The 72089-nt window shown below is 38.1% G+C and overlaps 4 protein-coding genes across 5 annotated transcripts in view; 3 read left to right on the top strand and 1 right to left on the bottom strand.

The window, feature by feature from the left end:
- Positions 1 to 2235, top strand: part of sf3b3 (splicing factor 3b, subunit 3) — a 32582-nt gene extending 30347 nt beyond the window's left edge. The window contains exons 25-27 of the mRNA XM_053500470.1: positions 1 to 71; positions 893 to 997; positions 1587 to 2235. The exon at positions 1 to 71 is cut by the window's left edge and continues 73 nt beyond it. Coding sequence (XP_053356445.1) covers positions 1 to 71; positions 893 to 997; positions 1587 to 1727 — 317 coding nt within the window. The 3' untranslated portion in view covers positions 1728 to 2235. The remainder of the gene's footprint in view (positions 72 to 892; positions 998 to 1586) is intronic.
- Positions 2236 to 9793: 7558 nt separating this feature from the next.
- On the top strand, positions 9794 to 15780 carry il34 (interleukin 34). The gene is made up of 7 exons (XM_053499858.1): positions 9794 to 10100; positions 11244 to 11358; positions 12934 to 13043; positions 13181 to 13258; positions 13493 to 13678; positions 14227 to 14380; positions 15117 to 15780. Exons 2-7 carry the CDS (start codon positions 11319 to 11321, stop codon positions 15161 to 15163), a joined length of 615 nt encoding a protein of 204 aa, XP_053355833.1. The 5' UTR covers positions 9794 to 10100; positions 11244 to 11318; the 3' UTR covers positions 15164 to 15780.
- A 6055-nt stretch (positions 15781 to 21835) lies between these two features.
- Positions 21836 to 40397, top strand: lonp2 (lon peptidase 2, peroxisomal). The gene is made up of 15 exons (XM_053500697.1): positions 21836 to 22195; positions 23772 to 24006; positions 24839 to 24970; positions 25212 to 25334; positions 25431 to 25594; positions 27860 to 27954; positions 29463 to 29721; positions 32459 to 32600; positions 33729 to 33879; positions 34108 to 34234; positions 34684 to 34811; positions 36168 to 36286; positions 37559 to 37766; positions 38071 to 38261; positions 39437 to 40397. Exons 1-15 carry the CDS (start codon positions 21963 to 21965, stop codon positions 39659 to 39661), a joined length of 2532 nt encoding a protein of 843 aa, XP_053356672.1. The 5' UTR covers positions 21836 to 21962; the 3' UTR covers positions 39662 to 40397.
- A 2784-nt stretch (positions 40398 to 43181) lies between these two features.
- siah1 (siah E3 ubiquitin protein ligase 1) lies at positions 43182 to 71729 on the bottom strand. 2 transcript variants are annotated; one of them, XM_053501068.1, is made up of 3 exons: positions 71493 to 71729; positions 58129 to 58185; positions 43182 to 45324 (listed from the first exon to the last, which is right to left on the bottom strand). In XM_053501068.1, the coding sequence occupies exons 2-3, from the start codon at positions 58136 to 58138 to the stop codon at positions 44486 to 44488; spliced, it is 849 nt and encodes a 282-aa protein (XP_053357043.1). In that variant the 5' UTR covers positions 58139 to 58185; positions 71493 to 71729; the 3' UTR covers positions 43182 to 44485. The 2 variants fall into 2 exon arrangements, with proteins under 2 accessions (XP_053357043.1, XP_053357042.1); XM_053501067.1 differs by lacking the exon at positions 71493 to 71729 and adding an exon at positions 60800 to 61874.
- Between the last annotated feature and the right edge of the window lie 360 nt (positions 71730 to 72089).

Here is a 72089-nt window from a genome sequence, read left to right as displayed (position 1 = left end):
GCTCGGAGTCTCTGGTGTACACAACTCTGTCAGGAGGCATCGGCATCCTTGTGCCCTTTACCTCCCATGAGGTATGACTGCATTCCAGTTAAAAACTAAAACGATTCTGAGAAAGAGGTCAAAGGCACTATCTAGGCCATTTGTCCTTTTTCTCAGTGACAGCTTAAGATGTTGTGCCCAAACAAATGTTGAGTTCAGTGCTCTCGTGCTTCTTTCCTCAAGCAGAGGAGCTGCAGGGTTGTCGTGGGAATTGTGAAATGAGTCACGATAAATCCAAGAACAGTCTGGTTTTTGTTCTTTAGCAGTAACAACATGCACAAAATGCATTTTAAATGAACTTTGGGGAAGAATTTGGCAATAGTCTGCACAGTGTTTTACTGAAAAATATTTAATACATTTAATAATCAATTTAATAGTGTTTGAAACTAGAAATTAGCAGAATACATTATTACAAATAAATAACTTTTATTTGGTTCCTGGTTTGGTGTGTGCATGCATGCAGATGTGAAGCAAAAATAAGTAAAGAATGGTCCAGCTCTGCCTTCTCTCCCCTTCTTCCCATGCTGGTTGCTCTCTGTTTGGAGAAGTGATGGAAAACTAAACCAGCAAATGTTTATTAAAATGCTGAGATTAAAATCTTCTTACCAGAATAGAGATTAAAAAAAAAAAAATTAAATGAGCAAAGTCTGCTAGGTTGCCAATACTCTCTCCATGTGATGTAAATTAATCAGCTTATTTTAATTTCTTACCAGATCTTAAGCTCTTGTTACTATTAATATTGTTTGCTAGTCTCACACATACGTGGTGAACATTAAATCCTTCCTTGATGTATGTATGTATAAATGCTCCAGAAAAAAAAAATGCAAATTAACTTTGTTTTCTGTGCCCTCAGGACCACGATTTCTTCCAGCACTTAGAAATGCACATGCGCTCAGAGTTTCCTCCACTTTGTGGCCGAGACCATCTTAGCTTCCGTTCTTATTACTTCCCTGTAAAGGTTAGTACACGGGCAGGAAAGTCTCAGACAGCCTCTTAACATTTATTAGTTTTTTTTACTTTGATTAAGGATACTGTAAATTTCCATGGTTATAAACTGCAAATAATGTTATTACAAATTACACGTCATTATTATTATTATTATTATTATTATTTATATATTGCTTTCAAAGTCTGAAATGATTTCATGATAATACACTTAAATGATTAACAATAGTTATTCCTAGAAGCTCTGTCATCACTATATGGTTTAGCCTGAAGGAACAGGTAAAGTCTATGTCATGAGCTACAGGCATGCTTTTCCTGAGACAGTTTACCATTGTAATGAATGAATGTTTTTTTTTTTTTTTTTTTTTTTTTACTGGGTTGGTATAGGAATGTTGTCTCACATAATATTGTGCATCTAGTGCAGCATGGTTTTTAATTGCAGTATTGTGAGAAATAAAGCAAAAAGTAAGAAGGGAACTTTATAAACAAAATAGAATTATTTGCTTGCTTGTAGAATGAAATGACAGGAAACATAAAAAAAAAAGAAGGGAAGACTGTCCTGAAAGTTTATGAATTGTTTACGTTGCTGGTTTGTTTTGCAGAATGTAATTGATGGAGATCTCTGTGAGCAGTTTAACTCCATGGATCCCCATAAGCAGAAAAGTGTTGCTGAGGAGTTAGACCGCACACCACCCGAAGTGTCTAAGAAACTGGAAGACATCCGCACACGTTATGCCTTTTAAAATCATCGGTTTTGTTCTGCAGATTCAACATTTGAACATTTTCAAACCCACTTTTTCAGTGCATCCACAGTTTTTTTGCATTAAACGTAAGTCCAATATTGTGGATAAGTGCTCCAAAACTGTTCGTCAGAGCTTGTTAGAGAGGTTTTTCCTGAGCATTCCAAGGACTTGGTTGTGGTTTGAAAAAAGTAAGGTTTTGAAGATTATGGACAATAGGTTTTCTGCTGCCACAATTTCCATAGTTTGGAATTATGTCTGTTGTTTATTGTGCAAATATTATAAATTTAGCATTCACTTGTTTAGTTTATTTTAAGGTAAAAAATAGTACTGCTTTTACATGCCATTGTTTCAAATGATTGAGGAATTTGTAAAATAGCTAAAGCTGTTCTTACCGAGGAACAGTGGGATTTGTGTGGTTATATATTTTTTGTTTTGTCCTTGGACTGTACTGAAAGAAATTCTTTGTAAACTTGTTTGACAGAATTTTGTAAATAAATTTTGTAATTAATTTTTTTTTTTCTTTAGCACCTTTTTCTTTAGGGAGAGAATAGGTTGAGAAAAAAAACTGTCCCTTTACATACTTTTACACTGATCACACAGGTCAGACAGGATTCCAGTGCTCTACCTTTCAACTCTGCAACCCCCTCAGACTGCATTGCTCTTTCTGTCGTGTCTTCTGTCTGTTCTGGTGATGCTTTTCTCAGTATTGTAAAACCGCCGCTAAGAAGTAAGGAAAACCTTTTCTCAGCCAGTCGGATGTCTTAAAGTGACTTCCACAGGAAGCGCAAACGATGAGGGTGATTTGTTGCTTGTGGCCTGCAATCTCATCAATTCTACAAAATGATACTTCTGAAGTTTGTCTATTAAAGCCTTAGGAATGTATGTGTATACATAAAGTAGCCATGAAACGGCTTTATTTGGAAGCTTTAACAAAGAACCTGTGGATTATTGTCTGTATGGCTGTTTGTCTTAAACAGGTGAGTTTAAACTTTTAATTGAGCTTTATTTACATAGCGGTCATTTTTTTAACAGTGGTCATTGTCACAGCAGCTTAACAGAGTTCCAAAAAAATATGGGTTTATGAGTTTGAAAAGGGTAAGGGGGAAAAATATATATAAATCATAGTCATCAGACTGAATATACATTCACTTTATACATTATAGGACTGTAACCAGTTTAAACTTAATTTATTTTCCTCCTCCACCAATCAGTATTTTAGATCGTTTAGTGCCAGTCAGTCTTGGCAGAGGATGTAAACTTGGTTACTAGTATGAATCAGCTTGATTATATTATTTATTTATTTTATTCTTTTTTTTGGTAGCTTAACCTTTGTCCATCGTTTTGGGGAGGTACAGATAGAATGTAAAAGGTGTATCATGTTGGCAAATTCTGCAAAGATTTTGGCTTAAATACAGTACATTAGATTTTTTTTTCTGTTGATGAAATCACTATAAACCATTTGACATGATCGTGTTGGTAATTATGAGTAATGTGTAAGTGATCCCACGTGGGGGGAAAAAAAACTAGTTCTATTTCACGGTGTAATGATCATGTGAAAAAATAGTATAAAAATGAAGTAAGTGTTGAACACCCTCATTCCTATGATCTATTTATATTCATTACCAGTGCTGTCTGGTTCCTTGCTATTGATTCTGCAGTTACATTATCAGTATGTAAATATTGTTTGTGATGTGTGATTCACACTGGTTTCATCATCGTAACTTGGAAGGGGGATAATCAGGGATTTTATAGGCATCCTTAAAAATGTAGGATTCTACATAGTCCTTAAGGTCCAAAAAAATAACACCCTTAAAGCCATGCAACATTGAGTGTGTGGGCCCCTTACCCCCAACCCCCCCCCCCCCTTTTTTTAATTACTGTCTTTCAATCTTTTTTTTTTTTTTTTATCTCCTCAGCATTTCCTGCCCATTATCTGTTTTGTAACGACTAATCCATATTCTTTATCCAATTTATCCTGGTCACTATGGTTCCGGGGCCTACACCAGAAACACCAAGTTTGAGGTGGAAATTCCCCCTTGATGAAGCACCCGCCCATCACAGCACATTCACAAAAGCAACTCTAGGGGAATTTAACTTAGTCAGTCCACCTACATGCATGTTTTTGAGTGTTGAGAAAAAAAAACGGAAAACCCGGAGAAAAAGGAACGTGAAATGAGATTAGAATGGGGACCCTGCAGCTTGAGGAATTTGTTCACCCTTTAACAATATGTGTGGTTCAATTTATAATATTACTTTTTTTTTTTTGCCTAATATAATTATAACACTTTTACTAAATGTTGATGGGACGCCCAAATGACTGTTATGGTCATGGTAAGAGAAAATGGAAGCAGGTGGTATTTAGAGACAAATAGACGTGGCTCAGAGCCAATAAAAGGGGTTTTAAAATCAGGTCATGTGGTTCCATGCAGGTCCATACATGTCTAAAAGAAGAGAGGAAGCAACTCCAAATGTCCCTGTCTAGAAAAGATAAACACTGTGACATGGTCTCAGTAATCCAGCAGCAGTTTTTTTTTTTTACAGAAAGAGGCACGAGATATATAACGTCATGTCAGTGAAACTTTCATTAGGAAGCTGCTCTCGGACACGCTTTTCCTTCTGGTTTTTCCCAGATGACGATATGTTTACAGACAGATGGTGTGGGGGGATGGGGGGGTTCACGAAATCCCCCTCTGGTCCATAGCTTTTTGTTAGTTCATAAGAATTTGCCAAAGTTATTACTGTGGGTTATTGGGAGCAGCGAAAAAGAGCACACCATTCTCTGCCTGTGAAGAGCCAGACTCGAGGCAGTGCATGTTGTGGTTTGGCATTCGATGGCTAGAATAGTGAGCTGAGTGTACTTGTGTGGAAGTCAGCAGGCGAATCCCACTTCAAGCAGTCTGACAAAATAGCGTTTAAAAAAAAAACTTAGCCCAGCTCGACATTCTTAGCAGCTTCTTAACCACCGTGAATGCACGGAAGGAGTTAGTAATGTGGGCAGGTGGGCGTTTGTGGGCAGCCAGTGGCTTTGTGGGGATGCGAGATGTGGGGGAGTACACACACGGATATGAAGTTTGATTGGTGTTTGTTTTTAAAATATCTTTCTGCGTTAAATATGAGGATTACACTTAGGGCAACTGATTTAAAACATGAAGTAAATGGACTAAGTAATGGTAATAAGCACCATTCTTGAGACTTAAAGAATAGTGTAATCCGACAAAAAGAAATAGGCTTCCATGAACCATTTGTGTTGTGCTTTTTCATTATTCCTGTGAGATGAGAGAGAGAGATGTGAGATGTCACAGAGAGATGTTTCTTGAATGAGGTTTAATAGAAGAGAAAATTTTCAAAAATCAATCCAGATTTCACAGAGACCCTAAAATCAAAAGAGCAAGAGCACTTGCCACTCACTTCTTTTAATAAGAAGCAAATGTATTCTTTAATTTCAGAGTACACACCACCTATACTTATAACTATATAGTACTCCAGGAGAGGACAAGCGAGATGGCATGGATAGCAGTTCTAGAGAACTGCTATCCATGAAAGTTGAAGCTTGGAAACCGTATCTTATAACCTCTATAACCACCAAAAATGTGGATATTACATAGTGGTTTTAGCCACCTCATGTTCACTGTTTAAATCTCATTTCCCAGGGTGTGTATGTGTTTACTATTTTCCATGTTTTTTTTTTCCACCCCATGATTCATAAAAACCCACTTGACAATTTTCTCAATGTTTTATTTTTCGCTTAAATATTACAAAGATGATGTCACATGTTGAGTTTTTTTTACCCTAGATGATGCAATGCATCATCACATGCTTATCGTGTGATCTCATGACATAATCACTTGTCAAACACTTGAAATCAAGGTGATTTTTCTATAAGAATAAAAGGACATTTTGTTCTGTAGTCTATAAAAGTTAAAGTTACAGAGTTTTTTTTTTAGCTTTGTGGGATGGATTTAACAGTGTACAAGCTAGGTACTCTTTTGGGGGGAAAAATCACATACATTAGTTTTTTTTATTATATGAGTAAATTGTGAGTATTGCAATATTATACATATTTATAATGCATACATACTGTACATAAGTACTACTGGTAAAACAGTTAAAAGTTAGTTATCTAATATGGTTGCCCTAAAGGTTGGATTAAATTAAATTTTATTGAATATATTTTGCTTTAATGAAAAGCCCTGTACAACTGTCCCACATAATCTGAACTTGGCGATCTAAAAATTCCCAACTCACGAATTCAAGACATGTATTCGCATGTTTTTCACATGTGATTACATGAGTCATCTTTAACCCAACCCCAACTACACTGCATACATTACAAAGTAGAATGACAAAAAGAAAAGATTATATAAAGTCCTGTACTTGGAAGCATTTTGTTACACTGAAAATCTTGCAATATTTTCTCCAGTCCAGCTTTTACAAAACCAGAAGCCATAAAAAAAAGAACATATTTCTATATGTTGTCATTTTTTCCCCAAAAGAAGGAAAAACTTTTCAAATCCAGATGGAAAAAAAAACAGTAATTGGCAGCCAGGTGCTACTATTGAAATCAGTTAATCATCAGGAAGTGTGACTACCTCTCTAAAAGCAGAACCATCAACAGGTTGTTATTCTGAAGCATACAGGTGTGTGCCTCCATCATGTAAAGAAAAAGGTAAATCATTCGACTTCAGAGAAGTACTTGATGCTGCTCATTATACTGGAAATAATTTTACACTGGGAAGGATTGTTTACAAACGGAGAGCTCTTCCCATATTCATGTACACTACTTGGACAAAAAAAAAGTCATCACAAGGATTTAACTGAGCAAATAGTTAGTGTAAGAGGCTTCCATTAAATAATTATTGCAGTAATTAATATGGTTCAGCTACAACAAGTGATTTGACCCTAAATAATGCAGTGAATAGCTTCTCATTTCTTACACAACCATGTCAAAAGACATGGTCATGTGGCCATGGAAAAGATGTTGCTCTGTTTCAAAAGGATCAGATTATTAACCAAAGACAACAACCAAGGAGACTGATGAAACTATTAAAACTGGATAAGGAACTGAAAAAAAAACACAATTAAAAACCTAGAAGCCATTATCTTGTAGGAAAAAATGTGGTTGGAAAAACCTTTTAAATGACCATTATGGGAGATCACTTAAATACATAATGAAATCAAACGATAAAAAATAACAGTAGTTCTAAGAAAATCACCATCAATTAAACTAATCAGGGGAAAAAATATATTTTTTTTTTTCTAGGGAGCATAAAGAAGGGGCTGTGGAACATTGGAAAATGTGGTCTGCTGAGTCCAGATTTACCCTGTTGGAGTGAGGAGTTGAACCCCCTTTTGCTTTTAGAACTTTAATTATTCATAGCATAGATTTAACAAATTGATGGAAAATAGTGTGACTCTGGACAGAAATATGTTGTGACATTGCATAAAGCTTAACAAAGCAATGCCACGACCATAAACAAAACAAAAAGTGCAACTTTTTTTCAGGCAGTTTTATATGTATATATACAGTAATATTACATTTTTATATATTTTTTTTTAAATACCAAACAAGAGTTTGGACAAAGGTGACATTTATTTCTGTACATTAGAGAGCAATATTGGAGATTTTAAAACAATGTAAAAACACATATCAAATTAGGTAATTAAGTAACAATAACAGTCAGTTGATCTGTTTTGGGATAATTCTTGCAAGAACAGTATTATCAATACGATTTGCAAAACCCATCAAGCACCATGATAAACTGGCTCTCATGAAGACCATAAAAGCAAGACCAAAACTTACCTCTGCTGCAGAGAAATCGTTAATTTAGAATTACCGTCTCAAAAAAAAAAGACCAATGATTACTAAATATTAATAATTAGCCAATTATTCATGAAGAAACCTTTAAGTAGCAGACACCTCTCACTATCAACTGTTTAAATGAGTTTATTTCATATTTTGGATGCCACAACATTGTTTTATGATGAAGAACGAAATAAAAATAATCAGGAAAGACCATGAAATTGGAAGTTTTGTCTAAATGTTAGCGCGGCCCTTTATGACTGGTCTACCTCTACAGGTAACAAAACAAAACGCCCATTTTTGACTCTGGAGTCCCGTCAATACATAGAAAAGATGGCATTGGTTTTACCGTGTAATGACCAGCTAATTTTATATTAACTGTGGCTACAAAAATCGAGAGGTCTTTTATCTTTGTGTCAGTGTTGCGTTAAAAGGCCGGTGAGCAAGAAGGACAAACACAAACAAGTAGATAAGGCAAACGTATTATACAAAACTAAAATAAAGTAAACAGAAAAGGTGCACCACAACCAAACAAAGATATAAACTATATTTACAAACTACATATAATAAACGGTATGTATATGTGAACGCGAGTAAGTGGAAAATGTCCGAAATCCGTGTTTATTGTATGTGTGTTACCCGAGTATACCGAGTATGGTTCGGTCTCACCGATGACAGGCCGATGACGGAGGGTGAGAAGTCTGGGGAATATGTCCAGTCAAAGATAATCCGGTTTCTTCGAAAGAAAATGATCCACAGCAATCTCTCCTTCTCTCCTCCAAACAAATAACGCCAGGGCTGGTCCACCATTACTACTCATGCATTTTCCCCTCGGGCATGGGGCATGCGCACTTCGCGAGTGTGTGATGCACGAAGTGCGCATGCTCCGTGCCCTTACACTTCACGTGTGTGTGTGATGCGCGAAGTGAGCATGCTCCGTGCCATTACACTTCGGCATTTTTCCCCTTTGGGGCTTGCTATAGATAGGCATGCACACTTCGCGAGTGTTAGAGTTCAGTTTTGGTGAATGGTGGAGGATAAACAGTTAAAAAAGATTTTGTGTGCTCTTGTTTTTTATTGTTTTTTATATTACAAAGTGTTTAAGCGAACCTGGCAAGACTGCTCGGTCACATTAACAAGAGTGTGGTAACGTTAATTATAAGATGGCGAGCAAGTTTGTGGTACTTTCTGCCTTCCATTTTATTAAGAGTGAAAAGCATGCTTAGCTGGGGTGAGGTCAGATGACCGACACAGCTATTTAAGAACATTTGATTTGTATGCTGGCTTGCTTTTGCTATGCATTTTGGACCATTGCTCATCATCTGAACCATTGCTCATTGGTAGGAAAAAGTAAAAGTGTTTATTAATTTTCTTACAAGTTGTTTATAAATCTTGAGACAACTTTGCACTTTGTACAGCATTGTGAATAGTAAAATCGATTACACTAGAAACTGCTACCAAATAAACCACAATTCAGTCATAACGCTGTTGTACCGTAGAGTTCCATAGGCATATTTCATCATTCGGCCCAGAATAATAGGCTGGCATATAAAAGCATCTATAGCATGCATGCAGTTGCTTGTTCTCCCTGTGCTTGGCGGATTTCCTCTAGGTAATCTGGTTTCCTTCCACAGCCCAATGACATGCAGTTTAGGGTAATAGGTATTCCAAAATCGCCTGTATTGTGTGTGAATGACAATCGGGCATCGAGCTGGTAACCTGAGCCCTTAAGTAACTGCCACAGATACTGTACAGTATATCTCCACAGTAGGGGTATTTCATCCAAGGGTGAAATGGTATAGTCTTGACTCTTTAATGGAGATGGCTAAAGTTTTGGTACTCGTCAAGTACAAAAATAATAATAAAACAAGTCAAAACCAATAGGTGCTCAGTTTAGAAGGAAAAAGGAAAACTGGAAATGAAAAACTGAAAAATATTTAAAAGGAAAAAAAAGATAAAGGCTTGCCACTATGTTATCTCTGACTGAGATGAAAGCCACATTTTTTAAATCGTCCCAGCATTTCTGAAATCGTCCCATGTGCAGATATAACTTCCTAATGATTTAATGCCTAGGTTAAAACCCAGCTAAGTGTGTAAGGCATGTGCTGGTGTTAATGTTTCGTGAAGACATTAGGGGAGTTGTGTAATAGTAATGCGCTTTGATGAACAGGTCAATAAACCAGTGAGCTCTGAGCTTTGGTTCAGTCATGGGTTAAAGTTAAAAGTGAAAGTAAAATGTCACAGAGAGAGAGAGAGAGAGAGAGAGAGAGAGTCCTGATCTGAGCTGAGTGTCCCGCGGGTGGGAGGATCTCCAGCACACAGGACCACGCGAACACACACGCAGAGGGTCAGCGCTTATAACACACACCGGGGCGTCGTGGGAAATTCCGAATCATTCGCTCTTTTTTTTTTTTTTTTTACGTAGTTACAAGAGGGAGATTTTTAAATAAGACGCCATACGGATATGAGCACTTGACGGAGCTGTGGGGCGGCGAGACACAGGCGCTGAACATTACCATCTGAAACCCGACACACAGAGACAGGCAGAGACAGAGGGACACAGAGACAGAGAGGTGCGTGGACTCTTCGGTCTTTTTTTCGGCCCCATCAAGTGCCGATCTGTTTAAACCTTATTTTAGTTTCTGTTTTTCAATCTAATGATTTAGACGCGGTTGTGGATTCATTAGCAGAGTTTTCTGTTCTGCACCATTTTATGTATAAGGAGTGCTTTCTCATTTGCGCTTTTTTTTTTTTTTTTTGCACATGTGCTATTATTGCGCAATGCATCTGCTTTTCATCACAGTTTAGTTTTATCACCCTTGAGCCGTTGTTGCATTTCAGTTCTGTGGTTTGCCTTTTCATTTTTTCATTTTATGCCTTTTTATTCTGGTCAGGTACCCTATATATATATATATATATATATACACTTTCAGTATTCAGACTCTTACTTTAGCTTTGATAAACACCAGGTTATGGAGTTTCTTTTTTTAGCAGACATTTTTTGGACAACATCCAGCATTTAAAGTAACCTGCATAAGTTCAGTGAAAGTGTCCAGATAGTCCTTTTTTTACTCCGCTGTGTCAGTTATGTTCGAAAATATAGATAGAGTGATGTTGTCATTGCTTGACTTTAACACACACAAAGAAGAGATCTTCATTTAAAATACTGATTTTAATGTCAAATCCGTATACATCTGTATTGGGAGTTTTGCTGTACAGAATGATATAGGATGGTCATGAGAATCAGCGTATGATGGCATACAATATTATGTTAACACTTCTCTGGTTTTAGGACTTTTTACAAATCAGTGGTGGTAATATGTTAAAAAACACTTGATTTGATTTACTGTCACCAAGATGACAACCGAGAAGTCCTGGGCATGTGATTAATGGGGGATTCATTGACATTAAGTAGATATATCTAAATTTACAAAGTTGGTCGAAATCTTAGAGTCTTTAGAGCTTTAATGGCTACAGCAGGAACAAGCTGTACAAAAAGAATCACATGACCTATTATTTTTCTTTACAAATGTTCAACTGATTGTTTTTTTTGTTTGTTACACTTACATGCATGTACATGTACATGCCTAACAATTGTTAACCCTGTGCTTCTTCAGTCTGATGTGAATTTGAAGGCAGCTGTGCAGACATGAAATAACGGCAATGAATAAGGATTGTGCTGATGCTTTTGCATATGTTTCTCTCTGCTGTTTCAGGCCGGGGAAAAAAATATTGAAGCAGTCTACATCTGGATTTTGCTTGAGTTCCAAGACTAGAGATTTAGCAGCAGTATGGTTCGGTGTGAGGCTTGGCTCCTTAAGGGGCTTTTGGGTAAGTGGGGCCCTTGTGGGGCTTAAGTATTTTCTTAAGGGAAAAGACATTAAAAGGGGTCACAAGTCACTCTAATCTCAAATAAATTCTGCTGGGAACATCTGGTACACATTTCACATTGATGTAATCTGCACGAGTTTATCTCAGTGTTGTGAGTTTTTATCTTTGTCATCTGTCAGAAATCAAATTGAGATAGTTAAATGGGATGCCCTTAGAGTTTTGAGAGTTCATTGGGAGCATTAAATGTTGATGGAGAGAAAAAAGAGGAAGATTGAACACTTCCTGAAAAAAACTCAAGTGACAGGTTAACTCGGATGTAGTTTGTCACCAAGATAAACTCCATATTACTGATGAAGAAAGATGGAGTGACGCAGAACAGAGATGTTACTCATCGCATGTGGTTTTCACAGCTTCTGAGTGATGCTACTGTATGTGTTGATGTGTTTGCTGTGTCATTTAGTCTAAGGTTAGAATCCTGCTTCAGGTATTTTCGTTTTTTGTTCTCACCACTTCCTGTACTGAAGAGATAAAAAGATGCAGAAAATGAAGTGAAATGGCAATAAGAAGGTGCAGAAGAATGCAACTGGGGGGGGGGGGGGGGTCGGTTATGCTGTCACGATCACTTAGTTTCAACTATAGAAACCTCTGTAGTACAATAGGAACATAATTCAATATATCTGCATTAAACCTACAGTCTTACAGGACTGCGGGATTCTAACCCTATAACTTTCTGCTAACCCTGTGTTTTATACCACTGACCAATTTCACAGTGAATTACAGTGTAGCAATGCTAAAGAGGTAATTGTTTTTGTGGCTGTTTATGACTTAGTTGTATTTATTCAGTGTTATATTTATTCTTGGAGTTGTTTGCTTTACTGAAGGGAGGAGATGAAGTACCTACACAAGTCCATTGGAGGGAACAATATGTTGCTCATTTATTCTTAGCCGGTACAATGTATAAAAATGTATTTAACAAGCATGCACATTATGATGAAAGAGTGTGATCGTTTTTTCTTTGTAAAACCAGCAGTGGTTTGAGGTTTTGATTTTGAGATGGTGAGACAGCTCCTTCCTTTCGCACTTTATCTTTCGTTTGCTGTGACAACGATCATGTGGCCTTTAAAGAGAAAATACACACGAATTTGATGCATCTGTTTATGTCAAACTTAACTCACAACCTGCTTTCTCTTTCACCTACAGATTGTCTTAAGTGTTTTACTAACACACAAAAAAAGTACTATAGCCAGCTAAAAAAATGGGTAACAGAATTCACCAGTGTGCTTTGTTTGACAGGAAGCAATTGTGGTGTATAAATGGTATGCCTACAAGTGGTACTTTTAAAACTAATGCCTTAACTGTAACTATCCATCTCATAAATCGCCAGTGCTGGTAAAGTGCCAAAACCATGGAAAGGATTAAATAACAATCTAGGATTGTTTTACTGAAAGCATTATATGTGCGGCAATTAGGAGACAGGTTTCCACATGCTCATACTCATTCATACCATAAGGTGAAGAATGTGGATTTCTATACTGGGTACAGTCGCACTTATTTTATTGCTCTGTTTGCGTCTAGGTCTAACGTGGTTATTACCCATCTTGATGAGCCATCTGACACCTGTGCCCTGCAGTTCCCTGGAAACTCTGAAAGATCAGCTCAATTCAACATTAAGGAGACGATATTTGGTACAGTAATACATTTAACATGCTGTTGTTTTGAGACTTACAAAGAGAGCAGTGCTACAAGTATAATAGGAATTTTTTAACAAGTCAGTTAAATGTAGAATGTAATATTTACATGTTTTGCATTTTTATTTTTTCAGAAACATAACTTTCCTATAAATTACACCATGCAAGTGCCTTATGAAGAGGTCTTCAGACTGAAAAATATCAGCAAACTGGTAAGCAACTGACCCTAATCTTTGACACATCAGATTACTATGACTTATTCCCACACTCTGCCCAACTTCCTCCCATTCGCACATTCTCTTCGATGCATGTCTCCCTTGAGTCAATGATATCATAAATTTCCACTGATATTTACGCATCAGCCTACTCTTGTCTCATGTTACTTTTCATAGCGGCTCCTGTTTTCTTTGATAGATTACATGCTATCTGTCATTGCTTTCTCCTAGAAAAATGATTCAGCAAGTGAGAGGGATCTCCAGGTTTTGTGGGCCACGGTCACAGAAAAAAGCATAGATAGGATTTTGCAGGTGCTGCCAGAGAGACATCCAACAAGGCGTAAATACCTTACAAACCTTAAGGATCTCTTCAAGGTCATCCTGGAAAGCAACCCGGAACTCAGGATCTTAGATGAGGTGAGGACAAAGCCTTCCAGTGTGCTGTCATTTTACGTAGCTGCTTGAAAGCTCATTGTTTATGCCACCCACCTTCTCAACTCACTTACAATACTGAGAGCCTTTCTGAGGTCTTCTATCATGTGATGATATATGAGTCTGACTCATGCTGTATCGCTATAAACGATGTCAGAGAAAATGTTAATTAAGTAATACTTTTAAAAACAAAGTGTACACTGTATATAAGGGATAAATACGTTTTATATGTTAGATAAAATAAAGCTCAAATGGGTGATAACATGGATTATATAGTAACTCTGTAACTGTGTGAATGTGAATGGTGCCACATGGACTCTTCAAAGACTGCACTTACCAAAACATTTTACACAGTTTAAGATTTGTACCCAACAACTTCTTTTGTACTAAGTTAAATAATTTATAATTCACCCAAAGGAGTCTGGTTTACATCAGGTTTACATTTTAACACTTTTTTGAACCCACTAAAATCATAATGAAGTTGTGCTATGCTGAGTCATACTGATGAGGATGTTTATGTGTTTGTGAGACAGAGTAAGTCGGAAAGCATCGAAAACATTCTAACGCACCTGAAAGACGAGGACTATCAGGGATGGAAATCCGTCAAACCTAAATCCTTACTCGACAACTGTTATCGGACCATGCACTGCATCTTTAACGAGTGCTTTTCAGGGAACAGCACCGACTGTAAGTGAACTTTTGAGACCTTTATTTCTTTACACTGTAGATTAAATTGAAATAAACTTAAGGGCAAATTTGTCATTGTTAAATCCTGCCAAACTGGTTCCACAGAATAATGGGACTATTGATCCCATGTCTTGTGTTTAATTTACATGTGAAGAAATTAACTGCAATAAAGTTAATAAATAGGACACAGCAGGATGAATGCTCATATAAAACTCTTAAAAGGTTGCTTGGCCTTAGGTTTTAAATCATTTGGTATGCTGAGTTTGTGTATCTCTATGTGAAGTATCTTATAAACATTCGTTGAAGAAAATGAAAAAAAGCTTGTGGAAAAAAAACATCTGGTATTCAGTAAGTCCTTATTGTTAAGCTTCGGTTGGTCAGTTTTTGCAACATGGTGGCACAAAACCACAGCTGACCAGTAAATCTGGCTAGGCCCACTGTGAGTGGGAGCACATGCCAGCGGGACTGAGTCAAAGACACGGCTTTCATGACAAGTAAGGTGGTGGCATCTGATCCTGCCATCTTCCTGTCTTGGCGGTTCATGATTCAGAGTTGATTTGTTGCCCCATGCAAAGACACACTCCAAAACATGACACACACACACTGATGAATGCCGTCTGAGAACAACCACAGACAGTTTAACCTGTAATTAGTGTTCGCATATGGATGTGCTTATTTGTGCGGTAGTTAATATATAAAGTGAACTCATCAATGCTTTCTCTCTTTGCCCCATCAGACTGCCAAACTCAGCACTGGAGAAAAGGGAAGGAAGAACAGGGATGATAGAAGATTCCCTAAGTGAGGATGTTCTTCTGAGAAATGCCCAGGGTCGCTGGCACGCTGCGCGTTTGTTAATGTTCACAAAGATGTTGCTTAAAGGCATACCAGCGTTCATACCTTCATCCATCCGGCATATATACACACATACATTTGTGGAGTGGATCCACTCATGACTTTCCTTTTTGCTATAGCATGTTCCATCTCAAGAGACTATAGCCAACTCAAACAGGAATTTAATGGTGGTCTTAATGATATTCTTGATCCTGTGTGCCATCAAGTGTATATATATATATATATATATATATATATATATATGTGTGTGTGTGTGTGTGTGTGTGTTTTTCTACAGGCAATAGAAGTAATATATTGCATGTATATGTTTTGCTGACTGCTGGCTTAGTCAGTAAATTATTTTCCTTTGCTTGGCGCTTTGATATAAGCTACATTATCATAAATATTAAATATCTGTATAAATATTAAATGTCTGTAATAATACTTTTCCAGCGATGATTGTTTTTTTTTAATGCAGTTTGTGTGTGTTATTTATTTAAAGACTAGAAAAAGAAAGAATGTTCTAGTCACTGTTGGACAGAAAAAAATAAACGTTCCTCTGGCTCCCCCTTGTGGTCAAATGTATTTTTTCCTACAATCCAACAGGTTGAGGAGTTTTTGTGTGGATGTTATGTTTTATAAATACACTTTAAAAAGAAAAAGAAGAAGAAAAAAAGGCTGAACTATAACCCTGTTAAAATCCAGTTTAGTTTTAGCTGATAAAAGCTGGTAGTTCTGTTAGAAAAGAATGTGTTACGGATTTGCATACAGTTAAATGACAAGAGTGACAAGCTTGTCACGGAGCCAAACAACAGATTGCATCAAATCAATTTCTGATTACTTGGTCACACAGGCACACCCAGTGGATTTGTCTATCACACATAAATGCACTGGCAGCCATAGAGTAAACGTATGTTAGTTTATTCACCGTGAGAATTTAATTTCCCATGTACTCTTTAACATCTAGTTTACACATTAAATTATTCTATGTTAAGCAACGATGAAAAGCAATAATTTCCCCTGGTATGACAGTGAGCTTGTAAAAGATTTATAGTAAATAACCTGTGTCCAACCTAGTGCAGAAGGAAACGCCCAATTCTCAGTCCTGGAGGTTTGTAATAAAATCATTTTTAAGTACACATGTGACATTATGTGGCTTGCTAGGTCACATACCTTGGGTTCAATATGCTATAAAGAGTTAAGATTTTAAACTGCCTTGCTGAATGGGGATTGGTACAAAGTGCACCACTAGTGACCAACAGTGCTATGACAACACAGAAAAACACCTTACCATGATGATATTTACTCACTCACTCATTTATCGTCTTTACCGCTTTATCCTGTTTACAGGGTTACAGGTAGCCTGGAGTCTATCCCAGGAGACTTAGGTCACAAGGAAGGGACTCCACTCCATGGAGGGCACTTACACACCCATTTACAGTGCATCCGTAAACTATTCACAGCACTTCACTTTTTCCACATTGTTATAGCCTTATTCCAAAATGGATTAAATTCATTATTTTCCTTAAAATTTTACAAACAATATCCCATAACGACAAACTGAAAGAAGGTTGTTTGAAAACTTTGGAAATTAATTAAAAATAAAAAATGAAGGGGAAAAAAAATCACATGTACATAAGTATTCGCATTTGCCATGACACTTAAAATTTAGTTAATGTGCATCCTGTTTTCACTGATCATCCTTGAAAAATATTTCTACGACTTGATTGGAGTCCACCTGTGGTAACTGGACATGATTTGGAAAAGCACACATCTGTCTATTATATAAGGTCCCACAGTTAACAGAGCACAAATGACTCTTTCTAGAGTGGGCTGCCCAGCTGAACTAAGTGATAGGGAGAGAGGGGCTTTATTCAGGAAAGTGGCCAAGAACCCGATGGTCACTCTAAAAGAGTTCCAGTATTTCCCTGTGAAGTGAGGGGAACCTTCCAGAAGAACAACCATCTCTACAGCAATCCACCAATCAGGCGGAAGCCACTTCTCAGTAAAAGGCAAATGAAACAAAAATGTAACCCTTTGACTGGAATGCCAAGCGTCATGTCTGGAGGAAACCAGGCATCGCTCATCACCTGGCCAATACCATCCCTACAGTGAAGCATGGTGGTGGCATCATGCTGTGGGAATGTTTTCAGTTTCAGGAACTGGGAAACTAGTAAGGATTGAGAAAAAGATGAATGCAGCAATGTACAAAGACATCCTTGATGAAAACCTGCAACCAACCTTCCAACAGGACAATGAACCTAAGCACACAGCCAAATAACGAAAGTGGCTGCGGGACAACTCTGTGAATGTCCTTGAGTGGCCCAGCTGAATCCCAGACTTGAACCTGATTGAACATCTCTGGAGAGATATGAAAATGGCTGTGCAACAACACATTACCAGTTTCAATGAATTGGTCTGGAAGCATGATGACAAAAAATGGCTGTCCTGCAAAAGCTGTCACGATAGTTAGAAATCCTAATTTCACAGTCCAATACAGTGGAGAACAGCTCCGAGACAAAATAATCGCAGAATTCCCCTTGCAATTTAAAGAAAGAGACAACATTTCACTGTAAGATTCACATCCTTAGACATGGTTGCCCAATGATGGCAGTGTGGGGAAAGGGGACAGATTTAGTCAAGTGGATTGGTATGCTTTGCATTGTAAATTTCACTTTGTTAGACTTAACAACAAATCAGGGTTACAAACGTGCTAAAGGTTATAATAAAAAGCACATGTGGGTGTAATGGTCAGTTGGCCTCTTTTGGCCACAACATGTAAGGTTTCCTGAAACAATACCACAAATATTTGTGCTATTTTATCTCAACTTTATTAGAGTGCTAAACTACTAGTGTCTTGTAAAACAATGCATCCAGCATGAAAGAGTAGGTAGCATTTTTTTTTATATAGACTTAGTACTCTATGGAACTACTGTACACGAGTTGAAGCAAGTCTTTGGGTGTGTCCCAATACTGGGCCTACTTCCTTTGAAGGATCCATTTGAAGGCTGATTACGTCATACAGCCGCGACTAAGGCTGTCGCATTTCCAATGTTCCTGCAAATGCCGCCTTCTTTACCCTGACGATGAAGCAGGCAACGGTGTGAACTTCACGGCTCAAAATACTAAAATTCTCTGTCAGTTTACAAAGAGACGGGAAGAGACATTTAAAAAAAATACAAATAAAGCAGATAATATATAAACATATAAATAAAAATAAAGAAATACATTATTTTTATTTATTTTTTAAATAAAAAAAAATTAATGTGAAATCTGGTAACACAACTCTCCCCGCATCTAACACCATATCACAACCTTCGACTACGATCATTGTGATTTTTAAAAGTAATTTATACTTCATAATTACGCTGACACGACCGTAAAGGCATCTGCTCTTTGATTCAAAAGGTCCTCTATAGACCAGACAAGGCTCGAAGGCCACAAGCTTACAAAAACCGCACAGAACGCATCCTTCGAAGGATATGGTACCTGAAATAGGACACAGCTTTTTACTTAAGTACTTTATCCAGGTTGTGTCGTCCTGCCGATGTAGTAAGCGGTTTATCCGCAAGAGGGCAGAAATGTAAAGGCGGACAGAGTACATAGGTTAAAACTTGTTTATTTATTTATTTTTTAAGAATCACAACAGTTTATAAAACAAGCGATACAACAAAATGCCAGAAAGTAAGCAAAAAAGATAAATATATAAATAAGAACAAAACTCTTACTCATACAAATTAATAACTAAAATAAAAAACATAAATACATTAAAAGTAAAAACTTTTTTTTTTAATAATAATAATATGAACAAAATTTTTATCATATATATATATATATATATATATATATATTATTTATTTATATCGGTTGATTACTATTTATGTAATAATAGTTTTAACAGCCGTTCTGTTTAATTTGAACTGGCTACTGTTTCAGGAAACTCATTCTTCTTCGCTTTTATGTTCTTGGAGTAATGTCTCTATATAGCGCCCCTATCGGCGACACGTAGGGAAAAACATCACATCACGTTCACCTTTCAACATTTAAATCTTTGTAAAAAAAAAAACTAAAACAAAACAAAGCAAAAAAAAAAAAGCTGACATTATGTTACTTTCAGCAGGTTGCTTAAGATAGCTGATTTTATAGCTGTAATAAGGTCTACAACCCAAACATGTTTAGGTATGATGGCATGTAAACAAGTTTAGGCCTTTGGCTAAGACCACTCTCTTTGGCAGGGTGAGTGTTTTGTCTAAAAGGTTCTTTACCCATTTTTCCTTTGTGTCCTCTGTTGATGTCCTGATATCTATATTCTCACCAGCAGGCTCCACCATTTCCAGGAAAGAAGAAGGTCAAATTTCTTGGTTTGTCTCTTCTCCTACTTCAACTACTGTACATAGGTGACTTCTATAGACAGAAACATTTCTGTGCCATGGGCTTTCCTGTGTTGCCCATTGTGGCCACTGTGTGAAGGAAGTGGAGCTTAAGAGCCAGGAAGTACAGACCTTCATAGAGCATATTAACTCTATTGTCACATATCAATTTCACTAGAGCGGACATAAAGGACAACAAGTTGGCCTTTTTGGACTGTGCAGATCTTAATAGGAAAATTGTGAAACTAAAAAGAGAGGTCTACAGGAAAGCCACACACAGATCAACACTTGCGGTTTGACTCACACCACCCATTGCAACACAAATTAAGTGTCATCGGAACATTGCACCACATGGCAGAGAACATCCCTACTTCCACTGAAGCCAAACAGAAAGAACACAAGCATCTAAAGGCAGCACTAAAGACATGCGTATATCATAAGTGGGCCTTTATGAAAAAAATCCTTCCAGATCAAAAAGAACGATGACAGAGAGCTGAGACCCAGACAAAAATAAAAATCTTATTATCCCATATGTGGCTGTAGTGTCAGGAAAGAATTTTTGGAAAGCAAAATACAACAGTTCACTTCGAACCAACCAACACGCTAAGGCAGACTCATCCATCCTTAAGACTGTATATTTTTTCTTATGCAAAAAATAAGAAAAGCAATATAATATATGTGGTTTAATGCAGTGAAGAGTGTACAGAGCTCTACATTGGGGAGACATAACTACCTCTTCATAAAAGAATGGATCAACAAAGAAGGAACAACACCTTAGGTCCAGAATCAGCGGTATTCCTTAAGGACAAAGGACACACATTTCAGGATGATGGTGTAAGAGAGGGGTAAAAGAAGCCATCAATGTTCAGGTGGAAAATCCTTCTCTTTACAGAGGTGGCAGTCTCCGACACAACCGGTCTCCTATTTTTCATGCTACCCTTTCATTTGTCTAAAAAGATCAAGACCTCTTCACACATTAAGCAAGAAAGCCACACTTAAGGACTCCCCTTACGCTTTCTGGTCATTACACCTTAACAACTCTATCTAATCTCTCTCTATTGTCTTCCTAACAGCTCTCCTCTCTCTATTCTTTAACGATCCTTCATCCTATTCTCACATTCTCCATTGTTCATCTAACAAGCCGTTTCAGATGGTGGAGGACCGTTTGACCTTGGAGGACTTAAATGTGTGGACCTTTCCAACATACCTTAGACTGAAGATGCTACTTAAATGAGTAGTGGAACGTTTCTTCTAAACTAAGAAGTCCAGTTGACATGACTCAACTTCCAGATAACCTTAACTGGATGACTGAAAATGTTCATAGACTTATTCAAGTATTTTTGTCCTAAAACTGATTTCCAGCACAATTTATTTTTCCAAAACAAAGTTGAACAATTTAGAATTGACCTGTCTATTTACATAAGTTGGTAAATAAAAAAATTGTGAAGCACAAATGAATCTTGAAAGTCCTTTAATTTTATGTGGGTCATTCTACAGCAAAGATGGAATTTGAGTTATAAATATCTCCTCAAATGTATTTCTTTCACACCTAGAACTTCTCCAACTTCTTTTAACTTTGTACTTGTCCAGTGCTCTTTATCTGGTGACCTCTTCAAGAACATTTTCAAATAATCAAATGTATTTTAAAATAAAACTCCTTGTGTATTACAGTAACACCAATAATACTTTGGGGTGATATTATTTCATGTTATTACTGTAGTTGCAATCGATGAATGTTTCATGATTGTATTGTTTAACGTATTTTATGAGATATTCTTATTATAAATCAAAATTATTAAATGAAAAAATCTTCAGATGAAATTTTACAGTCCTACTTTGATGTATGTAGTGACAAAACATTTCCTTGAACTTGGCCTTCATTTAAGAAAAATGTTACAATTAAAATTTAAACAATAAAGTAAGAAAACGTATTTCATAATTGAAAGTATGTACTATATTTTTTGAGCACAAGTGTGTGGTATATTAATGTAAATGATTTTGGCTTCAGCTGAACTCAGAGACATCACTCTCCACCATTTTTGTAGAATGACCCAGATACTAATACACGGATCTGATGAATACAAGACTCTATTGAAAGTCACATATTATATTTATTTCTAATATTATTAATGATAGGGATAAACTTTAATTAGTTTCTTTAGTATCTTTACGAGGCCAATGTCTTTGTTATTCTGAAATTGAGACACAGTGGGAGTTATCTGGAAGGTACGGTTTGTCCCAGCGTGCCCGCCGTAGGTCGCGTTTCTTATTTTGATTCGCCTTCGCTCCTCACCCCACGCGCTGTCATTCAGATTGTTTTTCAGAGAAGGACGCGATTTGTGGTTTGTGTGCAAATTTAAAGTGCAGATAAACTCTCCGCGATGGCCTCCAGTGGTGGGATTCAGATACCCAGCCGCCTGCCTTTACTGCTAACACATGAAGGGGTTCTTCTGCCCGGCTCGACGATGCGAATCAGCGTCGACTCGGCGAGAAACATGCAGCTGGTGAAGAGCAGGCTACTGAAGGGGACCTCGCTGAAGAGCACCATTATAGGAGTGATTCCCAACACCAAAGACCCGGAGCAGGACAGCGACGAGCTCCCCTCTTTACACGGGTAAAGCCCAGCGAGCTTTAACAGGAAGCTACTGCTAAAAACACAGGTGACATGGAGAGCAGCCTAGCAACCTCTAAATTCATCATCCTACTTTTAATACTGACGTCACATCGGAAATGAATGGCTGTGGATTCCAGAAATAATATTTAACCACATTAAATGAGATTAAAGTAGAGAGAGAGAGCACACACAACCACTTTTAATGTTAAAGCTTCAGACAGTTGTTAAAAACTAAACTAGAGAATAACATTTCTTACAAATATTGCAAATATTGACTCCATAAATTTAATATAATTTTAAAAGCCTTGTATAGTCTCATTATACTTCAGTGTACCATAGTAACATCTAACAAAAAGATCTAAAAACACTGAAGCAGCATAAAAAAATAATGTTTGTGTCATTCATAAAACTTTTGGCCACGCCTGTAGAAGTCCTGCAGCCCATCAGAGTGAGGGATGACTTTTCTAGAATGATCTTTACGGACTTTAACCTTGTTTTACCAGCTACCACAGCGTACAACGGGTTGCCAGATTGTTTCCACCTGCCTGTTTAAGTCACTCAACTTTCCAGTTTATCTCAGAAAACTTTATGCAACTTTATATAAATATGAACCAGTTGGCTCACTTACTATCACACACCAGTATGGTTATTCCCAAGTTTAACCTGTTAAGTCGGTATTTTTTTTTGTCAGTGGAAAATGGTGACATGAGGAAGGTTTAAATATTACCCCCTTTCCCCACCATATTGCAGTGTTAATATGTTAACAGCAGGATGGGTTAGAGTCCACCGGACAGGCTGGTTTGAATAGAACATTAAACTGAGATTACAGGGCGATTTCATTGCGTATAATATCAGGGAACAACCATAGTGTTTACTTGAAGCAGCACCTAACTGACACACAACTAACTGCTCTAAATTAGAGAAGCTGGTTGAAATTAGTTTTTTAAATTATACTGTGGATGAACTTGCTAAAATTGTTTAAGCTCTAATATTTGAGAAAGAACAAAATGCAGAAAGTAATTAAACATTTCTGTATATATGAGTTTTAACTTTTAATGTTAGAATTTTAACAATTTCCTGACAAACTGCAGCCCGTGCCCTTACTTTTTCAGGTTTACTTTGCAGATTGCATGAATTTCTCAGAAACAACACTTTTTTTTTTTTTTTTTGTAGATGGGGTCACTGAATGAATGTGCTTAAACAGGTGCCTAATGCCTTGATGTGTGTATTTTAAATCTTTGAAATATTATTTATCTCTCATTTGCTTTCTCTGGTTCATGTGGTACACACCATGATACTAAAGCAGAGTGATCACTTTTGACCTTTTAAATAGACTCGCTAACTGATTAGCAAAATTGAATACCCACACAGTTTAGTTTAACATTTCACCATGGTCACACTCCAAAGAAATGTCTGATTTTCATTAACAATGTTCATAAAATTTAAGTTTCATGTCATCTCAGTGACTTTTGTGGGATTTTTTTCCTTTAATGGAAAGGTACCAACAAATTCGTGCATGAGACTGAGATGCAGTCTGTTTGAATCAATGCACTCATTATGCCTTATTTTCTTGCAGCATTGGCACTGCAGGCCTGGCGGTTCAAGTAGTGGGAAGTAACTGGCCAAAGCCACACTACACACTGCTCATCACAGGTTTGTGCCGCTTCCGTGTGACGCAGCTGCTGAGGGAGGGACCCTTCCCCGTGGCCGTGGTGGAGCAGCTGGACAAACTGGAGCAGTATACAGAGGGTGAGCAGCTGGATGGGGAGCTGGGAGAACTTTCTCAGAGGTTCTACCAGGCTGCAGTTCAGGTATGTGTGTGTTGGGAGCAAATATCTTTTTTAATTTTTAATTAGTTTCGATAAATGTGAACGAATGTTCTTAAGACAAATTTTAGTTATGATGAATTACATGTAACACAAATTTTCATATTGGTGCTCTCGAGGGAATATTTCATTTGTTGCAGTGCAGTTGATAAACATGATTAGCGAAGCTTTTTTGAGATAAAATACTGCTTTATGACCAGCAAGTCAACAGAGCTAGTGGAGAGAATGTCTTTTCTATTCTATCAAAGTTTACAAAGCCATAATACTTATGTGCAGTTTCCTTTTTTTCCCTTTCAATTTGCCATTTTTTTGTGCTCAGTCAAAGTAATGAGCACATGATTAAGTTATTTATTCTCACTCAGGGCTAAAGTTGCATGAAAGGAAAATAAAACATTTAGAACTGTATAAATATATGTACAATATGTACAACTTGTGATCTATATATGTGTTCCGTCAATCAGACACCTACTGTGATGCTTTTTAAAATGAACGCACAAATAAACCAAAACACATTAAGACGTGAAGTAAGGCCTCATGGTCACAGACAAAACACTATATATTTTACTATAATTGTGTGCACAAACCAAAAAACTAATACAGTTCAGCTTCTAAGTGATCAGATCTTGTCCTTCAACGAATAAGTTTGCTTTTTGATATTAAAGCAAATATTTATTCCATTCATTAGCAGTCTAATTAAGCTAACACCCCTTCCACCCTATCATTTGTGAGGGGAGTAAACAAAAGTAAGAATTTCATTGTTCAAGTACTTATGACAATAAAACTCTTGAATATTTTATCCGACATATTTTATGTACAGTTGGTGGGAATGCTGGATATGTCAGTTCCTGTAGTAGCGAAGCTGAGGCGGCTGCTCGACAGTCTGCCCAGAGAAACCCTGCCGGATGTGCTCGCCGCCATGATCCGCACCTCCAACACAGAGAAGCTCCAGGTACTGTCTCTCCATACTGTGGCCATGAATGCGAATTGGGGTACGTAGCTTTTGTATTGTGCAAGCTAAATATTATTTAAATGTACTGGGTGATGTATTTTGCTGGCATTTCATTGTATGACATATTGCCTGTCCATACTACGTTTTACTATATCTTATATATATATTATTATAGTCTTGATTCATACCTTTTGATCCTCTTGTCCTCTTGTTTTTTTTTTTTTTTTCGTTTGGATGGTAGGTGCTGAATGCAGTAGATTTGGAGGAACGATTTAAGAAGACTCTACCTATGCTCACCAGGCAGATTGAGGGCCTCAAACTCCTGCAGAAGACACGCAAACCCAAACCTGACGATGAAAAAAAGGTAGGTCTGTTAGGGCTCACTGTATACTCTGCATTCTCTTTATGCAGGTTTTTTTTTGCCCACCGATGTTTGTCATATAACCACATTGTCTTGCAGGTACTGGTTATTCGCAAAGGTGGCATGATCCCTGGCCGCCAGTTCTCTCCCGAGGATGAAGGTGAGGATGAGGATGCTGATGACATGGCTGTGTTGGAGAGAAAAGTGAATGAGGCAGCAATGCCAGAGGCTGCTCTGCGTGTGTGTCTAAAAGAACTTAAGCGGTATGTATGGCCTGAACTCTCTTTTTTTTTTGTTACAGTGTCTTTAAAAAATGACATACAAATACACACTCACTGGTGTAAGATAGGTTTATGAACTGTCCACACTAGTTTTAATTTCGTCAACGAAAATAATGACGAAAAATATTCGTTGACAACGTTTTTTTCCTGGGACTAAGACGAGACGATGATGAGACGTCACTGATATCAGTGAACAGCAACGGTGACGAAATCAGCATGCAATATCGTTGACGAAAAAAAGACGAGAACGACTAAAATGTGGTTTAAAAAATTCATTCATTATGGCGAGCAGTAGGGTTTGAATGAAAAGGCTTTTTTTTTAAGATAGCGATTGCGTAATGGGGGGGTCTGTGGCAGGTGGGTGCTTTAGGGCATAACACCTATTCATGGCGCGCTGCATATGAGGAGTGGTCCCGTGTTACAAACTCGGTCATCTTTAACACTTTGTCATTACAGCAGTATTACTCGGGCTGAAGAGAAGAGACGATATTTGGGCCCATTTTTATAAGGGACTGTTTACGGCTTAAATCAAACTTACTCAAACAGACACACAAACTCTCCGTGCTCTCACACACCTATGAGGAAAATGTAAAAGTTTAAAATGTTAAAAAATTAAAAAGTTTAAAAACCCTGTCCATACTGCTTCTATTGTTTTGTAGTTAAATAAATATGGACATTCAACAGTTTTTGTGATGGTTAAAAATATAACTTCTTGAATTACTTATCAGATGAAAAAAAAACATTAAAAAAATTTTAAATAATAATTTTGTGAAAAAGGGGTTTTGGCTAGACTAGATTGACTGTAGGGTTAATTAATAATAATCTTATTGCTAAAATGTTACGTTTTCATTGACTAAAACTAGACGAAAATACTTATAGGTTTCTTTGACTAAAACAAGACTAAAATGTCCAGACTTTTAGTCGACTAAAACTTGACTAAACAAAAACAGGAAAAAATGTACTAAATATGATAAAAACTATCAGGGACATTTATCCTGGGACTAAGACGAAAATTGAAAATAGCTGACATAATTAACACTAGTCCACACAAGACGGATGAATAAACCCTTAATCAAAAAAAAGTTTATAAATAATGTAAACGTATGTTTGTAATGAAAACATCTCTAAAACTGATGTTCTGTAGTCAGCATAATTATGAAAATAGTTGAGGGTACGACAGCGTTATGTGATTGAACCGGGGTGAAGTTTAATCTTTGTGCTCGTCTAGCTGAAGCAAATACACTTGTATATCTGACGCTAGTAAAAAGATCATTTGTTTGTTATTTAACAGGACCAGTGGATACCAGCATACAGCTGAGAGTTTGAATGTTAATTTCGCACGTTTAATAAAGCTACATGATGTAAGCTTGGTGTAACGGCTCGGGATCTATGTGTAGCAATGTGATGGTGCTTCTTGTTGCTAGTTTCTCTCATCATTATAATAAGAGCTCTATACGCTTTGTTGTTTAGATGAAAATGGTGCCACTGCCACAGATCGTACATTTTTTTTTTTTTGGTTAGGTATGGGTCAAGGTGTAGAGTGGTGCTGGTTACCAATTCAGTGAGAGTGAAAACACACAAAAAAACATAGAATATCTTGTAAAAAATATTAACACATTTAATGCTTTACATTTCGTTGTGGGAAAGCTGCACCAGGCGTTCAATATATATAGTGTTTAATAAGATGGGCGTTCAGGACAAACCAGGACTTGTGTTGAAATTACAGACTTAAAGCACATTATGGTGATGATACTCTAAAGTAAAACATTAAAACAACAAAGACTGTAGATCCGTGGATGAAAATTCTGGCAGAGATCTGTCTGAGGAAAATGTGCACGCATTTATTTACAAACGCCATTTGCATATTACAGAAACTTGGCTGGGAGTTATTGCCACATGCCCCAGATAGTCCTGCAATTTAAACATATTTAGGGCATTAAAGGAGTTCCTGGGAGCCAAGCAGTTCAGATGTAAAGTAGTTTTTACTCTAATAACTGTATTCTTTTAAGTCCTGGTTTGACTTGAAAGCTTCTAATAGGTTTTAAAGAAGACACCAGCTCCTAGGAATTATTGGATTGTTTGCACTATGAAAATCTAGATTTTGTTGCTTAGAGTGTCGGAGACTATCGGAAGTTACCTTATGTATATTTGTCTATATATAAAAAGTGATGATTACTATTATTCCAGAACTTGGCCCGAGGCTCAGGCAAGATTTATAACATTAAGGTGCTTCATTTTTGTCTGTAGCCTGAAGAAGATGCCACAGTCTATGCCAGAGTATGCTCTCACCCGCAACTACCTGGAGCTCATGGTGGAGCTTCCTTGGAGCAAGAGCACAAAGGGTATGAGTTTTATTCATTCAATATAGGTATAAAAATACTATGAATTCGCATACTTTTAATGATGTTGACAGAAAACTAACACATTACCTTGACTTCATTAGATTATGTGAAGAATTGAACAGAATGTGCTGTAATAGAAAATAATAAGTAAAACAGTGGTTAACACCCAAAATTTGATTTCCCGAAAGTTGATATCAAATTAAGGAATGACAATTAGGGAATGTTATTGTTCCATAGTTTGGTTTGATTTCGTATACCATTACAAAACAAACTAGTTCCTTACTTACTGTAACCGAGCTATAAATATTCGCTTGCTGTTTCCTGATGATTATAAGAAAATCATAAAATCAGATTGGTAAGTTAGAGGGAAACTGCAGGCCTCTGTACTTTCCACCGGTGGAAAAATTTCATGCTTTAACATTTTTAACTGTTACAAAGTGCTGACACTGGAGACTTCTTTTTAAAACTGTTAACAACCATCTTGCACGATGTTCACCGTTCACTATAGTTATACTCCTTTGTTAGAACTAAGCAACCCTTATTAAATTACATGGAGTGTCCATTACACAAGTCGTGGTGTAAGTTGTTACCGTTGTAACAGAGTGGTTTAGTTATAAACTGGTGGTCTTGGCCTTGAAATGAGGAAATTAATATTACCTGGCCAATCAGAATAGATGAGGTCATATAATTATATTAACAGCTTTGTAAAAAAAAATACCTATAGTGGCAGGTTCATATTTAATACCGTTATTGTCAGTTAACAAATTGCATTGTAATCTTATTGACTGCTGCAATGTGTGTTATTGCCACAAGGGGGTAGGCTTCCCTTTTTAGTGTGTTTGTCCTAAATACAAAAAACAATAGATGCAAGCCCTTTTTTTTTTTTTTTCTTTTGGCTTTATCTCATCAGATGTTTGTGATGTTTTGCATTTGGTGATTGCTTGATATACAAATTACTGGCTGCTACCACTACCTAATATTTTGGAAAAATTATACAGTGTGTTTAATATGTAATCACTATGGGGTGTTGTAATGCCTCCAGTATGCACAAGATATAAGGAGTGGATGTGGAAGTTTGTGTATATTACCATAACTAATTGATAAAAAAAAAAATCCTCACACAAAGCACAATTTATTCATGGGTATTAACTACTGTAGCTATATACTGTATATATACAGTGGAATATTTGGTCCTCCCTTCCACAAAGATAGACATGTTTGAGAACAGTGGTTCATACTTAAGTAACATTTGATTTAAATAATTTTTATTCAAAAATTTCAAATCACTTCTCTACCCCATTTATTTTGCCTCATGTGGACAGCTGTGTGTGTGTGTGTGTGTGTGTGTGTGTATGAGCTGGTGATGATTCATATACAGTAGCTCTGACAGAATGCCCAGATTCCATTCAGTGCTACTTGTATGCATGTATGTGCAGAGTAAACATTAATCTGCTGTAAAGTTATTACTACTGTAAGTTATGACAGCCTGCTCTTTGCTCTTTTTTCAGACTGCCTGGACATTCGGGCTGCTCGGGTGCTCCTGGACAGCGATCACTACGCCATGGAGAAGCTGAAGAGGCGGGTGCTGGAGTACCTGGCTGTGCGGCAGCTCAAGAGCTCCCTTAAAGGTCCTATTCTGTGCTTCGTGGGGCCTCCGGGTGTGGGAAAAACCAGCGTGGGCCGCTCCATCGCCCGCACCCTGGGCAGGGAGTTTCACCGTATAGCCCTGGGAGGAGTGTGTGATCAGTCAGACATCCGTGGCCACAGGTTACTTGTTTTGTTGTTTGTATTGGTATTTGTATTTTGACTAGATTTTATTCTAATATTACTAAAGAAAGTACTTTATGCTTTATGATGTGCTTTTAATGTTGTCTTAAACGTATAAACGATCATAATTGTGGAAAGTGCAAGGTGGAAAAAACCCTGTGTAAAACGTGATTTGGAGTTTGGGAAGATGATATGTAAACACCAAAGGCATCAGATATCAGCTGCGATGTCTGACTTGATACTATCACTACACAGAACCGCTGAAATCCATGCCAACATTTGTGAAAATGTGGGTGTGCTCCTGGAGTTTCTTTTTTTTTTTTTTTTTTTTGCGATCAGTGATCCTGGAAAGGAAATGGTTTGAATAGTTCCATACTGCAATAAATATGAAGTTTAATGTAGTTCTTTTATCAAAGGGATGTAATAATTCCTTACATCCTTTACGCCAGTTACATGGATGAAGCCAGGTGTAGGGTTCAGCCTGTGAGACATTACATATTGCTGTGAGTAATCTGAGGGAACCTGAGCTTCAGCACTCCAAGCTACACTATGAGGTCATCTTTTGATGTTCTCTCTAATCTCTGGTCACTATGGAGACCGACAGAATGACATGACATCAAGGGCTGCAGGTTGGGACAAGTCCCTTTAAGTTTCAGTAGAAGCTGTCTAAAACCCTTACATTTTTATCTATTATACCTTGGAACAAATCCATTCCAACCAGTTTCTTGAGAATCTTCTAAAATCATGCTAGAAGAGGAATTATCTACTATAGTCAGGTCCACGAGTGTTTAAAAATGGAGATCATTTTCATAATTTAGGCTCTGTACATCAACACATTGAAATTAAGCAATCAGTGTGTACTGTAATTTGAAATTTGGACTTTCAGCTTTAATTTAACCCTTTTTACAGGCTTTAAAGTATTTTCACAAATAAATATCTTTATAAACATAAGGATTATTTTTAGAACTTGGATGCAAAATCCTTGCAGTCATAAACTGCCTGAAGTCTGGAACCCATGGACATCACCAAATGCTGATGCAAAGTTTCCTTCCTTGAACTCGTTTCTCAGGTTTTTCCTTCAGCTGTTTCAGTTGATGTCTGTTTGCTTGGGTTTTCTGCCCTCAGTTTTGTCTTCAATAAGTGAATTTAAATTTATTTTATGTAATTTATTTGCTTTAAGAAGCTCTTGGGTCGCTTTCATAGTATGTTTTGGGCTATTCCCATTTGTACTGTGAAGAACTGTTTTATCAGTTTTGCAGAATTTGATTGAATCTAAGCAGAAAGCACTATAGACTCTATACGCAGCAGAATTCATGCTGCTACTTCTATCAGCAGTCACATCATTAATAAACTCCAGTGATCCAGTACATGCTCATGCCATAACATTACCTTCACCAAGTGTAATAATGATGTGTTATGCTTTGGAATATGAGCTCTTCCTACCCCCCCATCATTTTCTTCTCTTGCATTCATTGTGGTACACTCTTGGTTTCGTCTGTCCAAAGAATTTTGTATCTGAACTGGGCAGGATTTTCATGTTTTCTTTAAATCTAATCTGGCCTTCCTGTCTTGGAGTGTTACCTAGATGTTGTGAAGGATTTTTTATTTTTTACAAAGGAAGGAATTCTGCTGTCATCCGTTGTACTTGCCTTCTGTGGTCTTCCAGGCCTTTTGGTGTTATTAAGCACGCCATTCGTGCATTTGTTCTTTTTAAAAATGTACCATATTGTTGACTTTGCCACACCTGAAGTTTCTGCTACGGTTCTCATTATTTACATGATCTATTTATTTATCCTATGAGCAGCTACCAAATGCAAATTCGAAACTTGCATCAACACCACAGTTTTTTTAATCTTCTTAATTTGTCATGAAATAACTGAAGAACACAACTGTTCTTCAAACTGTTTATCAATCAGTTGCCTTATTACTTTTGAGTAATTGAATGTGAAAGAACTTAAATAGATACTTCCTAAACTGCTTGTATTTAGGAATAGTTCATACATTTATTTTAGTTATTTTAGTTTAGTTCCTAAACTTATTTTAGTTAAGTCGAAGCTGAAAGTCTACACTTAAGTCACTTATGTGTTGTCTATTGCATTGGTATACAGAGGCAGAATTGCTAATATTATGTCACTGCTCACAAGACTTAAGAACTTAAATGTATAAATTGCCCCAAGATTTAAATCCATATCTGTGTGTTCATGGTGCTTAGCAATGAATTGGATATATTCCCACTTTGTGCCTGGTGTTCCCAGGATCTAATTTTGTTAACATTGACCAGGATAAAGCCGTTGCAGAATTTCTTTAACAGTTACAGTATCCAGGGTAATTTCAAAGCATAAGGATCTGTGATACTCACTCACCCACTGTTTTAAAAAGTTATTATTCTACCGAAATAACCTCAGCACTTCCTCCTCGTGTCTGCAGTCACGTTTCATAATATGCATGTTCCCAACTTTAGACTGAATCAGCCTCCCTGTGAGCTAGACGAGTGGGAGGAAATCCCTGCCTTACTCATCTTGGCCTAGAGTTTCTCCTACATGCTTATCTTGTATTTATTTCTCAGTGAGCTTAAAGGTTTGCCAATCTTCTCAATGTGTTGAAGTGTCCTTCCAATTAGCAGGAAAGCACTGATCCTGATACCCTTATCTAGAATTAACTGGTAATGTTTCTCTTCCACTCGTGCACTCTGGCCATATCACTCCCCAACCCTGCATCCTCTTTTCATTGTCCTCAGGCGAACCTACGTAGGCAGTATGCCTGGTCGTATCATAAATGGTCTGAAGACTGTCGGCGTCAACAATCCTGTATTTTTATTAGATGAGGTGGACAAATTGGGGAAGAGCCTCCAAGGGGACCCTGCTGCTGCCCTGCTGGAGGTAAGAAGATTGTTTAGACCTGCTCTGATCCAATACTTTAAATGAATATGATTTTACTTTTATTGATGTAATTGAAAGACATATTCATTTTGGAGCTGGACACTAAAATAAAGATGTCAACGAGCATGCAAGGCTGTACACGCAAAGGCTGAAAATGGAACAAGGCATGTGGTTGCATTGTAAAAACAGCAGTGTGTTGGCCATGGCATGGTAACCTTACGAAGGCTGTGTTCCTCTGTCCCATTCTGACCCAGACCACCTGTGCATTAGCATCGTTTTTCCTGGAAGTGCTCATGATGCAGATTTAATCATGACTCCCCCATTGGTGTGCAAAATAAAGAGACCAAAGAGATTGCATGCTTACTGCTTTCTCTGTCTATGTTAACATTCCTGCACTGCACTTGGTGTGTCTTGCTTTCCCTTTTGTTTTGTTTTGTTTATGTGTCTATATGATGAAAACAACAAATGCAAAAACAGCAGGCTGATGCTGTGTTGTTTTTTTTTTTAATGCATTAAGCGCATAATTTTTGTAAGAATGCATTGAACACGAGTTGTCTTGACTCCCAGTTTAAAGTTAAAGCTGCTTTTAAGATGCATGCCAGTTTTACAATCTCTTCAATTATATAAAAAACAACTCGGAACAGTTTCACATGTTGCATATGTATATAAAGTTTCAGTTATGCAGTAGGGTTTGGTACCTGATGTAATAGAACTCAGGAGTGTTTAGCAGAGTTTTCATATGTGGTGCACATTTAATGTGTTCATAGCATTCTTAAAATTTTATTTCAATTTTATCATATTTTTGTAATCATTTGGTTGAAATCGGTTTTACAAATCGTAATATTTGGAACTTTTTTAAAATTATTTTTCTTCAGAATGCATTTTTTTGTCTTGTCGTTGTTGAGTAATGTCAGTAATGTCACTAGGGCTTACATACTGTACAATGGTTTGCTAAACGGTGGTTTGAAGAAGGCCCAATGGTAATATAAGCATTTAATCTGAGTTTGACTTTCAGCATCCTGATTATAGATCATCTCTTTTAGGATCTTTAAAATGTACACTGGTTCATAATTCTACAGCAGTTTTACAACAAAATTCATATCTCTTTCTCTCTGTGCTGACAATTAGGTCCTTGACCCAGAGCAAAACCACAGTTTCACTGACCACTACCTTAACGTGGCCTTTGACCTCTCACAAGTCCTCTTCATCGCTACGGCAAACACCACCGCAACCATCCCCCCTGCTCTGTTGGACAGAATGGAAGTGCTGCATGTGCCAGGTCAGAGTTCATGGGTAAAAGGTCACAGTAAGGGAAGGGGTGTTGGAAATGAAAGCTTTCCTTATTCAGAATGACTGATTGATCTCTGCCCTATTGATTACTGATTTTCATAACAATGAGCACATTTCACTGATGCTGGCAATTAAGCAGATGGCTTTTTGATAGTGTGAAAGGATTATTGCATCATGCGTTGTATTTCTGTCATGTGGGGGGGTGTGCCCATTCTAGGATACACACAGGAGGAGAAAGTGGAAATCGCTCACCGGCACCTGATCCCTCATCAGCTCGAGCAGCATGGTCTCACCCCTCAGCAGCTCCAGATCCCACAAGACACCACGCAGGAAATCATCAACAAGTAAATTTGCACGCTTTCTCTCTCATCGAGACAGTCATCACCCACACGCACACAGACTAAATAGGGCAGAGACCAGGGATTACTGTATCCAGACAGATAAATCGGGTCATCAGGATTGACTCAGAGGCAGACAGACATAAAGAAAGTGTAGCCCCTGTCCCCACCCACACACTCATCTCCCTGCTGCTACACCACTAGCTGTTAATGAGTCAACTTGGCAGTGACTCTGATTGCAAAGAACAAAACCAAAGCCGATGGGGATTCTGGGTAGGTCATAGGAGAGCTGATTTTCGGCGCATTGGTGTTCTAATAAGAAGAAGAATCGGTGGAGTGAGAAAGTGGAGTTAGATGTAGCAATTATCTCAAGGTAAAAAAGCAATCTCTATGTGCCTCATGGCTCAAATGTAGAAACGAAAACAGTAAATGATTGTGCGCTTGTCAACGTTTAGGTACACACGGGAAGCTGGTGTGCGCTCTTTGGAGAGGAAGATCGGAGCCATCTGTCGAGCGGTGGCTGTGAAGGTGGCAGAAGGTCATAAGATGTCAAGATCTGCATCGTCCAGTGAATCTGGAGCAGGTCAGAAAGTGGTTTTAATGCTAAGAATATGCATCGTTCATTAAGCATGTCATACAGCGTGCATCTGAGTATGTGGTGACAAATAAAACGTGAATTTCAATTCATGTCTTATTATAAAAGCTTGCAAGAAAGTGCTTAGTGCCTCTTTTTTCACACACACTGAAGATTACCGCATGAAGACTGCTGAGCTGGGCATAGTCTCATGTACCTGCCACACCCCACATAAAAAACATGCTTTACTACAAAACAGCAGTTTGCACAATGAAATTTCCACATGTTCACGAAGATATAGTGTCTGCATATACATGTAATACATCTTAAGTCTTTTTAATGCCCCATGAAATCCCATTAAAACAAATGTGCATGTTTGTAGTAAAAACCATAAACGTTTACCCAGAGTTTAAGCCAGTTTAACTCTTATTAAAGGCTTTAATTTGTAAAAATGTTATTTCAGACAGTTTAATTTTAGTTTTTTTTTTAACACCCACAGACACCCTTAAAATCCCCCCAGACATGAGTCATGTCTACAGTATTGCAGCCCACACACTAACACATACACATGCTGACAAACACAGAATCTCAACCAGTCGACCAGTATGAATAAACACACTAGCACAGACACGCCCATCATCAGGTCCTTTAGCAGTAGGCTGGAGTGTGTGTGTGTCGTGCTAACAGCCAACCTCGTAACCCCTCACCCTCCCCTCATCTCAGTGCAGCTGCTCGTGTGTAAGACGAGTGGTCACAGTGCCAGTTATCACAGTAGGGGGCAGGGGAGTGTGCGCCTGATTGATTGAGCTTCTCTTCCTTTTGTCCAGCATGGGCCGGCCACAAAGGCGAACAGAAGGACTGACTGAGAGCAGCTCTTTTAACTTATGTTTATTGAGTGTCTCTGTTGCCAGGTAAATACTTATTAGACAGTTTAAAACCAGTTTTGTGAATGTGATCCCAGGTCAGAGTGCCACAGCTTTCTCTCAAATGATCAAATGCTGAATGGCTATTGCCGCTTTGTAATAATAATAATAATAATAATAAAAAAAAAATCATTTTGGATGAGTTGAGTCAAATGACTTGTGAGTATCCAGTGGCACGTGCGTACTAACAAGTCTCAATGGATCAGCATATACACACACACACAACAACATACACACATCTGCACCAACCCCTCTACCAAAAATATGAGACGCACCTGCTATCACCCCTCACCGGGCCTCTGTGCTGCTCCCTTTTTTTCCCCCTACTCTCTAGTGTTCCCCCTGACCTGATGTCTCGCACACCATCTCCAGAAAAAAGAACTGAATGTTCCAATATGGCGGATCACTGACCTCTCTCTCTCTCTCCCTCTCTCTCTCTCAGGCCAGGACCAAGCAGGGACAGGACGGGATTCTAACATGGCAGCTCCCCCCGAGATGCCCATCGTCATTGACCACGTTGCCCTCAAAGACATTTTAGGGCCTCAGCTCTTTGAGATGGAGGTTAGCCCACAGCCGAATCAGTTAAAAACTTTCTCCTTGGCCAAATGTTTGATTTCCCTAAGCCCTTGCTGAGAGCAGATGTCACTGCTGGTCCGAGGTTCAGCATTCCAGACCTTCGTGCGGGATGTCTGAGATCCTTTGAACTGTCTAAATTTTCACCAGGAGTTAGAATGCAAAAACTTTAAGACCTTAGGAACTTTATGAAGGTTTAAATCTATGCTGCATTTGAGTAAAACTCAAAATTTGAAAAATTCTAACCTCCAACTAAGAAAATGCTGAGGAAATGTCACCTCAGCTCAGAATTTCTACTCAACACAAGACTCCTAAACGTGAGTTTTGCAAAAGACAACAATTTAACACCGCTGCTTACAGCTTTATCAGTAAACAAAAGCTATCTCTTACCTTTTGAATATGCTATTCTGTATTTAGGGATTTATTTTAAATTGGTCAACATCTAAGACATATTAGCTTGTTAAATCTATAAAACTGACTTTTTTTATATCCCTTTTTTATGCTACGTCTTACACATTTTTAAATTTGACTTTATCATGTGATAGTTTTAGTAGAATTTGAAAGAACATGGACGTAGAGCATGTCTAGCCCTCTTTTCAGACCGTTAAAAAAATGTAACCGGATGTATATACTTGCATTATTTTAGAAATACGAGCATTTCTTTATAATTGAACACTGTTTAAAGTAAATGCATATGTACTGCATGTGACCCCTCTGTAAGAACGTTCCAGAAGCACATATGCAGTATTAACAGGTGTTTGATATAATGATTGATCCCAAATACTGATCTACATCACCTTGCATAGTGATTTAACTCTCGAGACTGTGAACATTCCATCTCCTCACTTTTAATCTTTATTATTACATGATATTTATTAAACTTAATCGATGTCTTCAAACAGGAAGACGTTTGGCAAAAGAATTGTACCTAATGGTCCACATACTGTATGATGATCATATAGTACAAAGATATATAATCAATTAGTTGGGAGAAAGTGTGATTTTCTCATATGAGGACATTTTAGTCTCAAGAGGTCAAAAAGAAGATGGAGCAAGTATAGAAAAAGGCATGAGCAGTGAAGAATAATTTCTGCCATACTGATCTAGTCAATAAGCTGTGGTAATACAATGTACATATTTCTTTTCCCCTGGCATAGATTGATTAAATATGGATCAAAAATTTATCAAAATCATTTTCTGCATAGTCTCTTTTGCTTTTTACAATTTAAATGTCTTGTCCAACTCTGTGGGTGGTTGTAGGTGTCAGAGCGTCTGACTCTGCCAGGTGTAGCCATAGGCCTGGCGTGGACTCCACTTGGTGGGGAGATCATGTTTGTGGAAGCCAGTCGTATGGAGGGTGAAGGTCAGCTCACGCTAACTGGTCAGTTGGGTGATGTGATGAAGGAGTCAGCACATCTGGCCATCAGCTGGCTCCGCAGCAATGCCAAGATCTACCAATTAACAAACAGTTAGTCACACACACACACACACACACACACACACACACATACATACATACACAATAATATCATATCATTGAGGTGTGTTCATGCAAATCCATTACTTTATTGTGATAACATACTGGTCTAAACATCAGCTGACACTTAGTTCATTCATCATACGAAGGATAGAAACATTATTTTGTTTGTAATTAACTGAAAAACCTGATTTCTCAATTCCTTTCTGCGTTCTCATTGTGGCACTGATGTCACATTTCATTTAACATTCTTTAAGCAGTAAGCGTGAGTCTGTCTTTGTGTGTGTTTGTGTAGTTGCTGGCTGCGCTGACCCTCTTGAAGGAACCGACATCCACTTGCACTTCCCAGCGGGCGCAGTCACCAAAGACGGCCCCTCTGCTGGAGTTACTATTGTGACATGTCTAGCCTCTCTGTTCAGCGGACGTCTAGTGCACTCTGATGTGGCCATGACAGGAGAAATCACTTTGAGAGGCCTGGTGCTTCCGGTAAGAAATACCTAGAAAAACTATGAGGTTTATAAAAACTACAGGGTGGCTTAAAGGTCTGGATCCATTCCCATTTTTCTTTTTCTATATGAAATTAGATATTTTTTGTTTTCAGACATCAGACAACTTCTAAACTAATCAAATGTGGAAGACAATCAGTCCTTACAACAATCACCTTTTTGTATCTGCATGCAACATTATAAGTTCTGTTACTTTGAGAAATCTTAGAGAAATCACTAATAAATTTGCAAAAATCTCAAGTAATCTTTTTTCATGTTGTCATTATGAGGTGTCGTGTGTAAAATTCTGAGAAAAAAAATTTAATCTATTTTAGAATATGGCTGTGGCATAACCATAACAAAATGTGGAAAAAGTGATGCGCTGTGAATACTTTCCGGATGCACTGTATATGTGTGTATACAAGTGCTGTAAATTCAGAGGCCATAAATTTGAGCCGTTGCCGTAATTCATACTTTTAAATATGGATTTAGACTTTGGAGTCTCCTTGTACACACGTGGTCACAGTGTTATAGTAAACAGTACACGCATGTTGATTATGGATGTTGATTACCAGTAAGAGACACCCACTAAGACCCAGCAGGGGAGACGATTACCCACAATTCCGCAGCGCAAAAGAGAGAAAAACTGTTGGCTTAGTTGTGATCACATGATGCTCTGCGTTAAAACAAGAAGCGCATGCTTGATACTTGGTACTCGTAAACCAAGACCTGTTTTGCAAGTCAAAATTTATTAAAAAAAATCTTTGCTCGTCTTGCGAAACACTCGCAAACCACATTATTCGCGATCTGAGGTTTCACTGTATTTTATGCACAGAGAATGCTACAGCGCTTCTCTTAATGTAGCTACCTCAGTCTATAGCCGAGTCATCCTCCACATTGAAGTTTATATTAACATAAACATTAATCTATGTTTACTTAGTCAGTTATGTTTCCAAGTAAACAGAACATAAGGCTCGCTAATTGATTTATGATGATTTTCACCCCTGCATATTTAAATAAATCTCTAAAAATCAATCATGGTCGTGTAGAATTTAACGTTAGCTGTAGAATTTATTTATTTGTTGAATTTCACAGCTGTAAGTAATTTAGGTAAATCTGACTACTGGTATTTGTATTACAGTAAGTTTATGCTCTGTACCTGCTCGCTTTTTTCAGGTGGGTGGTATCAAGGATAAAGTCCTGGCAGCTCACCGTGCTGGTCTTAAGCGTGTCATCCTTCCTAAACGTAATGAAAAGGACCTAGAGGAGATTCCAGCACACATCCGGGCTGAACTCGACTTCATCCCAGCTAGTACTTTAGACGAGGTCCTTAACGCCGCCTTTGATGGCGGATTCCCTGCTGCCCCTGTAGCACACCCACGGGTTAGCAGCAAGCTCTGAAACAGCAAATAGCCTCACACACACACTTTCTCTCACTCTGTTTTGTCTCATGCTCACACAACATACATACACACACAAACAAAACAACCCTGTGTGGTTCTTTAAAGCCGAAAGCACTAATGGAGTTCTGATGACAATCTGATGAAGTTTTGTTTTTATTAAAACCTGTGTGACATAGGTTTTAATACAGTTTGTTAAAATTTGTTACAATTCCTAAAGTTGGTTAAAATTAAATTTGAACAGAAAATTAATGTTTAACAACTGACTGCTATCAGAAATACAATTATTTGATACAAAGAAGTATTTCATATTGTGATCCTACTGTGAACACAGGACATAGTGTCTAATTATCGCTCATTTCACTCTGTTACTGTGGGAATGTCTGTATTAGTTGATTAAGCTTAGATTTACTTTATTGTATTAAAATAATAATACTGCCGGCTCTTTACTAATTTTATTATTATCAATGATGTTAAAGTATTTCTGTTAGTACTAAAATGTCCTTTACATTTAGTTTGAGGGTACTGAACTGGTCATAATTTTAAATCTAGAGAAATGTGATGTCCAGTTGCTTGTTATTAAATTACTAGACTTTTGAAATGTGTAATAAAGCCGTAGAAACAAAAGAGTTTATTTGTAATATTAAAAACTTACAAGATGACTATATATATATTTTTGGAAGTATTTGCAATTTCTCACATGCAGTAAATAAAAATAAAGAGTTGGATTGGTTGAATGATGTAAAGAAACTCTGTAAATTCCACTTGTTCATGCACTTGTTCTGTTTGACCCACTAGGCAAGAATGATGTGTATGTAAAACACGTTCCCCTTCTTCATAAAGGACAGCTGCTTCTACAGCCATGTTTGTCCAGTTTAAGCTGCCTGTAAATGTCAATTGTTTGAGTTTTGCTCGCCATCAGTCCTTACTGTCAAGCACAATAAACTGAGAAATGTAAAACAAATTGCTGGAAAGTGTGCAGGATTAGCGCGAGATGTATCGATCAATACTAAAAAAAAATCCACTGTACTTTTCTTTGTGCAACAGCAATTTGCAATTGAATTGATTTGAAGTAAAAAAATATATATATTTCATTATACCAGTATTTCAATCTATAACCCCTGGCAATAACAGAATCAATACATTTAGAGGATGCTCAGGCAACTTCTTTGATTAAAAGCAAATAAATAAATAAACTGCAGCTTAATGAGCTGTTTGATGTAGTTAACTGAAGAGAAACTCTATCCAGTAAGTGAGCTGTCAGGTAAAATTTCTTTAAAAACTAAATCTAAGATGGAGTGTGTCAAAGGTTCCCAGTCAGCTGTTTCTAAAATACTGTGCAAGTATCAAAAATCTATGATAACTATAAAAAAAAAAATTTGGACCGATCAAAGCGTCAGAATAGAAAACTCAAAGCAGTATGTCTTAAAAATAGAAAATGTACAAAAACAAATAAAAAAGTGCATAAACTGTAGCAGAACTGTAAGCAAAAAAAGGAAAAAAAAAAGTCCAGCACGCTCCTAAACATATTCTAGGGATCCTAAACTTAACTTACAGTGGGCTAAAGAGAAGTGCAGGCACTTTCATTCACAGGGAAAGGACCAGGAGAGATCGGTCACTGCCTCAAGTTAGCCCAGGTGTACATTGAGATTTTGGACACTTTGCTTTTGCCATCAATAGAAAATAGGGCTGATGATGAAATAATTTTTTGGGATAATAATGCATCTTACTGAAGAAAGTTGGAACCAGCTTGATGTAAAATATTGGTTCTCATTTGTGATGTCCTTGGTGTAAAGAATTTAGTACTAGAAAGCAATTTTGTTTATGATTTTATACTTTTTATCTAGAAAAAATAGATTTTATATTGTTGGATGAAATCAGAACGTTTGGTTATTGAAAAATTTTTTTTTGCATCATGTGATTTGTTCATTTTGCCATGAAGGATGCAGAAGCCTTACCTTACAGATGGGGCACAGCCTGGACAGGGTGCCAATCCATCACAGGGCCGTTTGGCCAGTTAGGCTAATCTGGATCTAAACCAGATTACCTGGAGGAAACTCACCAAGCACTGGGAAAACATGCAAACTCCATGCACACAGAGGCGGGAATCAAACCCAGACCCTGGAGGTGCAAGGCGACAGTGCCACCGTATCGCTGAACAGAAAACAGTCCAGCATTTTTTATTATTCATCGATAAATATGAATATGACCCTTATGTCATATTAAACATGATTTTTAATTAAAACCCTGGGTGCTCTGAATTTATTTTTTACTGTGCCTTCTCGTTCCTTTTCTTTGCAATGACTATATTTAATGAATATAAATAATGAAATGAGGACGGAAATCAAGGATGTTTATAAACATCGTTTTATTCATCTTCTTAGAGAAATGTTTGACACCTCAAAACAAACATATGAATTTATATTTATGTACATACCTACATAATGAGAAGCGCTTATCTCATTGCTTTAAAAACTCTTCTCCTTTGTTCTTTGATTCCCCTGAGTGCATTATAAGAACAGTACTGGCTTAAACATGGCAGACTTCAATAAATCGCTGAGTCATGATCCAGAGGTTAAGTCTCACTTACTGTTTTTCCTAAGGCCGGGCTGGAAAATCACTTTATCCTGGCTACAATTGCCACAGTGAAGAGCACTGAACTCCTGAACCAAAAATATTCATGGCAAGATATTCATGTAACCCGATATCACAGTATAGACCAACACACTGCACTACACTCACTTTCTTAAGACAATGTAATTATTAGATTAATCATTAGCCAAAGCTTCTACAGTATAAGTAAAAAAATATCCGGTTTTATTAAACTTTCTTGTCCTTGCCCTTACAGTTTAAGGCCAGTGAGGCATCTCCAGTTCCTGCTGTGGGTGTGAACGTGTTGCATCAGTTAATTTGTAACTGTGGGGTGTGTGTGTGTGTGTGGGGGGGGGGGGGGGGGGGGTGATGCTGCACTAGTGATTTGCCCTAAAGAACAGCAGCATGCTGCAATCCTTTTTTTTTTTTGGTGGTCTAAGGGTTCATCAGTCAATAATGCTTGTTACATTCAGATGATTATTGAAGAGCTGAAGCCTATATTTGGGATTAAATGCAGAGAAATGCTATCCAAGTGTGTTGTGATCTTGCATGACATGACACCTATAGTCCTGATCTTACTCCAATGAACATTCACATGTTTAGTCCCCTGAAAGAAGCCCTACAATGACGAAGATTCACTTGTGATGAAGTGAAGACAGCGGTGCATTCGTTGCTTGCAGCTCAGCCTAAAAGGATCTTTAATTACAAAAGCTTGTTGATAGATGGTCAAAGTGTAAAAGCAAGAAGATTATGTTGAAATTAATACATTTGTCTTTTCTAAAAAAAATTTTAAATAAATGCTACAGCCAGAGTGTGGATAATTGTTGACTCACCTGTACATACATGCTTGTTTCTATGACCAGACCAGAGAACCATGACGAATAACGCACCAACAGAGATTACAGTATAGAAACCATGAAACCAACAGGTATGAAAAAGATAGATTTATTTAATGGCAAAATAGACCAAAACAAACAAAAACAAACATTAAAACAAAAATAAAAACAGACCAGGACCAGCAACAGTACAATGTATCCACAGAGATGTTTTGGCGTTTTCTTCACCCACTCCTCACAAAAACAGACACAAACATACGAAAAAACAAACAAACCTGCATTTACAAAAAGAGAACAAAAAGACATGAGGTCTTCTGAAGAACAACACTATATACAAACACTGAAGATTAGCAACAATGTTACAACAGCCTTTTCATTCCTTTTCTTAAGTCATTACAAAATGATAATACTCTCAATAATAACGGTATAAATTGCGCTCACTTCTAGCATGATATTCAGATTCATATTTCAGAGCCTCGCATGAAGAGATGACCATTTCCACATGACCGAGACGAGCATGTTTACATGTGTCAAACTAAAGCATGATGCATTTCAATGACTTGACATTCACAGGCACAGAACTCCTGTCAATCGCGCCTGGTCAGAAAAAGTAGGCTATTGCAGGGAAAAGCTTTGACATTTAAGAGGGAAAAGTGGCTCTGAGGACTTCAAACCTGATGTATGTACATCAAATCCATACAGAAACTTCTCATAACTCTCACCCCCACTGCTTCTTATAAGGAACATCAGGAGAAACTCTACAACGATTCAGGGAGAAACTACTAAAATGTTTAGATGAAATCTGAACTCACCAAGCCTCACAGCCAGTGGTCATGCAAATATCTCCATCACCTTTCTTGGGGGAGAGGGGATCAGACAAGACCGAACAATGCTTGATTAAAACCTAAAACTGTGGAACTTCAACTTAAAAATTTGTTAGTGTTGTTTTTTTGAACTAACAATGCAATCTGTCGGAGGAAAGAAAAAGGAAACAATAAATCAGGACAATTCTAGTGTATCTTTCACTCCAACCCTCAACTTTACTGTGCCATTCCTTCACCCATTTTCACAAACAAGCCATGTGTGAGAAAGTTCATTTCACAAGGCTCATCTTTGCGGGCATTTGCTTTCAAAAAATGTAGAATACATTAGTTTAATTATTTAACTTATTATAATATTGTAGCATAAAACTGATGACCTGGGAAAATGTCCAGTTGCTGGACGTGCCAAGCGTTGGTAAAGGTCAGTTCTGTACTTGGAACGTACGACAGCAAAAAGCTCCTAGGTTAGATACCCCACCCCCTTCCTAGTGTCCACCTCTGGGTGTCTTGTGGTTGTGAAATGTTTTAGTGTATTCCTATGTGGGTATGTGCGTGTGAGTGCGAATCTGACAGTCCTCAGCACATGGATATGGTGACATTGATGCCCAAGTTGCCATTTTCAGCAAACAGCTGGGCGATGGAGGTGTCAAATACTAGACAGTCACTGTTCATGATAGCTGTGGCAATGCCCTCATGGATGGATCGTGGCGTGGCTTCCCAGGTGAGGCGCCGCCGGTGGCCGTTCAGCTCCAGCCGGTAGGCAAAGTTCTCTGCCTGCTTGCGTGTGCCAATCAACTGAACGATGGCAAAGAACTGTTGGTGCCCATCATACTTCTCCTGCTTTTCCAGCACCAGCATGAAATGGAAACCGAAGCAGGACTGCATCATGACCCAGTCGACCGCACCAGGCAGGTTGATGTCCGTGGCCAGAAAGACTATGTCCTCGCCCTGCAGCGTGGTAATAGACTTGTGCTGGTGCAACAAATGTGGCATGACGGCGTCCAGAGACCCCTGCCATTTGCACGAAGCACCTGGACATGGGCACGAGTACGGCCGAAACTCGCATAGCTCCTCGTGCTCGGCCTTGTCTGTGTGCGGCAGCGTCACTTCGCAGCCCGACGAGGCGTACTTGCATGGGAAGAGCACCGAGTTGGCCACCTTTTCCATAGCCAGGTTACGGATGGAGCCCAATGGGCCGCGGCACGTCGGACAGCACGTCAGTTTGGGCCGGCAGTTGCTGCACACCAGATGGCCGCTCTGGCATTGCAGGATTGGAGGCAGCACATAGTCAAAACACACCGGGCACTCGAACAGGCTGGCCAGGTCACTGTTGGAGGCTGTAGTATTCACACGCTGGGAGGGGGCGCACTTTGAGGTTCCTGTGGGCAGCGCGGTGGCAGTCTGGCGACTCATTTCTGAAGAACGGACAGGTAGAAATGAGGACAGTGAGAAAAGAAGGTAGGGTGTAAGGGGCAGGAAAAGGAAGTGGGTGATAGCAAAGAGGAAAATGAAAAGGGGAGACAAAGGAGAAGACAGAATTACACACCATAAAGACAAAAAAAAAAAAAAAAAACATAAGAGATTGTCAAAAACAAATAATGGTGAGTAAGACACATGGATTCATTAGGAGAAATTTGTCTGGGTGCAATTGTAATCCCAGACTGATGATGCTGCCAACACACACATCAAATTCTGCCTTTTAACAGACTGTTTACCTGCTTATTTATTACAAATCAAGGACAACATAGCAGGGCTATTTATTGTCTAGATAACAGCATATTTGCTTATTTGAACTTAGCAGTTGCCGTATATTGTGGTCTACTTTCTATGGTAAAGTCAGACATAGGCCTCAGGGATATGCTTGAGGTGTCTATTTTTGGTACAAACAATTTCTACACTTTTGTAAAAAGACAGAAATAGAGAACGCAGACATGGGCAGCCTCTAAAGCGCATGCCTGCTAAAGGAGTGTTCCTATGGCAACAGGCTGCGGTGTGTATGTGTGTGTGTGTGTGTGTGTGTGTGTGTATAGAGAGGAGGCCCAAGATCATGGCTGGATTTTTCCCTGCTGCATGGCAAAAGCAGGGTGTGACCCAGTGTTCACACTGTGCTGCTTTATGTAATCTACACGCATCTGCCTCTAGCACAACCCAGTTCACGGGAGCATGGTTTGCTGAAGATAAACATCTTGCTCTCTTTCTTTTTGGCTATCCATCTCAAAAACAACACTGTTATGCCAAAGAGAATGAGCTGATATCATGGAAGAAAATTCAATTCAATTTTATTTGTATAGTCCTTTTAACAGTTGACATTGTTGCAAAGCAGCTTTACACAATAAAAATAATTATTTAAGTTTGTATGAAATGTGAATGTGTTTGAATCAAAATGATAAGATTGTCCCTGATGAGCAAGCTGAGGACGATGGCAACAATGGCAAGGAAAAACTCCCTGAGATGGTAATAGGAAGAAACCTTGAGAGGAACCTGACTAAACAGGGTAACACCCTGGGATTGATCTGCATCATACTGCGTGAAACTGGAAGTTTAGTATAACAGGAGATGTGTTTAAGTTAATATTGGAGGCTCAGGTAGGCTGTAGGAAACTCCAGTCCTGAATTATTGAGCGACTGAAGTCACAAGTCCTCAGAAAACAGCTGTCTACATCAGCTGAGGACAGGACTGTCTTCATGGTAAAGTGGAACCGTCCCCAGTCACCACACGCATCCCAGGCAGATCACACGGGGCATCCATGCGACAAGATCTCTGGCTTTATAAAGAGTGAAAGGACGATGTCACAGTACAGAGTAGATGACCACATGGCAACTTCAAATGCAATCTCCAGCTATCTGTAGACATCTTACCTGTACTGTGGTATCATTCTTTCACCCTTTCTAAAGCTAATAAACCTGTGCAATAGCATCTAATGTCTTCAGAGTCATGGTTGAAGAAAGGATGTTTATCTGGCTGTCTTGGCGCTTTATTTACAGTGTGAACAGGGGACAGTACAGAGAGCAGAAAATCAGAGATCAGAGTGGAAATAAAGAAGTGTGTGTGTGTGTGTGTGTGTGTGTGTGTGTGTGGTGCGCGCATGTGTGTGTGTGAGAGAGAGAACGTACATGTCTTATAGGCAGCTTGTAAACATATCTACTGTGATAAAGCCCTGTGTATTTTTATCCCTCTAGCTGAGCTGCTCAGTCTCTTGCCAAAATTAGCACAGAGCACACGAAGCCTTTAGCCAGCACTAAATACACAGCCTAAAGCTTGGAGAAGAAGCCTAATTGGTGTAGCCAGTGCTTACAGGACCTTCAGGTTGTTTTTCTACCCCTAACAGCTCATTTGTTTCACATTTTCCGTTATGAATAAACTGTCCAGTGTGTATGATTTTTAAAATGAAGCATACAAATTGTCAAAAGGATTTGAAAACATATTGCCATTCCCGCCCTGAATCCAAAAACCCACCAATAAGGCAGAAAACAACACAATTTGTCGATGACCTGTGAAGAGCTGCTGAAATACTGAAAACAGTGCAGTGTGTCCGCCTTCTGTTAAATGACACCAGCGCTCGGTGAGTGCCAGCTCCTGAGAAAGACTGCAGCAGACAGTGCTGATAAGCAAAAATCCATCTTTTGACAGTAGATGTAGTGAACAAGTCTAAATGATATACAGTGGTGTGAAAAACTATTTGCCCCCTTCCTGATTTCTTATTCTTTTGCATGTTTGTCACACTTAAATGTTTCTGATCATTAAAAACCGTTAACTATTAGTCAAAGATAACATAATTGAACACAAAATGCAGTTTTTAAATGAAGATTATGTTATTAAGGGAGAAAAAAAACTCCAAATCTACATGGCCCTGTGTGAAAAAGTAATTGCCCCCCCCCCCCTTGTTAAAAAATAACTTAACTGTGGTTTATCACAGTTAAAAGTTCAATTTCTGTAGTCACCCTCAGGCCTGATTACTGCCACAACTGTTTCAATCAAGAAATCACTTAAATAGGAGCTACCTGACACAGAGAAGTAGACCAAAAGCACCTCAAAAGCTAGACATTATGCCAAGATCCAAAGAAATTCAGAAAAAAATGAGAACAAAAGTAATTGAGATCTATCAGGCTGGTAAAGGTTATAAAGCCATTTCCAAAGCCTTGGGACTCCAGCGAACCACAGTGAGAGCCATCATCCACAAATGGCAAAAACATGGAACAGTGGTGAACCTTCCCAGGAGTGGCCAGCCGACCAAAATTACCCCAAGAGCGCAGAGACAACTCATCCGAGAGGCCACAAAAGACCCCAGGACAACAACTAAAGAACTGCAGGCCTCACTTGCCTCAATTAAGGTCAGTGTTCACGACTCCACCATAAGAAAGAGACTGGGCAAAAACGGCCTGCATGGCAGATTTCCAAGGCGCAAACCACTTAAGCAAAAAGAACATCAAGGCTCGTCTCAATTTTGCTAAAAAACATCTCAATGATTGCCAAGACTTTTGGGAATATACCTTGTGGACCGACGAGACAAAAGTTTAACTTTTTGGAAGGTGCGTGTCCCGTTACATCTGGCGTAAAAGTAACACAGCATTTCAGAAAAAGAACACCATACCAACAGTAAAATATGGTGGTGGTAGTGTGATGGTCTGGGGTTGTTTTGCTGCTTTAGGACCTGGAAGGCTTGCTGTGATAGATGGAACCATGAATTCTACTGTCTACCAAAAAATCCTGAAGGAGAATGTCCGGCCATCTGTTGGTCAACTCAAGCTGAAGCGATCTTTGGTGCTGCAGCAGGACAATGACCCAAAACACACCAGCAAATCCACCTCTGAATGGCTGAAGAAAAACAAAATGAAGACTTTGGAGTGGCCTAGTCAAAGTCCTGACCTGAATCCTATTGAGATGTTGTGGCATGACCTTAAAAAGGCGGTTCATGCTAGAAAACTCTCAAATAAAGCTGAGTTACAACAATTCTGCAAAGATGAGTGGGCCAAAATTCCTCCAGAGCTCTGTAAAAGACTCGTTGCAAGTTATCGCAAACACTTGATTGCAGTTATTGCTGCTAAGGGTGGCCCAATCAGTTATTAGGTTCAGGGGGCAATTACTTTTTCACACAGGGCCATGTAAGTTTGGATTTTTTTTCTCCCTAAATAATAAAAACCATCATTTAAAAACTGCATTTTGTGTTTACTTGTGTTATCTTTGACTAATAGTTAAATGTGTTTGATGATCAGAAACATTTAAGTGTGACAAACATGCAAAAGAATAAGAAATCAGGAAGGGGGCAAATAGTTTTTCACACCACTGTAGGTTGAGGATGTGAGGGTAAATGAAGTATGCTCTGTTAAAGCCCAGCTTGGTGATGGTGTCAGTGAGGAAAATCCATAAATTAACAGATCAATTAATTCTTGACTGTCTCAGTATAGAAGATGACGCCAATACGCAACTGTACGCCAAACAATCCAGTGATCAAACAGTTTCTGCTGAGTCACTGCTGCTTAATCACTGAAATGAAGTAAGACAAAAATACGCCTGCGGTCTGGGCTGCTTTCTGGAGGAGTCTGAATTATTACTGCATAGCTTAAAGCCATATAATTTCTGTCTAGAATTAGTGTACTTTGTAGATCCATCACTGTTCTGCATATAATCTATTGTTCAGTCGTTTTCCCCCATGTACTTGTCAGACACCTCACATTTCTTAAATTTAAAGACATTGGTGTTACTAAATAGCAAAATCTAAAAATACCTAAGTAGTAGAAACACTCAGCATGCAATATCGTACAAACACCCTTTAAACCCCCCTCCCCCCGCCCCTGAAAAAACAAAAAACAAACAACCCCACCCTTGATTCATCCATTTGAAAAATAAAAAATACAAAAATTAGTGTTTCTTACTAACGCATCTCTGGAATTTTACTCAGATCCCTGCGTCTGTCAAATTGTCTTTTTTTATGTATCTGAAAAAAGTATGCTTACTTTTTAATTTAATTCAATTTTATTTGCATAGTGCTTTTAACAATTGTCTTTGTCGCAAAGCAACTTTACACAATCAAAAGAATTATTTAAGTCTGTATGGAATGTGAATGTGTATGAATCAAAATGAGCAGATCGTCCCAGGTGAAGCCCAATTATGCCGCGGGCGACAGGAAAAACTCCCAGAGATGGTAATAGGAAGAAACCTTAAGAGGAACCAGACTTAACAGGGAACGCATCCTGATTTGGGTGAAATAGAAAGCAGGAATTGATCTGCATTTATACAGTGTGTTAGGTGGCAGCCAGTTGAGCTATAACAGTTGGTGTTAATTGATGTTAATATGGAGTCCAGGTATTTGAGACATTTGCAGCACTTTTTCATGCTACAAAAAATTCAGCAAAAACAACTGCAGCTAATATATAGTATAATCCTGCCAATTTAATTATATTGGTAAGTATTCATTTATATCACATTGGAGATATGGCTTTATACTTTTTCTTCAGTATGGAGAAAATCCAGAAAATGCAGTTCTCTACGATTCCTAAAACCAAGTTACAGCCAGCAGAACATAGAAAAGATGTTAAAACTATATAAGAGACTTTACGAAGAAGCAATGCTTCTAAATCTTTTGTGTAGGTTGTTAAGCACACAGACAGACCATATACATGTTATGGTCATGTGACCTGTACGTGAGGTGTACGTAACATACAAGAAATCATGTAAGGGCCATGTAATCACTCATGCAAATCAGTCATAATTACACTACATGCTTTCTTCACCGAAATACAAGTGTGTCTGGGACTTTTATCCAGTCAAAACAGAACATATTAGTTTCTGGTTACAAACACATGCTGGAAATATTATTGTTATATCTCTTTCCAAGACCCAGAGCGCTTGCAGATGTTTCACGATACTAATGAGGAGCCTAAATTACAATCAATCAACTTCAACCACAATGAAAAACATGACCAAAAGACGACCTTTTCCTCCAAATCTCTGTTGTTAAGTCTTTGTTTTGAGCTCCGTATAGTAAAATCTAATATTGGTTTGTTCCAACTAAGATGATGTAGAGTATGCTCATATACTGTAGGTTCTGATTGGTGATCATTGAAAATAGTAATTCTAAGGATATTGAAAATATCTCCTGCAGCTTACTGACTGAATTAAAAAAAAGAAAACAAAAAAAGAACAAAAAATGTTAAATTAAAACATGACTTAGACTTTTAACACCCAAAATAATTCACAATATACCACTTTAACTTATGTTTTTATAAATACAAAGGGCATTCCAAAAAAGTTGGGACAGTAAGGAAATTAAAAAAGTAAAAAAAGTAAAGTCACCTTGTACTATATTGAAATATCTACAACTATTTGATAATTTAATATATGAAATTAATTATTTGTTTTTTAAAAAATGCAATAATTTCAAATCGGGTGGCTGGAACATTCTTTAAAAAAAAAAAGTAAGGACAGTTGACTGTTCATTGATTTGTAACATCTTTGGTAAGACTAAGCATTTGGACACTAAAAACGCCAGTTGATCAAGTTTAGCTTGCGTGTTTCTTTCATTTTTACATTACGCAGGTCTAACAGCTGTGCAATTGTGCAGGGCCTTTGTTGCTATATTTTGCACTTCATAATGCAACACAAATTCCGTGTGTTTAGCAGTCATGCACATGTAATCCAAGCAGAATGCGGTTTAGTGTTGTAATGCTGGAATATACTGGGATGTTTCTAAAAAAAGATGGTGTTTGGATGGCAGCATACGTTGCTTTAAAAGGAACATATTTTTCTGCATTACTGGTGTCTTCACAGATAGTCAGTTTACCCATGCCATGGGCACTGGCACACCCCATACCATGACTGATGCTGGCTTTTGGACCTGATGCTGATAACAGCTTGGATTGTCCTTTTCCTCTTTAACAGAAAACATGACGGCTGTTGTTTCTAAAAACTACTTTAAAAGATGACTTGTTTGACTACAAAACATATTTCCAGTGTGCCAGTGTCCTTCCCAGATGAGACAGAGACAAAGCCAAAGTCTTTGACACCTCTGGAGAGTACTGATGTATTCATTAAGCTTTTAGATGATTTTTTTGAACAAGTGACAAATGATTAATAGACAGTGTTTTACCAAAGTGATTCCTCATAATGGAGGAGCATGTAGTTTAAGACAATGACGCCAGACAGATCGGAGATCACACATATTCAGAAGTGGGTTTTGTTCCTGTATAAGGATTAAGATTTGACTGGTTTCCTTAAATTTCTTGATAATGTATTGTAATGACATTGGGGAAGGTTATCCTTAAAAAATTGGACATATTGCTGGTGAATCTGTTGGAAAATCGATGAGCCTCGTCCCATCCTTGCTCCAGAAGGACTAGGCCTTTCTTTAAAACTTCTGGTTACTATAACAATTGGTTCATCTGTCTAAAAGCACTTGTCTTTAATCACCATATCACATTGTTATTAGTCTTAAAATAACCCTGTCCCAACTTTTTTTGTAGGATGTTGCAGCCACCAGATTTAAAACAAGTGCATATTTACATGAAAAATTCACATGGTAAATCAAATAATAGTTGGTTAAAAGTTTTCAATATAATACAATGTGAATCCCCCCCCCAACCCCCCCCCACCCCACCCCCACCCCAAACGTTTTTGGAATTTGGGTTGAATTTCTCCGAAATATAAACTGGATTATCCCATTATGCCAATATAAAGTTACTAGCAAGAAACATTGTACATTGTGTTACATCTGATTTTTGAGGAACACAAGAGAAAAACACACTGGGGGTTCCAGGTAGTTTAGTAGGTTATTAACATGAATTAAAAACACAGCAGTTATACTATTTAAAAGAAGGAAAAAAAAAAGAGGAAGATTTGGCGAACCCCTTAGTGTTAGTGTGAGAGGTTTATTTCCCCTTGAATTACCAACTTTTTTAAAACTCAAATTTGAGAATCTGTCCTGTGGCATTCCTGGTTTTCTTTGTAATAAAAACAGCTGTCTGAGACCCAGAAGTCCCGTCACACCCTTTATTCCAGGAAAGTGCTGAACTGAACTGCTGTGCAAGTGGAAAGTCTGTAGCCCATCACACAACACAGGAAATCTTGTATCCTCAGAGGAAGCCACTTCAGCAACAGTAATGAATGTCTGTATGACAAGGCTTGTTAAAACATGATTACAAACTATACTGACAGTAGTGGTCAAGAAAGTTTGTGCCGTACTCAACCGTCATCAACTATGTAAATAATAACCACAAATATTCAGGACCTATATACAAAAAAAAAAGAAAAGAAAAAAAAAAAAACCACTACTTTTACAGATTTGGAATTCGTAATACAAGACTTCGATAACATTGCATCTACTTTGTGTTAAAACACAGCCTTAGAAAAATGCAGCGTTTAGACCACAAAAAAAACCTTGCTAAAAGGTAGCAATACATCCAAGACGCATCTGTTTACTTCACTCTTCACTGGAGCTATACTGATAATGTAGCAAAAAAGTAAGGCAAAAAAAAGAAAAAAGTAAGCCCTTGTTACTTGGCAAAAAAAAACAAACAAAAAAAGCTTAATGTGTGTGCAGAATCAGTTATCTTTTAGATCACTAAATAAGGGGCCAGGGTAGGGTTGCGCGATATGCCCATTGTCATATCGTCCTATCGTCAGCCTGTAAGATCGCCGATACACGATAGTAGTCAAAGCCCAGGGATTCTGCGTGCTGTCGCGTTGTATTCAGAGAGTAGTACATATTTTTGTGGGGTTTTTTTTTTTCATTTCATGTCTGTTGTTTTATCGATAAATCTGCTCATATCTGCGCACGCGTTTATCAGCCTTTTGATCAAAAAGTTGCACGCGCAACTCACTTTCACTTTGCACAAGGCAGTGTTTATTGTTTAGTGTATATTTAAAGCGCATAAACACAATAAAACAATTGTTTTAGGCTAACATATCATACCTCATTGTAGTTTTTTTGCACACACGCGCGGGTGCGTTACAATAATAATAAGGAAAAATCACAATAATAAATTCGGAGCAGTACTACTAATAATAATTATACTGAATGAAGAAAGCGCTGTCGAAGAAGTATCATCATTGAAGGAGAGAAGAAAATGAAGAATTAATACTTATCAGTATTTACAGTTTGAGCTCGACATGTTTATGAGCTCTGTCGCTTGCTGTCAATGGGTGACTAGAAGAGAGAACACATTTTCGGCTTCAGTAGACACACAATACTTCAGACTGAAACACGACTGCCCCCTACAGGTAATGAAGGGCATTTTCACAGCTTGCCGTGCGCAGCCGTGGCAAGTCACGGGATTCCTTTTCTTGAAACGTGGGTTTTTAATGGCGACATCTGTATCGTCCATATAGCTGACTATCGTCGATAGACGAGACTATCGTCGATAGACAATAGTATCGTCTATCGGCACAACCCTAGGCCAGGGCTAGCTCAGTGGTTAAGGCATTTGACTATGGTTCGGAAGATACCAGGTTCAAACCCCACAACCACCAAGTTGCCACTGTTGGGCCCTTGAGCAAGGCCCTCAACTCGTCTGCCAAATGCCTAAATCTAAAAAAAAACAATGAAATAATGCCTTATCTTATTTTCGGTAAATCAACTCCTGTATATAAGGATCAGCATGTAATAAAGAAACCAGTAAAAGGTTCCTAAACCTAAGGCTTGGCTCAGATTTCTGTGACTGCAAATCTTTAAGCATGTTTTCATTCTGTATTGTCCCAAGCCAAATTAAAGGAAAAATCCAGCACATTCTTTACATACTAGTCTTTTTCCCCTCTTTAGTTTCCTCTGCTTCCTACATGTTTCCCAGAATGCCATGCCTGTATACCTAGATGTATTAGTAGACATCACCTATCTCTAAAGAGAGTCGTGTAGAAGTAGTACATAAATCTTTTAGCATCTTTAATCTTTAGATCATATTACCACGTGTGATGTGAAACAAGAAAACAAACCTGAAAAAATTGATTGTGCAGTTAACTTGCATCAGAGATTTTATCATGAAGACATTCAGGTCTAACCTTTTTTCAGTTTTGTAATCAAAAGCCTTTTTTCAAACAAGATATGTTGTACATGTATAATGTACAAGATTTTTTACACATTAAAATTTTTTTTATTTAAATTTTATTTTAATTCCATTCTTTTGTTAAAAAAAGTTAAGGTATGTTTGAGGTTGTATTTGAGACACACTAAGATCAGATGATTTGTGTGTGTGAATAAAAAGATGGGGTACTAAAACGTTTAAACATGACTGTAGGTTTTGATTAGATTTATATTGCGTTTCTTAAAATATCAAGATTTTATTAATATTCCAATTCAATCCTTTTTTCGATTTTGTTTAAATTGTAAGAACTCAAGTTTTATAGCTTAGCTTTATTCAGCAGCTTCACAAATTAGCAGAGAAATATCTCCGGAATCCACTATAATAAGCAATAACAAAATATTTCATTCCCATCACACAGGATGCCAGTGTGAGGGAAAAATTGTGTTTCCAACCTGGACACTAAATCAAGTAATTTAGGATTATAAAGATACTGCAACACTTATCTTCTCAAATGCCTTCAAAGTCTAAAAAAAAAAAAAATCCACTTGAGTGCCTGTTAAGCATTTGTAAGCACACAGCCATGCGTGGCTTCTAACATGCAAGTCTTGAGACCAATTTGTGCCCATGGTGTTTTAAGTCTGATGTAACTGTGTGAAATTAGTGGGTATAGAGGCTAGTTTGCTCACAGGGTTTAAAGAAAAATGTTTTTTTTGCTTTTTAATGCATAGCATATTCGATAATGAACTGCCATAAAAACCTGTATGTTCCACGCGGATCACTTGTCATGGCTGATGACACGCTGGTGATTTGCACAATTATAAATGTTTTCAAAAATGAATAACAAAATTTATTTGAGTGAGCGTGGTGTTGCATGAATTGCTAACACGCCTATTTCATCCATGCAGCGTTGGCGTGGCTTCGTGCAGTGGCTATAAGTACAGTTCATCAGGATTCATCGTGAGATTTGGCGTAGTCACTAGGTTTTCAATCTTTCCGCATGAAAAATTCAACAATGAATTTTTTGACCGGCCCTTAAGGGGACCTGGCAGAACATCGAGCAGTCACTTGTGGTAGCTCGCTGTGCCAATTACCACGTCTCACCTCAAAGGTCAGATATGGGTATAAACAAAAGAATCGTGATGCATAACTGAATCGATTTTTCACCCCATGTTACTCAATGCTCACTCATCTTTAAATTATGCTCCAGTCACTTTAACACAGAAGAATAAACTAGCAGAGACCCCCTTATTGGATGTACTATTCACTTTCACCCCCCCCCCCCCCACATGATTTGATTTTTGCTGTAAGAGCTAATCTGTTGTCACAACGTCACCAACAAGCCTTCACTCTGCAAATCATAGTCATGTTTCTTGTTGTTTAAAGCATTACTACTGCTTACATCACAATACTGCAATATGATAAAGTTATACTATCTTTACAGTAGGTCAGCATTCTCCTGAAAAATATTATATTATTTTACCCCACCACTTAAATACCTACAACTCAAATATTTTTGCATAAGTCCCCCTGCACAAAAACCTAAACAGTAAATTGTGTTCATCGGACATGACAGGGTAAAGATTAAACAAACAAGAGTTGGCAAAAGAGCATAAAGGTTTCTGACCTTCAAAAACGACTAAAGGTCCAGGCGAGACTCTTCACTTTAGGTCCGACTTAATTAATTGCGCAGAGTTTAATCTTGGGTTTTGTTCATTGGTGCATGATGCACTTAGTTTGGAAACGAGCACTTTCTGATGTTGCATTGTATTATCTCCCTTAGACCAACAATTGTATGCAACTGTGCCGATTTTTCCAGATTCAGAAGTTTGATAAATTTTAGCATAATATGAACATAAAAATCAAAAACATTTATCAGTAATGTGCCCGTCATAAACACAAAGATAGACATTGGGCCACCAGTGATGCCTGGAGATTTCATTTAGAAAAAGTTGACCATTTGCTGAGACGTTTAAGTATTATCCTAACTGTCTGCTCCATGACGCTACAGCCTACATCTGATTATTTCAGTCCACCAGGATTATTGATTTCCTGTGATTGTCTAGACTGCATACTGTATGTCCACAAAGACAATGCAGAAGAAAAGATGGGAAAAAAAACAAAAAACAAAAGTAAACACGCTCTGGCAGGTACAGTGCAGATTTAACTTTATCTTTTAAGTTTTATTCCAAACTGGCTCCTGGTGAATATTATGATAACAGGAGCAGTGTTGAGAAACCAGATACTCAGTGACCCTGCCTAAATAACTAAATATGGTGAAAAAAAAAAAAAAAAAAAGGTCTTTAAAATAAGGCTTTTAAAATGACGGGTTAAACGAACAGTAGATTTGTGGAGTAAATTATTACACAATTGTTTTAAGGCTATAATTTTCCAATTCATGTTCCATTCTACAACATGTTGGGTTTAATGCATCACTACGCTTTGAAACTACTCACTTTAAAAGTAGGTTTACAGGCTGATTATTTTCCAATACTGTAAATTAATAAACGCTTGTGGTAAAACTGTAAAACCCTGCTCCATTTTTCTTTACAACTTCCCGCATGTATGTCCACAAACTACAGAAACACCACAAAAGTTGCGGTTATGGGTTGGGTTGCGCATACAACAAGTGTGAATCACAGTAAAGCACTGCAGTGCCCAATAAATTCTTAGACCTGCTACATATAAATACATCGGCAAATCATGTGATCATTTAGATGCTTGTGCAAACCTTTATCTGTAAGGCACTACATTTTGTTAATTGGTAAAAACAAAAATATTGCAGTAGTTTGCCAGCACACAACTCTGACATGTTCAGACAGTCATTTACCAGCACCAGTAGCAAAAAGCAAGTTTAAAATGAGATAAGAGAGAGAGAGAGCTGGTGTTGTGGAGTACTGAGGGCAGGCTGAAACAGCACACCATTACTGCTCCCCACGCTGTGAGTGCCAGCAATGGGTCACAGGGCATGGGGGTTTGATGTCACGGACCTGCCCTGATCCTCCAGATGCTGATGGAGGGAGATTACAGGGCTAAGTCAGAGTGAAAGACACACTCTTCAATTATCTAGTCCCCTCCTTCTCCATCACCAAAATTTTCAAACTTCTTTTCACTCCACATATTTAGACTTGAAGTATGTTTCAGTTTAACAACAGATCTAACATTCAGTTAACCTTCAAAAAAATTAATTATATCGGGAATTCACTGTACCTTCGTCCATATGATTCCCCAGTAAGGCTATTTTCTTCTCTTGAAATGTGTGGACCTCTGCAAAGAAAAAAGAAAAAACAGGAATACATAATGAAACAAACTTCCTGAGCTCTATTAAGTGACCCATGTGCTAAGCTGCCGTTAGGCAAGTTACCTTTTCTATTCAACAAGACTGGCTTTACCTGAAAGATGAACCCATATGACAACCTGCCTTGAATAGGACTTGAAGGCTTGCACTGACAAGTAAACATAACATTTCCCCCCTAAACATGTGTGTTAACCTTCTGAGACCTGGACTCCACTTTAGTGAATACTTCAATTTCTCCTTATTGGTTCTCTTTATGAGCACTTGATAGCTATTAATTTAACCCATGTCTTCAAACAGAAAGAATTTTGGCAAAATAACTATACCTAAATGTTCATCATAAGATGAGTGTTTGAAGACAGACGGTGTAGTACAAAAAAAGAAGAAGGGGGGAAAAAAATGTCCTTGCATGAGAAAATTTTGGTCTCAAATAGGTTAAAATAGGCTAAAATTAATCGCTGCACAATTCATTCAAGAAACACAAAAGAGGCCTGAACATGGAGCAGCTTGTTAAGACAGAGGAAGTTTGCTTTTATTTATATAAATCTCAATTTCTGGTTAAAATATTCAGCAGTTTAAAAGCTTGTGTACTTTAAAGTTGATAATGATTAGCTGATGAAAAATGACTAGAGAACCAGGAAATAAAAAGTATATTTACAAATTTCAACACAGCATGTGACTCCTAGAGTAATCAGATTTAGCAGAAAGTTCTAACGGTAGAAAATGTATACCATGTCTAGATATGTGTATCCTACTTATGGACAAAAAAAACAATGCAGATTTCTTTTCCCTCCATGTTTGGGCCCACCTTTAAAAAAAAAAAAAAAAAAGAAAAAAAAAAAAAAAACACACCACACAGTATCTTTGTCACTGACAAAGCTTTTTTAAAACTAGACTGAAGTTTCTTTTTCTTTGCGCATATACTTTGATGTCAAAGCATCCACAATAAATATGTCCTGTCTGTTTTGTGTGTTATTAACGTGATTTGTTACATTTCAAAACAAACGTAAATGTTGTGCTGAGTGAACAGTTTAAGGGTGCAGGATTATAGAGAGTAGAATTGGAACATTTAACCACCTAAAATCTAAACAGATATAAATAAAAAATATATATTTTAAAGAAAATTGTTTGAGTCAGTGTGACAGGAAACTGAATTTTCCATTTGAAAACGTTTGGCACACGCTGGCACTGACCAGGATAACATAATTACTAAAGATCAATGAATTAAATAACTATCAATAATGATAAATATTTTTAAAGAGCTTTTTTTTGTGTGTGGTAATATAGAATATAGATGAACCGAAACAATACACCGGGATAGTGTATTGACTGTATTTAAATAAATGTATAAGCATGTCAACACATGTTAAATCTGAGAGGTTTACTCTACACTGAAACAAGCAAAAGGGATTGAGGTGCACTATTCACAGAGATATAGGTGATAGTGAGTGAATGAGCATTGTCTTTCTTGGTGGCAGGCATGCTCCAGCCTGTCCTCACTGTATAGACACATTAGACTGTTTACTACTAAACAAACTTTGGTACCACAGGATACGGCTTTGTTTGTAGCACTCACCAGAATTATTGGCACTTCTCATACAAAATGGAAAATATAATTACTGTATGTCTTTGTTGTAACATAATGCTATTGGTTTAAAAACAAGTAACAAAAAAACAAACAAACAAAAAAAAAAACAATCGCATAAAAGTACAAACCAAAATTGTCAACCCTATGAAAAAGTTTAAATAAATGCAATGATAAACTGTCAAATGAAATTATTCTCTCACTGGCTCTTAGTCCCTCAAGTCATGCCCCAGTTTCTTGCAGTATAAAAAAAAATAAAATGACGTGACATACATGTTAAATTTCATTGTCATGTGTTACCAAGAGGGTTGGGGGCGGGGGCAAAAAAAGAAAGATTTAAGATTTTTTTTTTTTTTTTTACATAAAACAGATATAGATGCTCTTTGACAATTTTACCAAATTTATGAATAAAAAAATAAAAACACAAAAATAAAAAGTACCTATAGGCAGCACATCTTAGTAACTGCTTCAGTCTCTTGAGGTGAAACATGTCACTGACATTAGTTTGATATTTTTTTTACTATAAAATATCAAACTATTTTATATAAATGTATACTTTATTGTTTTCCTCATTATCATAAACTCTGGAAGATGGGAAAAACACAACAAAGGCATGTGACAACTCAATGGTTTACACACACACAGGGAAACACAAAACAGTAGTCGTGTTTCAGAGATGACAGGAATCTTACAGCAAACCAGGAAAAAGCAAATTACGGCACGCAAGGAAATGCTCCTGCTTTGTCTTTCAAAGTCTCAGGCTACTGTAGGCACAGACACCCACACACAACAGGGGCGACCTTTCTGGAATTTTCTTTAGAGGTCAGGTCCAGATGAGGCCTTCTAGTAAGATTTCACTCCATTCCCATATGAACATAAAGCACATTAAAAGCATATAGGATGGAGTCTAAGACGGCCTAAACAAACAACATTCCATACAGGTTGCCAACACCGGGAGCAAAAACAAGACAAGACAGTGAGCATGCACTGGGCTGTGTTACCTTTAGACTTGCTGGCCGCTCGGGCAGCAACGCACGTGAAGAGCTTGAACACCCCCTTCCATGAGTAGACAGGCTGTAGCCTAGCGGTGGGAGACATGGGGATCGCAGTGACTCTTCATTGCGCTCTTTCCATAAAAACAAAACAGCCCATAACAGAGGGCCCCCAACAAGTCCAATATCCAATATGCTCACTCAGTGCTGGCTCAGATTTTTTTTTTAAATATATATATCGCTCCACTAGCTGTCTCAGGTCCACTGCCAGATACTCCAGGGACACTTCAGGCACGGTGAGGCCTGGCCATTTACACGCACACATGCAAAAGCTCCCAAGCTATCCAAAAGGATGGTTCAATTCTTGCTACAAAGTAGACCACAAAAAAAAATATTAAGAATAGCCCTGAAAAAGCACAATGAGTAGTGGAGAAACCCCCCCCCTCTCCTCCCCTCAAAAAAGGGGGAATCCAGAAGTAATCCAAAAATGTATACTGCACTAAGCTCTGAGTGCCTGGCAGGAAGCATATGAGGGAGCCCAAGGAGATTGGGAGCGAGAGGGAGAGCTGAGCAAGAGAGGAAACCAACAGCAGCAAAGCGAGTTTCCCCACTCGTCTAAAGGCACATTCCAGCGGCAAACTGAGGGGCCACTCCCAGGCAGGCCCAAGTATCCTGCGTGAACTTCAAATGAGACACGGGAAGAGGAGAGTATTCTCTGTGGGACAGGGGTTAAAAAAAAAAAAAAAAAAAAAAAACTCAGCAAAGTGCTACAGAGACGAAGAAGAGAGTCCAGTCTGCGTGCACTATGCTGCCAGCGCAGCATGTAGGCTGAGGAGTCGAATGTCAAGCCAGAGCCGGAATGCGCCCCCCCTCACTCTCTCACTGTGTCTAAGCTGTACTTTGGGCCTGGCTCGTGTCAGATTACACAGCTCCACCTCCTCCCTTAACCATGTGTCTCAGACAAAGAGACGTTAAATTATAGCAGCAATACACTAAAACCCACAGAAGAGGGCACAGCAGGAAAAGAGTACGAGATACCTGTTCTCATAACCTTTATGATGAATGATCGAATCAAAACCCCCCAGAACAATTCTACACCTTACACTACATCTGGCAACACCTGTTTGATTTTTTTTTTTTTTTTTATCAAGCCATACATTGTTTTTAGAAGTACTTGAATACTTTTGAAAGACCAAACTGTCAGGAAACAAAAAGCATGGGAAAAGTGCTCCTATGAATGCTTTGGTTATTTCAGACAAAAATCTCTCACCTTTCTAAAATATCTATTAAGTCAGAATGGTAATACCAATTACACTTCAGCAACATCAATGACTTAGTGATACTACAAAAATGAGAACTTTTAGCACACTCTTAAAAAGCCATTGACCAACTGATCACAGTTTCTGTTTCAAGTTTCACCTTTTCAAAAGGGCAAATGCAAAGGCGTGAGTCACGCAAGCCTCTCTCACACTTTAGGACTGGATAGTCACAGCTGCCATGGTGGCATGGACTCTGGGGCATGGTTACGGTTTGCCCTGTGCTCAAATAATAATATAGCAGTTGTTAAAACATCCAACACATTATGCTGGCACACACCTATAAAAAGATCAAACTAACCTCAGACAATCAGTTGGTTAGAAAGCTTTAACAAATAAGTCTTGCTATTGGCTTGGTACTGTTATTAGTTATGTATTTTTAAACTAGTCAACATCGAGATATATATATATATTATATATATATATATATACACACACGCCAATCAGCTACAACATTAAAACCATTTACATTGAAAACATCTAGATTTCAGGTTCCCCCTTTGCCACTGGAGTGGCTCTGGCCCCTCGCGGCATGGCTTTCTGGTGGTGTGCGTCATTTCTGGCACAGGATGTTGGAAACTGATCCTTCGGGTGCTCTGGGTTGCAGGGTGGGGCCTCTGTGGATCAGATTTGTTTGTTTGGTGCCTCTCATGGGTGATTGGAATCTGGAGAGTTCGGAGGCCGGGTTATCCTTGGGCTCATTACCTGCTGGGCCCAGTTTGTGGCAGGCTGAGATGCACTGGATGTCCTGTTGCCTTTACAGTATATCATGGCCAGCACTGACATGCTGATTTGTGCTGCATTGGTTTTGTCTCTGGAATCAGGCCTACAGGTTGGCTTTTAGACCACATGGCCATGGGTGAGGCTTGGGTTCCAATGATTGTGTCACAGATTTACTGGTATATAACTAATACATTTAATGTGTTAATGGTATGGCTGATCAGTTTATTCAGTTACAGGCTTGATTATATCTGTCCAATTTAAAAAGCACCATAGGTGATGCATTTACACAAAAATAGGGTATCGAGTAAAGGCAGCATAATTCCTTAAACACTAGAAACGCCAGAGGTTATTAGACGTACTAAATCCACCAGCCTCTACGCCAAACGGCATCTGCAGTTCTTTTTGTTCTCTCAAATCAAGCATAATGTTCCCCAATCACTAATCTAATGGGACATTAAATGCTCGTCACAACTGTGCAGGCGCCAAACAGCTGTAAAGTCCCCAATATGGAGACTGGCTTGTAGAGGAGAGATAAAACACATTTTCATGTTCTCTGAAAGATCAGTGGAATTAATCAGTGCGACTGATCAGTGCGAGATTCAGCAGAGGCAGAGTAATTTCCAACAAACATTCACTTTTAAAAATACTGAAACATAAAAAAAGACAATCACTATGCAAAGCTTAGGTGACAGAGGGGTGTACGAAGCAAATGCTCGGTCAAATTGTTTATATTAGATGAGTGTAGAAAATGTAAACATTTTTATTAGTAGTAACTGTTTAATTAACCTAATATTACTTTAAAGCCATATAAGCTTTTCTGTACGTTTATATTTTCATTTGGAGTCAGAATAGTGCACACTGACACTCTATTTAGGGTATTTGATTCATTCCAACTGGAGAGGGTTGCTTAGTATCGACTAGGAGACCACTCACCAGCAGGGCTGTCAGAGCTAAGCAGAGACATTATGAGCTGATGCAAAACAGCAATTATGATAGCCGCAGTGTGAGGTATGTCCTCTGCTATATAAATTATATTACAATTAATATATCATACAATACATGTTACATAAATTTTGGCTAAATTGTGTGTAAATTCCAAAAAAACTTTAAGTCTAATACTTGCTAATTACACTAAACGCTGGTCTCGATGTTGTGCAGTTACACAGCTGTGATACCTACGACTGCATTACAAATGTCCTTATATTTAGGACAACAGTACAAAGAGAGTGGAAAATGATGACTCTAGTGTTAAGAATGCTGCAAACTAGATATGCAGTAATCACTGATGGTCAGTGTCTGGAATTAGTCCTTTATTTATTTTTTTGCCTGATCAGCCATGACCGGTAATCTGCAGGTATAACTGGTTCCATACAGATGGTGCACAGTCTCCAGAGCGTTTACAAAGACATTTTGAGATTGCAAGTTTAAATCAGGGTAGATGCATCTGTATTCTGCAGTCTAGGGAGCAGAGTGGCTGTGCGCTAAGGGGAAATAGTACACTCGCACATCAATCATAGTGGCACTAGCCAACCGTGGGCATCTGTGCTTTTTTCCTGCAGTCTAAGGCTACATTTCAAAAAGATGTAATTGTCATGTACTTGCATCATATATTTTAAAGGAAGTACATAATATAGCCTTCGCTCTCCCTATTAAAATGCCCTTTTCAGTTTGACCTTCTTTGCACAAAAAAAAGCTCACTGTTAACCCAGATAAAGTTCTGAAAACTTGTGCTTTTTGTCACACTGTGTGTCTGTTTTTAATTATAAAAATATTTTTAAAAATTCAGTAAAGTTACAAAAAATGTAGTTTAGAAGAAAACAGAATCTATCGTGATTAGGGTCAACAACAACCAGTGTGAGACACGAAGTCTAAAATACACATTTTTGCTTTTCTCTCTTCTAGTGATTTATTTTTTTGCTAAAAAAAGACGGACTATGGATCTGTACTAAATTATGCTCATGGAAATCATTTTTTGAACTACCGGCAGTGCACCCAATAGTTGTATAACAGATTAAACAACAGCTGTAGCTGCTGCTGCTAATATTTATTTAATTGTTGTTTATTTAGGTCTGCATAATGATAGTTATTATTTACACGACTGTCATTTAGCCAAAATAAAGTGCAGTCTATTAAATTTCATAACAGCCTATTTATAAGCTGATTAGCATAGTTCACCATAAACAGCCAACATTATTATACAGGCATCCTTTTGTGGGTTCATCGGAATGACTGGAACTCTCATGCCTGTACTTTGATTTAAGATGGTGTTTTTTTTTTTGTCAGAGGTAAGGAATTACAATTTGAAACCTCTAATTGAACACAGAACTGTATCAAGTCACCCACCTTAACAGGGTACAGTTAACTAAACCTTCTACCCAATTAAAGAAAACAACAAAAAATAAACCACAATGGTTTGGAAGCATTTAGGCCTTAAAGCTGCTTGTGTGGATACGTCATCAATAGTTTCTCTCCTTGCTCAGAAGCATTTAACATATTGGAAAATCTCAATACCAAGCTTAACAAGGCTACTTATAATCTAAAAGCATGGACAGAAGGTAGCGGAAACCTCACAGTAGCTTCCATGGTTAAAAATTATTTAGGTTTTATACAGCCCCGTTACAACCACCTTTGTTTTCCTAATGGGTTAAAAGATCCCGGCATAAATATATCTTGGAACATGTACATGTTATGCTACTAAATAGACACTCACTGGTCATTTCATTAGGTACACCTGTTCAACTGCTCTTTAACGCAAATATCTAAATTATCCAATCACATGGCAGCAGCGCAACTCATTTGGACATGTAGACATGATCAAGACTATTTGCTGAAGTTCAAACCAAGAATAACAGTGGGGAGAAAAAAGGTAATTTAGGGCATTTTCAAATTAGGGATTGTTTCAGAGTACACTTAACCCCAAAGTCTGGTTTGTTTTGATCTGTGAAAACATAATAGTTCTAGGCTCAGAAAGAAGTCAATCGTACGGAGCACGAAAGTAGATTGCTGTTTAAACGCGCCGTCTTTAGTGTCATTGGTCTCCTCCAAAATCTCTGTGCTCGTAGCATGTGCCAGTCCCAACCTCTGACCTACACAGCCATAACCGATAAAGTAGGAAAACACGGGGGTGCGTTACTCGACATTGTTTTCTAAAATATTAATAATATAATAATAAAAGACAGTTCTTTGAGCAAAAATGCCTTGTTGACCCTAGAGGTCAGAGGAGTCTGAATGGGTAGACTGGTTTGAAAAAGTTAACTTAAACAACATCTTGTCCCTAAAAAGAGGTATCCCAAGAGCATCTTTGAATGCACATCATGTCGAACCTTGAAGCACACGGGCTACAACAGCCATTCCTGTCAGCTCTGAACAGGAAACTGATGTAACTATTTTAATAGACTCACTAAAATTGGACAATATAAGACTGAAAAATCGTTGCCTGGTTTGAGGAGTCTGCATTTCTGCTGCAACATTTGGATGGTAGGGTCAGAATTTGGTGATTAACGCATGGATCCATCCTGCCTTTTATCAACTATTCACGCTGCTGGCGGTGGTGATGTAATGCTGTGAGGGATATCTTCTTGGCACATTTTGGGCCTTTTAGTACCGACTCATGGGAGTACCAATTAACTCTGAAAAACTGGCAAGACATCGCTTTAAACCATGCAAATCTTACATAGCTACATTTTGTTAGAATAAAGTTAGAATGCATAAATACCATTTTCTTTTGGCCTCCGAGTGGTGCAGTGGTAAAGTGCTCGTCCTATCATCCGGAGATTGTTAGTTTAATTCCCAGGTGATGCTGTAACCTCTCGCAGCCCAAGGTCTAAGACAGCTGATTGGCCTGGCGCTTTGGGGGGGGGGGGGGTCCTTAGTGCTCCAACATTAATCACGGCTCTACAGCCAATCTGTGAGCTCACGAGAGCGTAAGAAGCGTCTGTAAGCTTACGCATTCATAAGGAGTGGATAGAGCTGTCCTCCAAGTCTGGCGTCACGTGGTGCGGGGAAAACACGTAATAGTCAACGGCCCTCCCGACTGAGTGGCCGTAGTAGTTTAATGTGGGAGCCGCCTAGTGACAGGGGGGACTTGGACACGACTAAATAAGGGAGAAAATCGGGGGGCAGTCAATTGCAGTCTAAAACCAAACAAAGCAGAACATACTATCTACTAGGCAGTTCATTATAGAGTCTATCCCAGCCATTACCTCTTCGTCATGTTGAACAGATCCACTGCATTGAGAGAGCGCCCATTAGTGCCCCGCCTGGTAATGTGATATGTATGGAGAGCACAGCACTCGGTTTGCTAAGGTAACATGCAGCTGAAACCATTAGAAGAAGACTAATGCAGTATACCATATGATCTTGCAGGGTGTTCATCTCCCACCCTCTCTCTCCATTTCAGCTCCATATCATCTCTCTATGGCAAATGATAAACCAAGTAAAAATAGACCCAGATCTTTTAGTGACAAAATCTTTTAAGACTTAGGTTTGGAGAGTACAAAAAAGAGAGAGAGAGAGAGAGAGAAAAAAAAAAGCTGGACAGGATGACAGCAGAAAGACACCGGAGGCAAACAACAGGCACAGAGCTGGATAAGAGTAAATGACTCTGGCTGACTGCTTACCAATAAATATACATGGAAGTGACATTCTCTTAAGAATAGGCCTTATGAGATTTAAAAACATTTATAGTTAAAAAAAGAACAGAAAATCAATGTGAAAATTACTGCTCTGCTTTAAAGAGCATTAACACTAACCAGCATGTAGCAACAAAACAAAAACACACTGATTAGATGCTGACAGAACCAGGGGTAGTTAGCTAGCCAGCATTCAACAAAGTCACGACATGAGCCTCCACAGCAGTGAAATAATATTAAACACACTAGGTTTGCCAAATGTTTTGATCTTTGACCTGGTACTCAGTAACTGTCACAGTACTTGTACTGAAGGAATTTTTAATATAATAATTATAAAATGAAAAAGATGAGTACTACATCCTTATCAAAAATTTCATCGTAGTTTGCCATTATAATATGTAGCACTACTACAGTAGCAGTAAAAGGTTTGGACACACCTTCTAGTTCCATGTTTTATCCAGATTTTTATTTCTTTCTACACAGTAAAACAATGTGAAGGCATCCAGAATGTGCAATAATCTCCTCTACACAGTTGATATTGAGATGTGTCCATCATGGTGCTTGATGCGTTTTGCAAATGCACTTGACATCTGTTCTTGCAAGACCTATTCCACTCAGCTGACCTTCATATCTTACAATATCAACTGACTGGTACTTAATCACTTAATGCCATGTGCTACTTCATAGGATTGTAAAAATTCCAGTATTGCTCTACTATGTAGAAAATAAGTCCAAACTTTTGATCAGTATTGCACAGCTACTTAGCAAACTTCTTATGTTCATCCAGATTGGGATCTGGACCATCTTTCTCAGTGAAGGTACATTAATTCAAGCAGTGGAGAAGGGCAAAAGCAGCAGTCAATGTAAAAACTGGCAACTGTAAGGAACATGCATGGCCTATATATTGAATCCCAGTATTTTTCAAGGGCTTTAAGGTGCTTACTGACACGACATTGTTGCTATTAAGAGAAAAACATCATGCCTAGGAAAAAAAATAAAAATAAATACTAAAAATATACAAGATTGTATATTATTATTTGTCATTGGACTTTTCTAAGCTGTTAAGTTTAGGTTTAATGCTTTTCTGTACAAGATACCAACAAGGCTAAGAAACAGTTAACATAGGCTAATTCTCATACACCTAAAGGTCATTAACAGGTCATGATCAAATTATATCGGTATTATGAGACGGAAAACGCCAACCTAGAAGTGAGAAATTATGTAACGATCCGCTATAAATAAATGAGAACAATGCATATTTCTGCAATCATGGCCATTATAAAAGATATTTTTATAACAGCAGTTTTTTTTTTTTAAAGAAAACTGTTACACTATAAAACTAACAGTCAAAATAGCTGAGTTTGTATAGATTTTATTAATTCATCATCATTTTCTATGCTTAATATATATATTTTTTAGAAAATACTTGGAGATAGAAAACAAATCTGAAGCTATAGTTACTGGTATTTTGCAGCAACCTTAATAGTGAGCCCAAGTGTCTTGATACACGGGATAATTCAGGAATACAATTTCAAGAATAGTAATCCCGGTATAATGTTTACAAACATTTTCTTATCTAAATGAAAGAACCACATTCTCTTTAAATCAGAACTAATCTACAATGTTTTATAAAAGCTAAAACCCTTACACCTTCAAGGCATACAATATTACAGTTCTTGTTCGTTACAGATAAACAGATGGGCGTAGAGTATTATGATCATCTAGTGATTATCTAGTGGATACACTTGTTATACATGGAAGGAAAAGAAATGGTATTTAGCATGTGTGGACAGCTCCTTCTGATATGCAACTTAAAAATTAAACAATACAACAGACAGGGAGAAGCAAAAGGTCGTAGGACACAGGAGTTGTAAAAGGACTCAAAAGAACCAGCTGTCATTTTGATGAGAGGTTGCCAACTGTGTGCGGCTCAGCTTGTACAGCTGCTAGTAAGGATGCTAAAAACCAAGGGGCAAACTATTTAACCACTGATGATATAAAATGTCGCGACAGAGCCTAGTATACAAAATCATAAAATTTTAATCCAAAGTAATCATATGTAAGGTTAAAAGCTGGCGTCACACAATCAATACAATGCAATCACTTGCTCTATGAGGGCAGCAGATGCTACCCCAAGAGAACAGAGTCAACAGCCTTTCCCTAAATGCTCCATCTGCCACCAAAGATGAAAATATGTGAGGGTCCAGTTACATAAAAGTTTTTGCTTAAAAAAATCTGGATAACAGTTGTTGCCAGTTGTTAATTATTTATTTATCTCTATAAATAATCTGGAGTGGTTATGATTCGTTTGTGAGGGGCGCTTCATGTTCCCTTTTTTGAACATTCCGTTCTATTCACAGCTTTAATATCTATTTTAAAAAAAATGACATTACAGACTTTAAACAAATATCTGTTTTGTTTTTGACCATTTCTTTGAGGCATCATCTTTAAACTGAAGAAGATTTCTTTAAATAAATTAGTTTTCTTTAAATAACTAGTGTCGTGTAAAAAAAAAAAATAATAAATAAAAAAAAAAATAAAAACTCAGCCCTGACAGGCAAATAAATCTTTTTGTTAGCCATGTAGCAAGTCTCTGATTCAATAAACTGCTTTCGGCGAAGTAATCTACACTAGTGCATGTGATCGGTTAATCCTTTAAGGCTGACCAATGTTCAATAGTAAGAATCTAGAGTTTTTAAAGTACCAGCTTATCAAACAAAACAATAAACTTGATCCACATGTCAGTTACCAAACACTGCTATACCACTTTGGTTAGATAATGAGCTTTTACAAGCTGTCGGACACAACAGTGACCATTACACCGTGACCACACTTACAAAGCTCATTAACTTGACGTGCCCTGGGAAAGAAGTTCAAAACAAATGCCTTATCCAATTATCCACTCTGATAGAGGTGTCTGAGCCGTTTTTAAAGGTTGCTGTCATCAGGAAATTAACATGAACTTGAACACAAACAGTCCCATAGATGCTGAATGTCGCAGCAAAACAAATCCTTGCACAGACTGGGTAGTTTGTTAGGGGTACTCTCCCTGCGCCATCTTATCCCTGATTATCCATCGCTAGGCAATGTCTAAATGGGATTAATATAACAGTACCTTATTGAAGCATAAAATTCATCGCTTTAATATGGAGCCCAAGAAAGAGAGCAAGAATACAAGCAGGGCATCGGATTAAATCGCAGCTGCTGTGTAAACAAAACAATCGATCACACTGGCAACACGAAGACCAAGACGCAAATAATGTATCCAGGCAGCAAGATGCTGTATTCAATCCTGCAGGTTGTTAACGGTGGTCTCGGTCAGTTAACACTCACACGACTGCCAGCATAATGATACAGATGATGCGTGTAGGTTACAAGCCTTTAGATATCGCGTCGTGTGCTGCATTAGAGTAAGTGTACAGAACCCGAGCCCACTTAACTGCATGTCAAAATCGCAGGCAAGCCTCTCGCGGCTTTCATTACAACCTATTCACGCATCCTCAGACGGCTCCTGACTCGGTATTATTCTGGGTCAGAGAGTCGTGTGCTGGCAGGGAATATAGCTAGCTAGCAAAAGTATCAAGGCCGCTGTCCAATGAGGCATAGTCATCATTAGAATAATAATTATTATTATTAAGACCATGTTTTGGTGTGGTTTCAGAGCTAAAAGAGAAAGAGGTCAACCTGCTAGACAAGGCTAAACAAAACCATACCTACAGTAGCTTTCTCACAGCTTGCTAGCGAGCAGTAAGTAACCTTCATTTAGCAAAGTTAAATAAGCAAGGTAGAAAAAAATGATATCCAGACCCAGGTTTGTACACAAACATCTAACTGATCTGTACAGGTTCTGTGTAGATCTGTGACACTGCGCTAGCCAGCCTCACGGATGCTACAAACTAAACTGCCATGTTTACAAGCTATCGCTATTAGCCTGGAAGCTAACTAGCCTTAGCCAGCCGTTGTTCGGAACATAAAGGTAGCCCCGTTAGCTCATACCCAGCACGTTACACAGACAGTTTATCCAGAACTTACCTCTAGATAAATATCCTTGTATTTCTACTATAAAACCCAAACGGATAATCCGCCCACAGTTTACGGTTTGGCCGTTTCAATGTCCACATTCGCAGCTGAGCTACAATGAAGACGCTGTGGCTGCCGGCAGCCTCGGGCTCGCGCACGCACAGACTCAAATAGTTTCCCGACGCGGCCGCGGGCGGCGCTGTGCTCCCGGTTCTCAGCAAACTGCAGCGGCGTGAATCTATATCCGATTACAAATGCGTTAGAGTCACGCTCTGGGGACTGAACGTGGGCTTTCTGACTTCTGCTCAGGACGAAAGCAAGACTACATTGCGTGTGAGGGCAGCTCGTTTCGAAGCTAGATGACGTAGGGCTACTTTGAATATTGCTCGAATATCGTGCTCATTTACACATCAAAACATTTTCCAAAGTCACTTAAAATAGATTTTTTTAATGGGATTTTTCTTTCAAGGAAAAAGAGGCACTGCCAACCAACATGCTTTCAGTACCCACTCTTCAGTAACCCTGAGCTCAGCATGTCCCATCAAAGCAAGATGTTTGCTCGCAACATTGATTGCTACTTTTTGTGCCATTTTGTAGCCCAAACACATT

Source organism: Clarias gariepinus, chromosome 7 (genome assembly GCF_024256425.1).
Source record: "Clarias gariepinus isolate MV-2021 ecotype Netherlands chromosome 7, CGAR_prim_01v2, whole genome shotgun sequence".
NCBI lineage: Eukaryota > Metazoa > Chordata > Actinopteri > Siluriformes > Clariidae > Clarias > Clarias gariepinus.
The sequence above is the reverse complement of the archived record's forward strand: the minus strand, read 5'-3'. Positions and strand labels throughout refer to the sequence as shown.

What these genes read in the sequence shown, in the direction of transcription:
- siah1 (XM_053501067.1), bottom strand. Translation starts at nt 60,896, where the DNA reads ATGTCTCCCACCGCTAGGCTACAGCCTGTCTACTCATGGAAGGGGGTG. An exon ending in AGCGGCCAGCAAGTCTAAAG is followed by an intron (nt 58,186 to 60,799) that starts GTAACACAGCCC and finishes TTTTCTTTGCAG; the next exon opens with AGGTCCACACATTTCAAGAG. An exon ending in GGGGAATCATATGGACGAAG is followed by an intron (nt 45,325 to 58,128) that starts GTACAGTGAATT and finishes TCCGTTCTTCAG; the next exon opens with AAATGAGTCGCCAGACTGCC.
- lonp2 (XM_053500697.1), top strand. Translation starts at nt 21,963, where the DNA reads ATGGCCTCCAGTGGTGGGATTCAGATACCCAGCCGCCTGCCTTTACTG. An exon ending in CCAACACAGAGAAGCTCCAG is followed by an intron (nt 24,971 to 25,211) that starts GTACTGTCTCTC and finishes TTTGGATGGTAG; the next exon opens with GTGCTGAATGCAGTAGATTT. An exon ending in CTGCTGCTGCCCTGCTGGAG is followed by an intron (nt 32,601 to 33,728) that starts GTAAGAAGATTG and finishes GCTGACAATTAG; the next exon opens with GTCCTTGACCCAGAGCAAAA.
- il34 (XM_053499858.1), top strand. Translation starts at nt 11,319, where the DNA reads ATGGTTCGGTGTGAGGCTTGGCTCCTTAAGGGGCTTTTGG. An exon ending in GCTCCTTAAGGGGCTTTTGG is followed by an intron (nt 11,359 to 12,933) that starts GTAAGTGGGGCC and finishes GTTTGCGTCTAG; the next exon opens with GTCTAACGTGGTTATTACCC. An exon ending in CATTAAGGAGACGATATTTG is followed by an intron (nt 13,044 to 13,180) that starts GTACAGTAATAC and finishes TTATTTTTTCAG; the next exon opens with AAACATAACTTTCCTATAAA.